Raw genomic sequence first — 72,089 nt, 5'->3', positions numbered from 1 at the left:
TCTTTTATATATGAAATATACTCCTTCTTCTGGAGAAATAAATAAATTAAACACAAATGTGGTTAATATAACGAGCTTTGCTTTGGCTAGTTTATAGAAGCTCATAGAGTTTATAAAAATGTAATTTAAAGAAATAAAAAAATCAGAGAAAATAAACTTCCTTCCCAATGTCTTAAATATGGCACCCTTAAAAATAATTTTCGTGGAAAAATGCCAGTTTAAAAGAAGTTACACACACACACACACACACACACTTGCATAAGAATCTCAGTTTCCATAATTAAAGTGAATCCTTAATAATTTTGACTGATTAGACAATTTTCATTTAAAAACATTTGTCTTTTCTCTGATTTTGTAACCGTTAATTTCATTCAAAGTCATTTTTCTAGTGTATTGATCAGATAAACAACATTATTCCCACATGCTTAATATTTTTTTTTAAAAAATGTGTTCTCAATCACAAAAATAATTCTTAGGATTTTTATATCATTGGTAATGATATGAATATGAAAACTGAAATATGACTCTTCAGGATCTTTATTTAGTTAATTTGAAGATCTTGGACTTATATTAATTCTTACTATTAAAGTAAAAATCTTTGAATACTTGCATAATATTTAGATAAGATAAAATATACATTGGTTATATTTTCTATATATACATATATGTGATATAAATATCATATGTTTATGTTATAGAGCTGCTTTACCTTTGTCTGTTACTTGGTTTCTAGTCACTTTGACAAATAACCTGAAGAAACCAATTTAAGCTGGGTGTGGTGATACATGCCTATAATCCTGACAATTTGAGAGGCTGAAGCAGGAAAATCATCATGGGCTAATCCACTGATAGTATCAAAACCCTTAATATCCAGTCAATTTTTCAGTCCCACCTCTAAACATTGATGCACCAGAGAAAGCCTTCAACACATGCGACTTTAGAGACTTTTCAAATCCAAATTTGATACTCTATAAAAACTGTGATATACCACCAAAATCTTCATTTAGAAATAAATTCAATATTCATTCAAGAGCTGAGGGTACTATAATAAAAAGCCCTTAGCCTGTTTGAATGAGCACCATCCTGAAGAAAACTCACCCATAATCATTACTCCTTCCAGATGATGCCTGTAATCAATGATATGGGCATATGAAGGGCTTTTAAAAGCTCTGAATGGCCATCCCAGTGTGGTTACCTGGTGCATCATGGAAGTGGCATTCAGTTATGCTTGCCGACCCCAACTTTGGTCAGTTTTGCTTTGTTTTTTCTTCCTTCCAAAGATTATCTGAAAAGCACTTTTAGATCTCTCTAGATATGTTCCTCTCCAAATGAAAATCTGTTCCCTGGAATATCTGACCTAGGGCACTTTTGGTTATGTATGCACATTTGTGTATTTGTTATGTATGTATGTGTGTGTTTTAGTTGGACATTTTGCCACTGTGACCAAAAGACCTGACAGGAATAATTTTAATTATGAAAAGTTATTTAGGGCTCAGAATTTCATAGGTTTCAGTTGATAGATGGCTGGCTTCATTCCTTAGGGCTGGAGGTGAGGTATAATTTGTGGCAGAGGAAAACAGGTGGGAACATGGCACCCAGGAAGGAGACAGAGAGTTCCACTCCCCTTGGACAGATGACTTATATATAACCTAAAGAAAAAAATATATGAAGGCCCTTCTCCAGCAATATCCTACCTGCCAATAGTTATCACCCAGTTAATATCTATCACAGGACTAATGCAATGATTAGGTTAAGACTCTCGTAACCTAATTATTTCTCGTCCAAACTCTCTTTCACTGTTGCACACATGAACTTTTGGGGAAACTATGTATCTAAACCATAACAGTGTATGTAAGCATGTGTGTGTGTATGTGTGTGTGTGTGTGTGTAAGTATCTGTCCACTTGAAGAAAGTATACAAAATATTTGCATCACATACATTTATGAAATTTCTGATATGCTAAATGCTTGTATATGAGAGTGGTCTCTCATATACTTCCTCTCTAGTTCTTTGAAATCAAGATTACTTTCCAGGTTAAAAGTTTAAAAGTTCATTGGTGATTATGGCTTAGTAGGATCAGGATCAGTAGTGATAAATAAACTTAACTGACCGGCAAGGTAGAGGGAACTGCTGAGGGAACTGCTGAGGGGCAGAGCCGCCCCACACACCCCGCGCCTGCCAGGTAGGTGGAACTGGGACCACGGACAGAAAAGGCCCAGTGGCCCGCGGCGGGATAGAGCTTCCAATCACTCCTCCAAGGTAGGTGGGCCTGCGACCCACCGGCAGAAGAGGAGCAGCGACCTGCTGAGAGGCAGAGCCGCCCCCTCCCCCTGCACCGGCAAAGTAGAGGGAACTGTGACCACGCACAGAGTAGGCCCAGCGGCCTGCTGAGGGGCAGAGACGCCCCCCACCCCCCGCACCTGCCAGGTAGGGGAACTGTGACCACGGACAGAAAAGGCCCAGTGGCTCGCGGCGGGACAGGGCTTCCAATCACTCCTGCAAGGTAGACAGAACTGTGACCACCATCAGAACAGGCCAGCACTGCAACCGAGAGACAGAACAGGCCCAGTGGCCTGAGGAAGGGTAGAGCCGCCCTCCCCGCGCCTGCAAGGTAGGCGGACCTGCGACCCACTGGTAGTACAGCCCCAGAGGCCTGCAGAGGGGCAGTGCCGCTGCCTGCGCCTGCAAAGTAGACAGAACTGTGACCACCGACAGAACAAGCCTAGCGGCCCGCAGAGGGACAGAGCCGCCGCCCGCGCCTGCGAGGGCGACTTTGCAACTATACAAGACCAATATAAATATATAGGGGGAAAATTCAATAGCACAACAGTTTCACCAAGTAGAAAGGAACGCGAACAGTATGAAGAGACAAGGAAAGAAAGGACCACAAGCATTGCAGGTCAACTCAACGTTAGAAGAGGTAATAGCTGCAGCAGATGGAATGTCAGATAAAGAATTCAGGATATACATGCTTCAGATGATCTGGAGTCTCAAGGAAGACATCAGACAGCAAAATCAGACAATGAAAGATCACTTCAACAATGAATTACATAAACAAATCCAAGAAGCAAAAGATCAACTATACAGGGAAATAGAGGTTATAAAAAACAAACAAACAGAAATCCTAGAAATGCAGGAAGCAATAAGCCAACTTAAAAACTCAATTGAGAATACTACCAGCAGAGTAGAAAACTTAGAAGACAGAACATCAGACAATGAAGATAAAGTATTTCAACTTGAAAAGAACATAGACAGCTCAGCAAGACTGTTAAGAAACCATGAGCAGAACATCCAAGAAATATGGGATAACATCAAGAGACCAAATTTAAGAGTCATTGGGATACAGGAAGGGACAGAGTTTCAAACCAAAGGAATGAGCAATCTATTCAATGAAATAATATGAGAAAACTTCCCAGACTTGAAGAATGAGACAGATCCCCAAATCCTAGAAGCCTACAGGACGCCGAAAGTGCAAAATCATAAGAGACCCACACCTAGACACATTATAATGAAGATGCCCAACATACAGAATAAGGAGAGAATTTTAAAAGCTACAAGAGAAAGGAAGCAGATCACATTTAGGGGTAAGCCAATCAGGATAACAGCTGATCTTTCAACACAGACTCTGAAAGCTAGAAGATCCTGGAATAACATATTTCAAACACTGAAAGAAAATGGGTTCCAACCAAGAATTGTGTTTCCAGCGAAATTAAGCTTCAGGATGGAAGATGAAATTAAAACCTTCCACGATAAACAAACGTTAAAAGAATTTGCAGCTAGAAAACCATCTCTTCAAAACATCCTTGGCAAAACATTGCAGGAAGAGGAAATGGAAAATAACAATGAAAACCAACAGTGGGAGGTAGGACACTAAAGGGGGGAAAATAATCAAAGAGGAAAACAAACCATGTTTAGTAACATAAATAAACAAATATGGCTGGAAGAACAACCCATATCTCAATAATAACCCTAAATGTTAATGGCTTAAACTCACCAATTAAGAGACACAGGCTAGTAGAATGGATCACAAAACAAGACCCAACAATATGCTGCCTACAGGAGACGTATTTGATAGGAAAAGACATACATAGGCTGAAGGTGAAAGGTTGGGAAAAATCATATCACTCATATGGACTTCGGAAACAAGCAGGAGTATCCATACTCATATCAAATAAAATAGATTTCAAGCCAAAGTTAATCAAAAGGGATAAAGAGGGACACTACATACTGCTCAAGGGAACCATACACCAACAAGACATAACAATCATAAGTATATATGCCCCAAAAAATGGTGCAGCTATGTTCATCAAACAAACTCTTCTCAAGTTCAAGAGTCTAATAGACCACCATACCATAATCATGGGAGACTTCAACACACCTCTATCACCACTGGACAGATCTTCCAAACAAAAGTTGAATAAGGAAACTATAGAACTCAATAACACAATTAATAACCTAGACTTAATTGACATATATAGAATATACCACCCAACATCAAGCAGTTACACTTTTTTTCTCAGCAGCACATGGATCCTTCTCAAAAATAGATCATATATTATGTCACAGGGAAACTCTTAGACAATATAAAGGAGTAGAGATAATACCATGCATCCTATCTGATCATAATGGAATGGAACTGAAAATCAATGATAAAAGAAGGAAGGGAAAAGAATACATCACTTGGAGAATGAACAATAGGTTACTGAATGATCAATGAGTTATAGAAGACATCAAGGAAGAAATTAAAAAATTCTTAGAGATTCATGAAAACACAGACACAACATATCGGAATCTATGGGACACATTGAAAGCAGTTCTAAGAGGAAAATTCATTGCTTGGAGTTCATTCCTTAAAAAAAGAAAAAACCAACAAATAAATGATCTCATACTTCATCTCAAAATCCTAGAAAAAGAAGAGCAAAACAACAGCAAAAGAAGTAGAAGGCAAGAAATAATTAAAATCAGAGCTGAAATTAATGAAATCGAAACAAAAGAAACAATTGAAAAAATTGACAAAACTAAAAGTTGGTTCTTTGAAAAAATAAACAAAATCGACAGGCCCTTAGCCATGCTAGCGAAGAGAAGAAGAGAGAGAACTCAAATTACTAACATACGTGATGAAAGAGGCAATATCACAACAGACACTTCAGAAATACAGAAGATAATCAAAAATTATTTTGAATCCTTATACTCCAATAAATTAGAAGATAGTGAAGGCATAGATAAATTTCTTAAGTCATATGATCTGCCCAGATTGAGTCAGGAGGATATAGACAACCTAAACAGACCAATATCAATTGAGGAAATAGAAGAAACCATCAAAAGACTACCAACTAAGAAAAGCCCAGGACCGGATGGGTATACAGCAGAGTTTTACAAAACCTTTAAAGAGGAACTAATACCAATACTTTTCAAGCTACTTCAGGAAATAGAAAAAGAGGGAGAACTTCCAAATTCATTCTATGAGGCCAACATCACCCTGATACCTAAACCAGACAAAGACACTTCAAAGAAAGAAAACTACAGACCAATATCTCTAATGAACCTAGATGCAAAAATCCTCAATAAAATTCTGGCCACTCGGATACAAAAACTTATCAAAAAAATTGTGCACCATGATCAAGTAGGATTCATCCCTGGGATGCAAGGCTGGTTCAATATACGGAAATCAATAAATGCTATTCACCACATCAATAGACTTAAAAATAAGAATCATATGATCATCTCGATAGATGCGGAAAAAGCATTCGACAAAGTACAGCATCCCTTTATGTTCAAAACTCTAGAAAAACTAGGGATAACAGGAACATACCTCAATATTGTAAAAGCAATCTATGCTAAGCCTCAGGCTAGCATCATTCTGAATGGAGAAAAATTGAAGGCATTCCCTCTAAAATCTGGAACAAGACAGGGATGCCCTCTCTCACCACTTCTGTTCAACATAGTTCTCGAAACACTGGCCAGAGCAATTAGACAGACGAAAGAAATTAAAGGCATCAAAATAGGAAAAGAAGAACTTAAATTATCACTATTTGCAGATGACATGATTCTATACCTAGCAGACCCAAAAGGGTCTACAAAGAAACTATTAGAGCTAATAAATGAATTCAGCAAAGTGGCAGGATATAAAATCAACACGCATAAATCAAAGGCATTCCTGTATATCAGCGACAAATCCTCTGAAATGGAAATGAGGACAACCATTCCATTCACAATATCTTCAAAAAAAATAAAATACTTGGGAATCAACCTAACAAAAGAGGTGAAAGACTTATACAATGAAAACTACAGAACCCTAAAGAGAGAAATAGAAGAAGATCTTAGAAGATGGAAAAATATACCCTGTTCATGGATAGGCAGAACTAACATCATCAAAATGGCGATATTACCAAAAGTTCTCTATAGGTTTAATGCAATGCCAATCAAAATCCCAACGGCATTTCTTGTAGAAATAGAGAAAGCAATCATGAAATTCATATGGAAAAACAAAAGACCCAGAATAGCAAAAACAATGCTAAGCAGGAAGTGTGAATCAGGCGGTATAGCGATACCAGACTTCAAACTATACTACAGAGCAATAGTAACAAAAACAGCATGGTACTGGTACCAAAACAGGCGGGAGGACCAATGGTACAGAATAGAGGACACAGAAACCAATCCACAAAACTACAACTACCTTATATTTGATAAAGTGGCTAAAAGCATGCAATGGAGGAAGGATAGCATCTTCAACAAATGGTGCTGGGAAAACTGGAAATCCATATGCAACAAAATGAAACTGAATCCCTTTCTCTCGCCATGCACAAAAGTTAATTCAAAATGGATCAAGGAGCTTGATATCAAATCAGAGACACGCCGTCTGATAGAAGAAAAAGTTGGCTACGATCTACATACTGTGGGGTCGGGCTCCAAATTCCTCAATAGGACACCCATAGCACAAAAGTTAATAACTAGAATCAACAAATGGGACTTACTCAAACTAAAAAGTTTTTTCTCAGCAAAAGATACAATAAGAGAGGTAAATAGAAAGCCTACATGCTGGGAACAAATCTTTACTCCTCACACTTCAGATAGAGCCCTAATATCCAGAGTATACAAAGAACTCAAAAAATTAGACAATAAGAGAACAAACAACCCAATCAACAAATGGGCCAAGGACCTGAACAGACACTTCTCAGAGGAGGACATACAATCAATCAACAAGTACATGAAAAAATGCTCACCATCTCTAGCAGTCAGAGAAATGCAAATCAAAACCACCCTAAGATACCATCTCACTCCAGTTAGATTGGCAGCCATTATGAAGTCAAACAACAACAAGTGCTGGCGAGGATGTGGGGAAAAGGGTACACTTGTACATTGCTGGTGGGACTGCAAATTGGTGCAGCCAATTTGGAAAGCAGTATGGAGATTTCTTGGAAAGCTGGGAATGGAGCCACCATTTGACCCAGCTATTCCCCTTCTCAGTCTATTCCCTATAGACCTAAAAAGAGCATGCTACAGGGACACTGCTACATCGATGTTCATAGCAGCACAATTCACAATAGCTAGACTGTGGAACCAACCCAGATGCCCTTCAATGGATGAATGGATTAAAAAAATGTGGCATTTATACACAATGGAGTATTACTCTGCATTAAAAAATGACAAAATCATAGAATTTACAGGGAAATGGATGGCATTAGAGCAGATTATGCTAAGTGAAGCTAGCCAATCCCTAAAAAACAAATGCCAAATGTCTTCTTTGATATAAGGAGAGTAACTAAGAACAGAGTAGGGTCGAAGAGCATGAGAAGAAGATTAACATTAAACAGGGATGAGAGGTGGGAGGGAAAGGGAGAGAGAAGGGAAAATGCATGGAAATGGAAGGAGACCCTCAGAGTTATACAAAAGTACATACAAGAGGAAGTGAGGGGAAGGGGAAAAATAATATAAGTGGGACAAACGAATGTCAGTAGAGGGAGCAGAGAGAGAAGAGGGGAGGGGAGGGGAGGGGAGGGGAGGGGGGATAGTAGAGGATAGGAAAGGCAGCAGAATACAACAGACACTAGTATGGCAATATGTAAATCAATGGATGTGTAACTGATGTGATTCTGCAATCTGTATATGGGGTAAAAATGGGAGCTCATAACCCACTTGAATCAAATTGTGAAATATGATATATCAAGAACTATGTAATGTTTTGAACAGTCAACAATAAAAAATTAAAAAAAAAAAAAATAAAAATAAATAAATAAACTTAACTACCAAGATTATGAGAAGTGTTTTTTTTTTCCAAGAGAAAATATGAAATAATAGGTCTAATGGAAACATGTGCTGATGTAGTGTAGTCTCCAGAATGTCAAAGACAATTTCACTGAGGAAAGTAGAATTATTAAAGTCAGAGAGATCTCTGGCAGCAACTTCTGAAAACAAGTGGTAGATAGAAATCTTGGCACCTTAGCAACAATTCAAGAAAGATAACCCAAGTTAATTACAAGTAAACAAATGTTTCCTATTTCCTAGTCTCTACCAAAGGAGGGCTACTTGAGCAGCATTTATTTTTCCAAAGATAAGAATTAAATGCAAGTTGCAAAAGCTTCACCTCTAATTAATCCATTACTTTTTTGAATGTTTCAGAAAAATGCAGAATCTAAGGCCTATCACACTCTTTATTGGAATCATTAGCAATAGTTTTAAAATTCCCATTAATCTAAGTTTCTTGATGCCCTGACCCCTCCTTGTTACTTCTGACCCATTGTTCCAGCTCTTCTTCCTTGTATGCTGTTATAATGTGGATATTAGTTGGCTCCCAAAAGCTTATGCATGAGACAATGCAAGAAAGTTTAGAGGAGAAATTATTGGGTTATGAGAGTCCTTTAGTCAGTGGATTAACACCATGATGTTATTAACTGGGGTAGGGTGTGGCTGGAAGAGGTGGGTCATTGGAGGCATACACTTGGGATATGTATTTTGTATCTGGCAGAGAATCTCTCTCTCTCTCTCTCTCTCTCTCTCTCTCTCTCTCTCTCTCTCTCTCTCCATTCTGATCATCATGTGATGTGAGCCACTTTCCTTGACCACACTCTTCCACCATGATGTTCATCCTCACCTTGAGCCCCAAGAAATGGAGCTGGCTGTCAATGGACTGAGACCTCTGAGACCATGAGTCCTTACTGTTGAGAGCCACAGCCGAAGGGGCCCCAGCAAACTTCCAGCTGCCAGCTGATGATTGGCTCACAGCGGCCCCAGCAAACTTCTAGCTGCCAACTGGCTCCTCTGTGGTGATGCTCATTGGGCTATTTCCCTGTCCTTTCAGACCACAGAGCAGCTCATTGGGGGACTTTTTTTTTGGCTCTGCCTCAAGAGCAGGCGGAGTGGGGGAGGTTGAGAGGCTTTTGGGAAGCCGGTGGTGGTAGTTAGGCTCTGAGTGTTTTCCTGAGGAGCTGAGTGGTGCAGTGTGTGTTCTAAAAATAAAGTTAATTTCTTTTGACAAGTGGCTCCTGAATTGTGCCCAGCCAGATTGCGGCATTTGGTGGCTTGCACGGGGAATGACTGAGGGTAAGTGATAAGGTAAACTGCTCACCCCTGAGGGCAGGGTGAGAGGATGGGTAGACATTTTAAGATTCTTCTTTTGTTTTGCTTCACTTTTGTTTTAAGTTGCCTGTCCCTGTTGATGTGTAAGATGGAAGAAAAACCACTCACATCTGAGGAACAGATAGGGAGAAAAGGGTTGATGGACATTTAAGGAGGATAGAAAGGCTATAATGATTTTCTGTTGTTCCAATTTTGTTTTATTCTGTTTCAGTTTTGTTTGGCATTATCTTGTTGGGTTGTATTATAGTTATAGTAGAAATATTCAAGTAAAATAGAAGGTCTCTCAAGCTAGTCAGACAGAGAAAAAAATTCAAGTAAAAAAGAAGGCCTCTTGAGCTACTCAGACAGAGAAAGAAAGTGTAGAGCAGAAAAAGCCATCAGGGGAAAAGTTACAACAGGAGACTGCTACTAACACCTTTCTGTCACCAGAGGGTGTAAGTGTCCAACCAACAACACCACCTCCATATGCTGGGAGGCCCCCAACCCCCGCAGTTGATAGTTGGGATCCTGAGACAGGATCTCAAATATTAACATGCCCTGTATTTAAAGCAGGAGGGCAGCGAATTCACCTTACATGCATCCAAGATACATACTGTAAGCTAGTTGCCACAGTCAAAATGAATTTATTTATTTAAGAATTTTATTTACATCCAAATATTTGGCAGTTGTGATAAAAAACAACAAAACAATCACAGGGAAATGTCTGGGATGCAATTTTTTCTCTTTTGACACTTAATGTGTTTTCACAGATTGATTTTGAAACTCTCAGTGTGATAAGCAGCATCCCCAAACCTTTCCTTTGCTTGGCTTCCCTGATTCCTAGTTACTTCCCCACACTGTGCTTTCTGCATTCTCCTTATATGCAAATCTTTCTTTATTATTTTAATACCTTTGAGGAAAAGTTAACAAACCAGAAAAAACATGCATTAGTTAACTAAAAGACTGCCCCAATTTAAACATGTACTTATATCTAAATATATAAATATGTTTAAAATAAAACTCAGGAGACTTACTTATTTCTTTTCTGCTCATTCAATAAATTACTCAAAATATATGCATACTCTTCTTTTTTTGTCATTCTTTTTTTACCATCTTAGTCTGGGCCTTTTAATTCTTTGCTCATATAACTGCAATATCTCCTTTTTTAAATATATTTTTTTTAATTTGTAGATGGGCACAATACCTTTATTCTATTTTAAATGTGGTGTCAGGAATCGAACCCAGTGCCTCATACATGATAGGCAAGCGCTGTACCACTGAGTCACAACTTCGGCCCACAACTTTCTGTCTCTTGGTACTTCTAATCATCATAGCCAATGTGATTCTCCATTCTCATCATAGTAATTTTTCTGCTTAAAAACTGACAATGCCTTTTATTTGTTTATCAAAATGAAATTCTTTATCTAACATGAACATCCAAGACTGAATTCTGGCTAGTAGAATGTGGGCAGAAGTGACATGCTCATTTTCATGGCTAGTGGAATGTGGTTGGAAATCACATGCTCATTTCCATTTCTAAACCAAAAAACCTCCCATACTATTTGCCACATACTGTCTCTTTGCTTTCATCAGCTGGTTAAATGTAGGGGATCCATTGGAGAACTTTGGGGTGACTTCAGACATAAGAACCAGTGAAGTAAAAAGACTAGAGTCCCTGAATAACTTCATGCTGCAAAGTTTCTTGCTCTCACATCCTGCTCCTGCCATAGGACTCAGACATAAGCAAAAAGGAGAATTCTATTGTGTGAAGATGATGGGACTTTAGGGGTTATTTGTTGAAGTGGTTACCAACATTGTAACCAACATCAAAATCACAGAGTCAGTGTGACTCAAGATTAGTAAACTTGCTGGGAGTTTACTTTGTGGGTTTTGGACTTTGGGAATATCATTTTCAGTATTTTCCTAGTTATGGTTTTTGAACAAAATAGTCTTTTTATTTTTATAATACTTGAATCTGGTTTCATAGCATTTGAAAATAATGACTTGTTACAGTTTATTCAATCATGCATACAACAAACATTTATTTAGATCTGTTTTGTCCTAGATATTGGGTATTGTGGAGAGCCACTCTGAGTGACCATGCCTTCCAGTCCTGAAGCAGGAGGCTCTATCCAACCATTATATTCATGATGGCTTGGGCATTGACCCAGATTGGATAGCAAAGACCATCTCCTGAGTAGGCATATCCCTGGGGTTGAGATACATTCACCTGCTCCCCTGTAATCCTACCCCTTCAGCCCTATTATGGATAAAACTTTCTAAGAACAGTGTCCCCCAAATAAAAGCTGACTTCTGAATGAGCGCTCTCTCTCTCTCTCTCTCTCTCTCTCTCTCTCTCTCTCTCTCTCTCTCTCTCTCATCAACCTCTTGTGACTTTATCTTGCTCTCCCTTTTGGGAAGCCTGAGGCCAAGAGCCAGGGGAAGTCATCCTGAAGCTTGTGTAAAGGTAAATTGTGTCTGTGTTTTATTTTGCATTACCACAAATTCATCTTAGTTCAGCTGCCTATGCTGGTTTGGGGCGGCAGTGTATTAACAAAAAGGAAAAGAAAAAAAAATTATATTTTCAGTAAAGAAAATAACTTAGTGGTTTATATTACAATGTTACCTTGAGAACATTTGCTACTTAAATTTTAAACTAAGCATAAAACTTCAACAATACCATAACCATTTTCTAGATCCTAAATGATCAGTGTCAGCTTCAAGCCTTCACTGAGACACATAGAATTGTTGTTGCTCAATCTGTGTCTGATGCTGAAAGAATAATTTTCACCTTCCATTTTTGATTCAGAAGAAAGAATCCTCACTTAGTGAATTCCTTCCTTTGCACAAAATCCATATATATTTTCTTTTGCAAGCACCCATTTCTTTTGGCATTCCTTTTCTTAGCTTGAGCACTTTGATGGTGATACCATTAAGAAAGTGCCTCCTATCCTTCTGCCAGTTAAGCTTTGTGAAGATGGATAACTAGGTCCAGGGGCAGAGGCAGGAATTCATACCTTTTTACATGGCTCCAGCCCTGGATTGGTTGTAACTCATGATCATTTCTCTTTCCAACTATCCTTCTGTCATTTAATAAAGTCTATTCCTTACAAAAAGGGTTAAAACTGGCCTTGATTGTTTCATGACCTTTGACTTTACATTTTGGACAAAATACAGCAATTTCAAGCAAATCTTCTCTTCATAATCCTGTTTAGCTTCCTAATAATACCAGTAGTTCATCCTTCACATTTACTGAAATTGGAAAATAAACATATGCCAAGAGCTTTAGATTTGACACTCAGTTAAAACAAAATGCTCACTCCTGAGGTAAACCTGTGAGCTGAATCAACGCTATCATCATATGTGCATGAGATTGTGAAGCAGCTCTTCATTATCTCCTCTCACCACCTCTGTGATGTGGGTTGAAGCATGTCCAGAAAAGTCAAGAGAGGGGAGAGGGAGGTGTAGATGGCTACCAATGGCTTCTGAGCCTGGCTCTAAAATCAGGCCTGACCAGCCATAGAGGCAGGAGTGTGCTAAACTTCTTTGTTTTTCCTGTGCTTTAATGGGCTCAGTAAGACAATCTAGTTACCATATTGTATTGTCATTAGTTGTTTGTCTTCTATGCTTGAAGGAAAGGACTATTTGTGATGCAACTAACCTTTGAGAATTTAAACAAATGCATTTAATGATGTTTAAACGAGTAAGAAAATGAATAAGTGAAGTAATGTCTACAGGTGGTTATCGTTTTTGAAAATAGGATAATAATAATTAAGGTACAGACTTGATTGCTGTATAAACTGACTTTACACATTTTTTTAAAATTAAATAGAGTTACAATATGAACAAAGTTAGTAACAAAGAGAAGTGAAGGATAGGGAGGAATGAGTGAAAATTAATCACTGATTGAAAACTGAGAGGAAGTAGGATTTATAAGTGGGGCTAGTGAAAGAGTTAAGACATTAAAAATCTTAGTGGAATCAGCCAGTATACATCAAGATTATACCCAAGTAGTTACCTGACCCACCTAACAGGGTGTTGTAAAGATGTAGTACAGTAACTCACAGAGTTTCTCAGGGAAGCTGCTCTCCAGATAAGAAAGTCCCATTATTCCATATAATTATTTCCCTTTCATGTTGGGCAGATGTACCAGTGACAGTTGGAGTCTCCTTTCAGCCAAACATCTCCCACATGCTACCTAATGTTGCTGCTGATTAAAATTCTATGGAAGATTCACATTGTATCTGGAACAATTGCAGGCTGAATTCAATTTATCAGTCTTCTGGAGAAGCAGAGATTATCAAATTTCCACCTCAGCAACTTTGGGATCAAGCCATTTGCTGAGATGACAGTGGATGTGAGTAGCACATGTTCTGTTTGTACACCTGCTTTCTGTTAATCACAAGTTTTTTGATATTTTTTTAGATATTTTTTGTTTTCTTCCTATTCATTTCATATGGTCTCTATCATCTAAAGTCATGTCTGTGAAAACTGGATATAGGCCCATGCATGAAAAATTCAGGAAATCTATAGAGTGATAAAGTTATGGGTAAAGTGAAAAAAATGTTTAATCAGGAATCTGGGTGCCAATATCCTTTTTAATTTATTAGTATGTGACCTGGACAAGTAGTTTAAGCCCTTTGAGCTTTGATCCTGTCATCTCTAATGGTATTTACATCAGCGAGTTGCCTTGTGAATTATATTACAAAATTTGTTTGGCTATGCTTTGTAGAAAAATCTAGTTAGTAAGAACTGCAAAGAAGTCTTGGCACAAACATCCCATTCAAAGCCCTGCACAGACTTGATTAAACTTTAACATGTCTTCTAGCAGCCTGAGGCTGTGTCCCTGGGACAACCCAACTCTCTTTTGAGTTTCTGTTTGGAAAGCTCTCAACAGAATATGCGGTTTATTGTAACCAGCAAATGATGACAGACCTCTCCTTCTTAGTGCATTTACTCAAAATGCATATAATTGTGAGTCTTTATTCTGTCCCTTTGAGATGTATGTGTATCTCCTACAACTCAGGAGTGCCTTTTTCAAGAACCTGAAGGCCATTTCTTTGAAGTCTACACATTAGGAAGGATAAAACCTCTGCCTCCCAGTCTCTGAGAGATCAGGCACAGCTGACCTGATCATATTTACATTGACAAACACTGCAGGCTATCATTTGAGTCCCTGCTTTAAAATGCCCAATTTTCTCTGTGCAAATCAGAATGGAGTTCAGCTCTTTTTCCTAGTGTTAGTAGTTACTGTGTAAAAAAATATCAATGTTTTCAATGCTTTGAGATAATGTCTTAACTTTGGTTATCTTTGACAGTAGAAACTGGCCTTGTGGTGACACCCATCAAAACCTGGTCCCCAGATCTCTTGATGGTACGTGTGTGTGTGTGTGTGTGTGTGTGTTTTCTTAAATAGAGGATGAGGTTGAGTCCTGTCAGGAAAGGTCATTGGAAAAAAATGGGAAAAGGTGAAAAAATTGTTTGTTTTCTGACTTTGGTTCAGGGGAAAGGCCAAGGACTGGTTTATGTTCCTAAGTATTAAAGGTTAAAAATATAATTTAAAAATTTAAACAAGCTTTTTGTCTTTGCTTTTTTTCTAGCTTAAACTGAAATGGAATGGAAGGCACACCCAGTTTTAGGCAAAGCTAGTTCCAGACAACTAAAGGATAAAATTAAGATCCTATTCTTTCCCTATATCATGTTGTCCAATAAAATATTCCTTGATGACAGAAATGTTCTATGTCAGAACTTCCCAGTACACTAGTCACATGCATGTGAATATTAAGCACTTGAAGTGTAGCTAATAGCAACCAAGCAAATGGACATTTTAATTTAATTTGAAGTCATTCAAATGTAAAACACCACTCAGTGACTACTCTCATAGAGACCACAACTCCATTCATGCTGCCTGGCTGCATCTTGGCTTTATTTTCAGGCAGACTGCCTCCATGTGGTATTAATGGGAGGCTGAAAGCTCCAGATGTGTCAGGTCCTTAAAAATTATGATCTCACAGAGGGAGAGAACCATCTCCTCTTCAGCAGGGAAGGAGTCTGACTGGCTTTGCTTAGGTAAATCACTGGAACTGATAGACCCAACCTGATCTTTTCTTAAAATTGGCCATCTCGCCACAAAACCATGAAAAGATAATTTCGACTTTACTATAAATTACTGCAAATTCTGAACCTGCTTGGAATGCCTTCCCTTGCCTTGAACTCACCCATGCCTGGCTCTCTGACCAGATAGCAGCCCTCTCTGAAACTTAGTGACACCTCATAAATATTGGCCTTCCCTGGCCAGACAACAACCCTCTCTGAGTCTCTAATGGTCCTCATAAATTCTGATGTTGGGGCCAGCAAAAAAAAAAATGTAAACTACCATTAGTGTGATGCTTGTCAGAGTTCTGTTATCTGTAACCCCCCTTTTGTGTAACTTTCTGGGCTATAAAGCTGGGCTGTAGGAAAGGTGGGGTGCTGTCTTGTTCCCACCATTTTGGGAGGGAGAAGCAGCCCGGCAGGTCGAAATAATAAGCTTGCTTTAATTTGATTTTAATTGGAGTCAGTGGTCTTTTCTTGCGTCCTGGTCTAACAGAACAAGGTGGATGTTTTTATGGTCCAGTCAGAGTCATGTCCTATTGTGAACTGTGAAATTCACTGCCCTCCTAGAATGGTTTTGACCTGAGGAGAAACAGTTCTCAGATGGTGATTAAAACAGAAGCTGAAGGACTTTGTGATAAATGGAGGTTAAATAAAAAGTAAAGGATACCATTGTTTTGGACTAAGCTCCTACTCTTAGCCCCAACAGACCAGGCTAAAAATCAATGGAGTCACTCAAGTTCCATATCACCAAAAAGAAACTAAGTTGTTTTCTGACCTTCTGGGAAATCAGGAGACAGAGACAGCAACAAAATTTCCCAAGGAGTTTGGTTTTCATCACCATTAAATCACTCCTGCACACACAGAGGGGGTTGTCTATTTTGCTAATGAGATTCTTAGCAGTTAGTCTGGTTCCAGGACCTGCTGAGAGGGAAGCAATGGCCCACAGAACATCTGGTCCATTCTCCATGGTCTCAGGGTTGCTGGGCTCTTGAGTCCTCAAGTTCTAGTTGCTCAGTCAGTCTCTAATGCCTTGTCAGAAGTGCTTTATTTTCCTTCTGTTTTATCTGGCTTTTTACTTTTTCTTGAGGGAAGGTTTCTGACAGTAACTCAATTTTAGCTACATGCAAGAAGCTTCAACACACCCACATGTGGAATTATATTACCTATTTGTTATTTGTTTATTTTCTATCCCCTTCTTGAGGAATGTTAGCTCTACAAAATCAGATTACCTTGACTTATTCTTTAATATATCCCATTGCCTTGAAAAGCACATGGCAACTGGTAGAGATTCAATAAAATTAAATAAATGGATGAAATCAGATAGTCAAAAATAATAGCAAAATACTTTAAAAAAATTCGTTTTCCATCTAGATACCTGTAGAATCTAGTAATTTCCATGCCTACTCATATTTCTGCTACATATTTTCTCAGTATTTTTTACTTTTCATAAATGAGTTTATTAATGCACTGGTATGTTTTTAGCTTTATCAGAAGGACATGCAGAATATATTTTTGTGTTTGGAAATTGTAACTTTTTCTAGGACCAAATGAAGATGTAAATAAACAGATTATTTTATCCACAGTGTGTTTCTTACCCTCCTCTCAGTGTCCTTTCAATTCTTTACAGTGTTGCTGCCTTCTTCATTGATCAAAAATTGTACTTATCTGGGATCTAGTAAAATAGTCACCTCTTATAGGAATTCTCCCTCATAGGTTTTCCTGGTTACTCAGTTTTAGTCTCATCTCAGTTTTCACAGCTCTGTGCAGGTTCTTATGACCTTGCCTTTTAGTTGTCTGCTTACATGTCTAGGTTCCAATCTGATTACTGACCCCTTTCCACATATGTCTTCATATCCTTTGTACTTACCACATGGTCAGACACATAGATGTATCTTTGAAAACATTGACTGGATACTTAATTAATCTTAGAATGTTATATGGTCTAGGACTGTGTAAATTTTTAAAAGACACCAACAAAATGAAACTGTCTAATTTTGGAATTTTAGTGAACAAGTGAACAGTAGAATGCATATAGAAGCTATTGGCACACAGGAAGACCTCCTCCTGAACCACTGGAATCTATACTGTTTATACCTGAGCTTACTTACTTAAAAGCTTTTTCCATCACTGATGTCCTTGGAATCAGCCTTAACTTCCAGAGGTGTATAATTTCCAGATGGTGTAACATTAAAATAACCAGCAAGTCCTTCTTCCCCTAAATCTCCTGTATTTGTGTTTGAAGTTCCACAGATCTATTGTTTTTGTTTGTTTGTTTGTTTGTTTTTAGCTCTGTTCATGCTGTAAACTAATCTTTAAACAAATACTTTTATGTAGGGGTATATATCAATTCATTAACCAGATCATTTCTTTTCATGGTAGAAGGAATATTGTTAGGTGAGAGTTGCATACCTGGGAAGGATTAATAACAGCAGGAAAGGCAGAACAGAGTCACCAGGATGGTAACTGTGAACACGAAAGAAAAAAGGAGGTCACTGACCACTTTGTTAAAGATTTGATCTTCCCTTGAGATGCTATTTTTTATTTTATTGTTCTAACCTGCCTCCGCCTCAAGGTAGTGCAAGTGGAATATTTGTGTGCATGTGTGTATGTGTTCTATTATCTTTATGTATATTCTATTGTGGTTAGAGTGGGGGAAAGTTGGGGCTTCCAAAAAGCATATGAAGGCTATGTAGTATAAAACCATATGTATGAAGATGCAAATATCACAACATTTTGTTTCTGACTTCACTATTTAGATCACATATGAACATGTATTTTATCCTTTTCTTGCTCTAATACCACAAAATAGTAAGAATTATAACAGCTTTAATGCAAATCATCTACTTATTTTTATACAGGTTGTCTCTTTTTTATCTGAAATGCTTATGACTATAAATGTTTCTGATTTTTTTCTTCTGATTTTGTGGTATTTGCATATACTTATTGAGATATTTGGGGGATGGAACCCAAGTCTAAATACAAAATTTATTTATGTTTCATATTTGCCTTATAGGTAATTCTATTTATTTTTGGTGTATTTTGACCCAGACCTATTATATGGGGCCAGGTGGGAATTTTCAACTAGAGGCATCATATTGTTACAAAAATGTTTCAGATTTTGGAACATTTAGGATTTTTATTTACAAATTTAGGAGTGCTCAACCTGTTTCAGTTTTCTTTGCATAGGTTAATGGCAATTTAAGTGTCTTGCATCACAAGTATTTTAATTTGGCATGATTTAGCTCTCCACTTGCAAAATAATCCGTTTTTGTAAACAGATTGCTGTCTTTTACAACAGTATATAATGGATGTAGCTAGAGGTAAAAGAGTGGTGATTGTAGATCTAGTTAAGAGGGCCACAACCAAAGTTAATGTCTACAATCATTTTCTCTGTATGTGCTTGGAATATGGAACTATTGTGCAAATATCTATAGATTTGCATTGAAGAGTGTGTCTAAAAGTGGAACTAACCACCTGTAGGAAGTAAGTTGTAACTAAACCAAGGGCGTTTTGTCAGTTCCCTCTCTCTACCCCAAATACTGGGTGGAACTTGAAATTACTTTTATTCTTACCCAGTCTCTTTGCTTTTCTGGTGCAGCACCAGGTAATTCACAGTCTTCACCTGTAGGAAGCAGAAAAGTAGATTTAAAGCACAGATTCCAGACTTTGACTCCTCTTAATGGTGTAATCTGGATTAAAATACCTGATCCTCAGATTCTGTATACTGGTCTACAAAGTGTAGAATTTTAAAATGATACCTACCTACAAGGTTGTAGTGAGTGTTAAATTAGGTAATACACACAAGGCACGATGCTAGCAGACACCAAAAGTTTAATAAATTGTAGTTGCTATTATTGTATGGTTAATAGAGTAGTGTCCCCTGCTCCTCATTTTTTCTGCAAAGGGAAGAGAATTGCTACTCTACTCTCCTAGAGAAAAACTGGTTGATTAGGGAGGGAGCTTCTCTTTCTTCTCACTCCTATTCATAGGTAGATGAGTGCATAATTTTATTAGGAACTGTCAATTCTTAAAGTGTGCAGCTCAGCTCCTTCTCACTTCTCAGATCAGGTTTGCCCCCAGGATACTCAATCTGGTGTTCTTTCTTCCAAGCCTACATCTGTGGATGAGACTTGTTCTTGTCTAGCTATCCCAACATCTAATTTAGGGTAAAGTTGTAAATAAGCCTATTTTAACAATAAATTTCTATATTTTGCAATAGGCTTCATTGGTATCATGATGATTTTATCTCCATATTTTTTTTATTCTCCTTTTGTTTTGAAGTTAAATGATGATGTTCAAAAGAGCTATGTATTTGCCTTCTGACTCTCCCAAGTTTTTATTTTCTAAAAGCACAGCTATGATCTTTGATGCTATTAACTGCAGTTATCACTTCAGAATTTATTTACATTTTGAGCCTTTCGTCTTTTCCTCCATCTGCTGCCTGACCTTTGCCAGGAAATGGCCATTGCCTCTGTTGGAGAACTTCCATGAATGCCTTTGGCCCTGATTCTATCATAGTTGCCAGGCTGATGTGAAAGATGCTGCTGTCTTAGACAATTTTCTACTACCCCCTCCACTGGACCAAGTCATGGGCATCTCCAGGAACCAGCTCCAGGAGCAGACCCCTTAGGTAGTACTTGCCTTTGAGATATTCTGCCTCCTTTCCTGGCTGACCCCTAATGTGGTCTGTGTATATTTTATTCCCTGGGGCAATAAGCCTCACAATTGTCCATGTACTAGCCTGAAGGCTCAACTGTCATCTATCCCACAAGACTTGAGTGTGTGGGCTAAAGCCTGGTACCCATGAAGTTTTCTGGTCTCTTTTCTCCATGGCTGATATACTATCTACTGTCTCTCTCTCCATTTCAAGTAAATCACTTTAGTTTACTGTCATAACCACCCTTTGCATTATATTCTGTGTAGTGCCTTTCTACTTAAGAAATAGAATCCTACAGTCCAAGACTCCTGGGTGGGCCTTGGGAACATTTCTCTGCAACATAAAGGGGATTCTTTTCCCTCTCAGGATACATGCTGTCTACTTTACCCACACTGTGAGAATGGTTACTTTCCCATTCCTGTATACATTTCTTCTGATTGGACACACACATTTTATTTTAGTCAGCTTTTTTACTGCTGTCACTAAAAGGATTGACAAGCACAATTATAGATGAGGAAAAGTTTATCTCAGGGCACACAGTTTGAGAGATCTTAGTCCATAGAAGGATGGCTTCATTCCTTGGGGCTCAAGGTGAGGTAGAACATCATGGTGAAAAAGTGTGGGGGAGGAAACCAGATCACATGGTGATCAGAAGCAGAGAGAGATGTTCCATTCTTGAGATAAAAAATATTTCCCCTATAGCTTTGCCCTGAATTACCACTTCCTCCAGGCACACTCCAGTTACTACCTAGTTAATCCCATCAGGGACCAATTCACTGATAAGGTTAAGAATATAACCCAATCATTTCTCCTCCAAACCTTCTTGCATTGTCTCTCACATGACCTTCTGCAGGACACCACATCTACACCATAACAGATTTCTTTCTTTATTGAGTATGCCCATTTAATCCTTCCCTTTTTAGGGATCCTCTCCCATATGGTGGAAACACCCCACCTTCTATCTTTTTTTTTTAATTTAAGCTGTAGCTGTTGAGAGGAATATCTGTTGAGATGATTGTAGGTCCAAAGCAGAAGCATATTGCCAGTCAGGGAGGGATTTTTGGCACGGAATCTTGGTAGACTTTATCTTAGATGTGCTTTGCCAAAAATTATGGCTGATTTGCCTTATTTTTCTCTACGCTTAATTAGAAAACAAGAAAGGGTCAAATTGAGACCTACAGTGGGATTAATATGGAGTTGAACCTCTCACAAATGAGACTATATACCTTTGAACATCCAAAATTTGGGGGTTATTTGTGTATCAAGTTCCACTTCATTCCACATGTATGTGTGCATGTATATAAGTAGTAAATGAGTCATTTAAAAATATATCAGATAAACAAAAACTTGATAGTCTATGATGGTTTGCAGAAGTGTGGAGATATTTTTGGTCAAGTGAAATATGTGCTCTTCTGAGATCCTATGTTGATTTCTTTTCAAAAATTTCTTATATCAAATGATTTTTAAAAAAGTCTTTCCATTCCAGTTGATATAAAAATAAGGAGATGGGGCTGGGTTTGAGGCTCAGTGGTAGAGCACTTGAATAGCAAATGTGAGGTACTGGGTTTGATCCTCAGCACCACATAAACAAACAAATAAATAATTAAAATAAAGATATTGTGTCCACCTACAACTAAAAAATATTTTTAAAAATAAGGAGAATTGATGATGTCTGGGACTAGAAGTTCCTATTTCTTTTTGTTGCCATTCATTTATTTTTACACTCCAACTTCTGTGGACATCATTCCAGTGGTCTATTTCCCTGAACTTCCTTGCACACCAGGCTCTCTCCTCTCATGCAGTTCTCTCATTACTACTGGGGAAATAAAGATCAAGATATGATTCTGAACATGTCACATTTTTCTGGTTTCAAACTCCTGCTGATTCATAATTTCCTCCAGAATAAATTTCCTCCTCTTTATGTTCATATAAAACAGGGCCTTTCAGTTACTTAATGAGGCAGAACATCATGGTGAAAGAGTGTGGCAGAGGAAACCAGGATGAGGTAGAATGATCAACCCAAGTTAAAATCCTAGGCTGCAGCTTGTTTTTCTGTTTCTTTTTGACTGCCTGACTGGAAGGCCCACTCATGTTTTCTTCCTCATACATTCTGTGTTGCCTCAAGCTTTGACTACTCTAACATTAGTCAACACCAATGAGTTTTTCTGAACCAAAGCAATTCTTTTGTTTAAAGGAACAAGGTTAATAAACACATTAAACCATCCCATTAAGGAAATAAGAAAATAAAATTGAGTTAGAGAAAGAGAGCAATTAAGGGGGACTCTCCAATGAAAGTTTAGTTTTTCAGCAAAACAGTATAAACACACACACACACACACACACACACACACAGAGAGAGAGAGAGAGAGAGAGAGAGAGAGAGAGAGAGAGAGAGAGACTTTCAGGCTGAGGGAGTTTTTCTTGTTTGCTCCTATTAAACCTGTTGCTGAATTCTCACCCTCCTTAGTCTGCCAACTTCATTCTTGCAGTGTGTGAAACAAGAGCCCTCCAGCTCTCACAGTCCTCTCTGTTACACTAGTAGGAAGCTCTGGCCTTCCATCCTGCAGTACCACTTTCTCATCTCCTCCCCACCTCTTCCTGATCCTTTTTTCCCTGGGGGCCCAGAATTCTAATTCTAATTAATTTTGGAACACATAGTACACTTTTATGCTTCTGAGAAGTTCCTTGTGATACTGGCATTAGATATTACCTTTAAATTCCCTTCTCTCCCTTACCTGCTTGGAGAATTCATACTCATCCTTCAGGGATTCAACTCAAAGCATTTCTCATTATGAGACGCTTGAGTTAACTGAATGTTTATCTTGCTAGCTAGTTGGGAACTCTTCAAGGATAAGATAGTGCATCATTAATGATTTCTGTTGTGTTGTTGTAAGACCATGAAGAGGAGCAGGAGGCTCTCTTATGTGACTGCCTTTGCAACCCTGATTTTCCTTTCTAACTGTCATCACCCCAGCTTGACATTGTTGCTTCTGGACCCAGCAAATGTGGGTGGTGGTCTTCAAAGCCCCAGCATGGATACATTCAGACCCAAGCTGCCCACTCAGGTAGCACTTGCCCTTGAGAGATTCTGCCTGATCCCCTGACTAACCCATACTGGTAATCTATATGCATGGTCATTTCCTCTGGGAGTAAGCTTTGCCCTGCCTCACATTGGCCCATAACTGACCAGGACGCTCTACTGACATGTCCATTGCATTTCTCAAGTGTGTGTACTGAAGGAAGTTGCTCTGTGCAGATTCCTGGCCTCTTTACTCATCGGTTGATCTCCCTGCCCCTCTTTCAAATTAAATAATTCATCTTACCCTCATAATAACCCTAAGCCCTACATGCAATTATTATACCAATTTTATACATGAGGAAACTGAGGCACAGAGAGGTATGAATTCAAAAGTGCTAAGATACCTGAAAAGTAAATGTTCTTAACCTACTGTACTGTACTGGATTGAGAACATTATTACTCTGTGTACTACAGTCCTTTTATTGTAAACATCATGCTGAAGTTAGAAAATGAATTAATATTTTTATTGCCTACAGGACAGCTTACAATATAAATGTAGATATGTAGATAGATCTGAGTATATTAATTGAATCACTGAGAAAATGATGCACCACAGTTGAAATCATTACTTGACAACTCTAAAGTAAATGATGTTTTAACTAAATACAACTGCTTTTTTAGTTTAGATTCCAAAAGTAATTTCTAAAGATTTATTTTTACAGAAAATGTAACCTTCCCCAGTTTACAAAACTATCCATAACAGGCGGCTGAAGAACAGGTGAGTAATTTTAGGCTTTAAAAGTTTCCACTTTGCAATGGCATTTTGTTTTCTTTTTTCAACCCACATTAACAATTCCTGACTTAAAAAAAAAGCCAAAATGAGATGGAAAATTCAAAGTTTTATTCCAGTGAATCAGTCCAATTGTGCTAAGTAGACCAGAGTGAATAAATTGAACCTTGCGTATTCAGTGCCTCAATTATTAAACATATCCACAGAAAGCTATTCTGTCACTTTATCTGTGGGGTTTGTTGCTGTATTGCAGATATGAGCCATTATCCATTCGTGCTCTGTCATCATAACTGGATTTTGCCATTTAAACTGAACACCAAATTAACCCATTAAATAGACATCACTGATTCCCATAGAACATTTGAATAATGTACAGCAGTTCGTGTTTTAATCATTTATTTTAATCATGTTGCTCATTCAACAAAGTTAAACAAAAGTTAATCAAAAGTGTTAAGTCATTAAACTTGCTTCAGATAGACTACAGCTGTTAGGACCTAAATGGAGAGGGAAGTATATGTGTTTCTTGCTTTTCTCTTATTTTATATCATTCCCCTACATTTTTTTTCTTATTTTCAAAATATTGGTAGACTCTAGATTATTTCTTGTTTTATCCCTGGTTACTGTTTTTTCAGACTCACTTGCTTTGCTAGGAATCTGACACCAATCACAGCTTGAAGACTGACAATTCTCCTTTTCTCTTTCCAGGAGAGACTTCCCTGCACTCATGCAGAGAGCAGCAAAGGACTTGACTTTTGGCATGAATGGTTTGGCCTTGTGAATGAACCTTCTCCTAGCACCTGAAGCTGCTGGCAAAATGTCAGAATCCCAAATGGGCTGTGAAGAAATGTAGTCAATGATGGAAACAAAATCCCTGGCAAGATCCAACACATGACAGAGTCATCTTAGCATCTACTGTGACTTGTAAAAACCAAATAAAGCATTTATTTGGTTCTCTGGCACATTTACAACCAGTGGCTTTCTGTGAGCGAATACTGTGGTAACCAGATTCACTGGCTGTACTAAAGCGAACTGCTCATTTCTATCTCCACCTTGGAAGGTTATCTGGGTGGTCTATAAGCTGTGACCTCAGAGTATCAGCCAATTGTCCTGTGTGGATTTAGTTGAGTCACTGTGCCCCATCAGTGAGGCAATTGTATAGTTCTATCTGGACAGAGGTAGAACAGATTATTTTCACTTGACTTTTGTATTTTTTTTAAACTTCCAAAGGTAGTGGCTTTTAATAGACACATCTGGTGTGCTTTGGGCTGTAAGCCAGATATTTCTATTGTTGAATTTTTGTATCATTTTGCAGGCTTCAGTAGTTTCCATTTATTATACATTTAGTAAAAATAACAGTAAAAGTTTTAGGGACAATGCTTCTCTTAGGTGCAACTGAGTATTTTCAGTCTGGTACTACAAAAGAAGGAATGAATATTTTCAGTCTGGTACTACAAAAGAAGGAATGAATATTCATGACTAGTTGAAGGTTGTACAGCTAGTCATGGTTGGTCTAGAATGGAATTACCATCCCTTGGTGCTTGGTCAGCTACTGCTATTCTATCCTTCCTGTCACACTGTTTTTAAAGATTTTGAGTACATTTGAAAGTAAAATTATCATTTGAATATACTTAAAGCAGAGAACACTAATTGTTCTCAAATATTCATTATCCATTTCTTCCCTAGTAACAAAACTCCTCATTTTAAGTTGGCAGGTGACCACCCAGAATAAAGAGTATATATCCCAGCCTCCCATTCAGTTACATTTAACTGAAATAAACTCCATTGGGACCAGGAGAAGAAACAATGTGCACAGCTATTTGGTTGCATCCTTATGGGAAAGACATTCCCTTTACCCTTTCTCACTCACTAGAATAGTTATTCATTTTGGACCATCCTGAAGAGGGCAAAATGCTTGAGATGGTAAAGAAAATAGAAGGAACTGTTTTGCCAGATCTAATTTGCTTGTCTAGACTTTTATACAAGATAGAAATAAATCTTTATCTTATTTTAACTACTGGCTTTTAGATCTCAGTTATACCAACTAAACACACAGCGCTATTTAATAGTTAGCAAGTTAATATTTTACAACTACCAAATTTAAATGCAATAGGTGGATATTATGCTTGTGTAAATGTCTGGCAGCCTTGGAATTGAACTTTTACCACCATACATTTCATGTGAGGGCTTTCCATTTCTTCAGAGTCCTTACAAAATGTGACCCCTGATGTTGCCTCTCTAACATTATCCCCTATGTCTGTCCTGTCAGTGGGTTCTAGCCATACTGACTTACTTGCTGCTTCTAACCATCCTTCATGTGTCCAGAGATCCTTCTTCAGAGTAAATATAACTTTGTTGTTGTTTTTGTCTTTATATCCCTGTGCAGAAAATGTCTGCCTAGTAATTTGCATATGGTGCTTTCTTCCTACAATTTTAGGTTTATGTTCAAATGTTATCTTTTCATTAAGACTTCCTGTGACTACTTCATTTAATTTTTTTTCACAAAATATATTTTATTTTTATTTAATTTTTTTCACATAATATATTTTATTTTCCTTCTTGCAGTTATTTCACATGTTCAGTTTATTGCTGTGAAGAGTAGGAGTAGGGTTGATTCCTAGTGCATGGAAGTTGGAATTCATACTGCTAGTTCATTTTATTTCAGAATTCTTATTTATCTATATAGTATGTAAGAGCACTTTAAAATTATTTTGAGGGAGTTGTAGTATCTCACTAGTTCCTTCACTCATGATCTTAATATGATCTTTGACATGTGTTGATTTTAGTTTTGTACAAAAATCATGATTTGTTATCTTTTTAACATTGCCTTTTACATTGGAGTTGTCATGAAAAGCTCTCCCTTTTATGAAGGGCCTAAGAAAGCATATATTTAAATTCTTGAATTGTGCATGCATTTTATGCTTTGTGCACTCAGAGTAGGCTAAAACAAAACAGAAAATAAACATTAATAACAAAGAAAGATCAGTTGATCATATTTTTCCTTTTAACTGATCATTATTCAGTCTTTTAAAAATGTTTTTGTAATTATAGATGGACAGCATACCTTTATTTTATTTTATTTTTTATGTAATGCTAAGGATTGAACCTAGTGCTTCACATGTGCCAGGCAAGTGCTCTACCACTGGGCTTCAGCCCTAGCCCCTTTATCCAATCTTAAAGTAAGAATTTTTAACTTTAGTGATGTTTATAAAAATGTTAGAACTAATGTACCTCTGAATGGGTAATATTCCTAAGAAAAGAAGGAAGGTTTTGTCTGGCTGATTTTTTGTTACAGGCAAAATTGAGAATTGATCAATATGTTAGTGGAAAAAAATAGACCAGAAAAGTTGAAATAAACCATAAAAACTCTGCAATTAATTTGGATTATATTAAAGTGGAATGCAAGGAATTCTGTTAAGGTCTAGGCTAAATTTTATTATTGTAAATAAAAGCTAATATATTTAAAATATTTTTTAAAAAATATTCTTTTGTTATTAGTGTAAAAACAACCTTAAGATATATACACATTATTAGGAATAGAATAGTAATTGGTATTCCAAGAAGATCTTGTTTATTGACATGTTTGTATTTAATACCCATATTAGTTATATTTTTTATTATCATTAACTGTACATGTATTAAAAAGGTTTCCAAAGTCAGGACTGCGATATGGTTTAAGTTAAATGGAAATTGGCATTGAGAAGATACATCTAGCTTTTAAAACACTGAAGACTTTGTCAAATAGTTATACTAATTAGAAGACCTTAATATAATTTGATAAATTCAGAAATTTCCTTCTTAATAATGTTATTTATTGCAAAAATTATTTTGAGTGGCTAGCATCCAAAGTCTATTCTCCAATATCCTTCCTCAGATTACGCCATGGTAGAGAAGGTTTCTCAGTCTTATTTTCTTTTCCATTGCTAGTGTTTAAGAGGCTATGGATGAATAGTAAAACTGATAACTGATTTATAATATTTTACCTTCACTTGTTTCTTCCCTGATGCTGTTTGGAAAGGCTTTGTTGATGATTAAAATAGGATAAAAAAAAACTTGCTGAAGAAGTTGTAGAAAGAAATTCAAAAACACTAATAAATAAGGATACTATATATCATGTATTGAATTTATTTTATGATAAAAATAAATTTCATGAATTGACCAAAGATACAGGAAAAAATATATTTAATCATTTTGTTGAAGGGATGAAAAAGAATTATGTTGAAATTTCCTCACTCAAAATAATTCTTGCAATAAGCAGCATTAATAAGAGGTTGATTTCCAAATTGATAGAATTATAATTATATTATGGGCTTTAGTATCTATTTAGTATAACTATTTGAAAAAGTTTTAGTGTTTCCATATTCACAAACAAATTAAAACTGAGACCTCCACTCTGCCATGTGCCTTTGGAACTAGATAAAGTAAGGATAATATATTGGAAGAGCAATAGGAATGATTAGCATACTTGAGAGTTTGACAGGGTAGGAAATTAAAATGGAACAAATAGGACTAAGTAAATATTAAATAAAAACATCTTCTACTGAGATATATGGATTTGTATACTTGGGTAAAATTTTTAATGTTTCCACACAAGAAAAATTTTAACCTGCAAAAAACGTATCCCATGAAAAATGAGTAACAGCTAAATGAATACCATAAAAAAGAGTGAACTATTATAAGGGGGTTGCCTATTGAGTGCATTTTCTGAAATAAAAAAAATGTTTTTAGAAAGCTTTTTTATGTTTATTAGTATTTATGCTTTGGAAAAATTTGGATGTGAATATGATTAAACTAATTTTAACTGCTTGCTGAGGGTTTCCTGAATATGAAACACCAGGTCAAGCAATTTTTCATGTTGCACTTCATTTAATCCTCACAATATCCTATAGATACAACCCTGCATTCCTCAGTCTCCTTCAATTATGTTAATGTGAGCATTCTGTCTTGAGTGCTGCGGTTAATCTGATCTGATATTCTTTTATCCTTCCTCCATCTCTGTGTCTCTCTGGGTCTCTGCACAGAGAGATATCATGCATTGTATTACATTGCTAAGAAGACAGCTCAGTCTAAGCATGAAACCACTGTGTTCTTTAGAAAAAACTATTATTGCTTAACTATAACTATGTTTACTACTTTTTGAACACACTCTTTGTTCTAGTCACTGTTTTAAGGCTTTTGCACATATTATCCTACAAGACTCATGACAACTCTGTGTGGTTGATATTGTCACCTTTGTTCTTCTGCTGGAAAATATAGGCACAGGCATGTCACATGAGTCATCCAAGGCCACATGGCCAGTAAGTGGAAGAGCTGGATTACGGTTCTCTTTGGATTTAAAGCTTGTTCTCAAATTTTTGTAGTGTATCATCTTCCTGGAAATTGGTATTAATATGTTATCCAATTTTATAGACCCATTTGAATTAAAATTTACAAGCAGTGAATGCAGAGATCTTAAGTCTACAATGCTATAAATTTTATAAATATATTTTTTAATCATCACACTGGAAAGATATAGAATATATAAATTACTGCAGAATACTCCCTCACCTTCCTTCCAATCACTAGCAAATAGGAAAATACTCTTCTGATTTTTATTACTATGATGTTTTCCTGTTATTGAACAGGAATAATCTGTGAACTGAAATTCTGTGAAAAAGCCACATCTACATATGATTCTGCAAAATGTTTGACCTTAGTTTACTAGAATATTGTAGTTGTGGAAAGATGGATAGTTGTACATCAAAATGGGTAGAACTGGAAAGTGTGATGCTAAGTGAAATAACTCAGGTACCAAAAGACAAGGGCTGCATTATCTCACTCATATAGAATCTAAAACCATTGATTTCATAGAAGTTGACAGCAGAATGGTGGTTACCAGAGGCCAGGGGGAGCAAAGGGGGCAGATGGGAAACTTTTGATCAATGGATACTAAGTCATAGTTACATAGAAGCAAAAATTTGTGGTGGCTCTTGCATAGCAGAATGACTATATATAATAATAATGTGATATATGTTTCAAAAAGCTAGAACAAAGAATTATGAAAGGTTTCACCAAACAAATGATAAATGTCCCAGAGATAAATAGATTTTGCTTGATTTAAACACTACACAATATATACATATATAAAAACATTCACACTATTCCACAAATATGCCCAACATTTGTTTTCATGTAGCTGTTAATTGTTTTTTTGTTTTTTAAGAAAAATGTTCTGGAGATGTAATTCTGTGATAAAGAACCTGCCTACTATAAAGAAGACCTTGGGTTTGATCCCCAGGACTACATTAAAAAAAAGTAAAAAAGATAATGCATTTGTGTTGAATTTTGTCAACTCTTTTATCTAAACTGAAATGATTGTGACTCTCTACTTTGTATTTTGTTAATGCAATGAATTACAGTGATTTTCAAATATTAAATAGCTTTTGTATTCCTAGGATAAATTTAAATATTATTTAATAGGTTGCTAAATTGTATTTTCCACTCCCTCCCTCTCTCCATCCCCCCTTTCTTCCTTCCTTTCTTTCCTTCCCTCCCTCCCTCCCTCCCTCCCTTTCCCCTCCCCCTTCTTTCTTTTTAATGTGGCACTAAGTATTGAACCCAGGGCCTGCTTGTCAAGTGCTGTATTGAACCCAGAGTATGGTAGTCAAGGGCTGTATCACTGAGCTACACCCAGCCTCTCTGTTGCTATATTTTAACAAAGTATTTTGTTTCTATATTTATATTTCAATATATTTAAAGTATATTTATTTTAGTTTGTAATTGTCTTTGAAGGCAATATTTTTGCCAGCCTTTGGCATGAAGATTATGTTTGTCTCAGGAAATAAGCTGAGAAACTGTTTTCTGAAGGATGTTCTATAAGTTTGACCTATTTTCTATATGAAATACTGACAGAATTGATCATTGAAATCATATTGAGGTTTTTATAAAAATGTATTTTCTTTGGTGGAAATAGGATTATTCACATTCTTAATTTTTGTTGTGTCATTATTTCTGTCAGGTCAAGTATCATTTTTTGATTCTTTAAATTTTAAGCTTTATTATGGTATATGTCTACATTTAAGAGTATGTATGTGATGAATATTCTCTTTTAGTATAATAAAATTTTCCTCTTAACTTGCAGCAATATCTCTTGTCCTGCCTCTTCCTTTGTCTTAACAGTATAAACACTTTAATTTTCTTATAGTAAGTATTTGTATGGCATATTTTTGCTTTTTCCTTCAACCTGCCTTTCATATTTAAAGTGACTGCCTTGAACAGCTTATAGTTCAGTTTTCCTTTCCTAATCAAGTTTAACAATCTCTTCCTTCTTTCAATTCTGAATAATAAGTGATAAGGGCTTGAAAGATTACTATGCAGTGTAATAAAGTTGTCTTGTATAGGACCTTACAAAACCTTAACACACACCTGAAGTCACTTATAAAAGAGATCATTTATCAATTTTCCCAAATTTTGAGACAATGATTTAGTCAAGACCTTAATGCAAAATGATTCTGGGAACTAATTTCACTTCTTCAATTTAATTTTATCTCAGTGGCCTTCATAAATTACCATTTTCCCTTTCATGAATGCATACAACATCCATGCTTTTAGAAGCTATAAAAGCAATATATTTAAAGAAAAATATTTACTGTAACTCTTGATTTTTGTTCTAAAGTACATTCTTAGTACAAAAGTACACATACACCTTTATATTATTTTAAAGGTCATTCTTGGGATTGTTTCCTAAACTTATTATTAATGACTTACTTACAGTTAATACTGTAACACATTATTCTCTTTTCTTCTATTGTTTTCAAATATTTCATACTTAAATATCTCATAAATTAAACAGTATGGTACAGTTTTTGCTTTAAATATTCATGTGTTTTAAACAAATTAAGACAGAATTTGGTTTCTACATTTACCTATATACTCATCATTTTCAGTGCTGTTTCTTTCTGTAGATTCTGCTCTCATTTTGTATATTTATCCTTAGCTTTATGTTTTCTTTTCAATTTTTTATATAATAGGTCTGATTAGGATGAATTCTCTCAACTTTCACTTATTTAAAAGTAACTTATTCCTCCTTATGTTTTGAATTATGTTTTTGATGATGAAAGAATTCTTGGTTGACTTATACTTTATGAGACTTAGAAAACATACTCTGGTCTTCTGGCATTCATTGTTTTTGGTGAGAAACCTTGTTTGTAATTTCTTGCTTTTTATTTGTTTGTTCATTTTTTCAAAATACATGGAATTGAACCCAGAGCTGCTATACCACCAAAGTATACCCCAGGCCTTTTTATTTTTTCATTTTGAGATAGGGTCTTGCTAAAGTTAGTTGCCTAGGCCCAACATGATTTTGTGATCCTCCTGCCTAAGTCTCCTGAGTTGCTGGGATTATATGCCCCCCCAACAGTGTTCCTAGCTACAGTTTGTCTTTTTAGGATTATTTTTAAGATTTTATCTTTTTTCTTTAGATTAAAAGAGGGTGACAACAATGTGCCTCGATATCATTCAATTTGGGGTTAATTTAAGTTTGTGAATTTGCCCATTGGCATTAGCACAAAAATTGGAAAATTTGGACCAATATTTTTGAAAAAATTATATACATATGTATATATTTTGAGATGGAATTTTGCTGAATTGCTTAGGACCTCACTAAGTTGTTGAAGCTGGCCTTGAACTTGTGATCTTCCTGCCTCAGTCTCCTGAGTCACTGGATTACAGGCATGTGCCACTATACCCAGGTTGAATATATTTTCAACCCCCTTTTTTCTTTCCTTTCTTTCAAAAACTCTACTTCCTATATAGTAGATTGCTGCAAATAATCCAACAGGCTTCTGACAACTTTATATTTATTATTCAATTGTTTACTCTTATTTCTCCAGGTGAAATTATTTATATCTATTTTCTTTCATTTTACTACCAGTCCTTTCTTCTTCAATCTGCATTTAGTCCCATCAAGGAAAATTTTTCTATGATCTAGAGTAGTTTTTCCATTTCAGAATTTTCATTTTTTCATAGTTTCCATCATAATGCTAAGATTTTCTATTTTTTGTTTAATTCTTATAATCATATTTTTTGTTTACTACACCAAGCCTAGTTTTAAAAATTAAATTCCTTGTCTGTCAATTCCAACTTTTAGTCATATCATGGCCTGTTTTTATTGACTACTTTCTCCATATTTGACAATTGGTCATATTTTTCTTATTTGATTTTATACCAATAATTTTCCTAGAAATTTGATTTATTGTAGAGACTGTTTGTCTAAAAGCTTCCTCTCATGAGTGCTATTTTTTGTTCAATAAGACACATTATTTTTTGTTCACACTCAACTTAATAGACTTTTCTTCCTGTGTTTGGTTATGAAGGCCATGTGGGAAACCTCAAGTGTTTACTGAAGTTATTTTTTTTTAACATGAAAGAACTCAGGCTCCAAATTCTCATACAGTGGCAAACTCTGGGATATCTGCTCTGTTTTCCCTTAGAATTCTTCAAGTCTTGCTTAGGTGTTTGCAATTTAGGAATGAGGCAAGAATAAGATTAATGATAATTTTGTGTCTTCTTCCATGGGGATCCCTCATATGGGATCCCTTCTTAACATGCACTTACTTTGAGAGCCCAGATTACTTAGTTTGACACCTCATTTATTAAAATATAATAAAATGCTATTTTTTAACTTAAGTAATACTATATAGACTTGGGAGTATTCTCAGGGGAAAGCCGTATGTATTTTACCCCGTGTACTTCATTTTCTTCAAGGACAAAATTCCTTTCCAGCTTTGCTTTTGTTTTTGTTGTCACTCTCCTGTGTGTTCATTTGTTTTTAATTTTTTTCAGATATTATAATCATCTGCAGGACAGTCAGTCACCTTCATGTGCATTAAACCTCATGAGTACATTTAGAATAACTGCTTTAACATTTGTACTTGGGAAAGGATTTGATGATACAGAGAGAGTGAATGCTGTGTTTGAAGAGAAATGCCCATAAAGAGTTGCAGTGTAGAACAAATAACTAGTGTGCAACCCAGTTGGCATTCTTGAGCCTATGTCCCTGCCCAGGGCTTCAGGCTTGACTGAAAAAGCACTAAAACCACCAGACGTCTGTTGGAAATAGTCCTTCAGGGAGCATAGCCTTTAAAGATTTACCAAAAATCAACTTAATGTCATTATAATAGAAAGACACACCTCCCTGATTGGAGATTTAAGACTCCATTGAGGCATGAGATACAGAGAAGTAGCCTGGTTGGAACATGCAATGGTGATATGCAAGCACAAGGAAAACAGGCCCAGAATTGTGCAACCCTGCTCTGACTGCACCTCTTCTTCAGCCCCCTTTCTAGTGTCCCTCAACAAGTGATAAAACTTCAGACCAAGGCAGGTGACACTCAGATTGCTGTCACTCCCAATCTCAAGCGGGTATTTTTCCGCATTATAGAAAGTCTAAGACTCTCTTCCTTGTACCTGTTGCAACTCACATTCTCTTCTGTGACTTGATAAAGTAGCTGGGAGGTCCTAGGAGGGGCCTTCTCTACTTCTGGAGTCCTGCTCAGACCCTCATGTAGCAATAATATGCTATTAAATAATATGCTATTATCCCATCATTTTGTTGTTCTTCTTCTTGATTTGCTTTACTGTTTTCAATCTCTTTTATATCACAATGATAAAACACAAAATTTAGGGCTATTTTCTTATTTTAAGAAGGTATCCTCTTTTTAAATAGCTGAACACAGGGTCCATAAAGTCACCTCTCATATCATTGCTTTGTAAGTCCTGTTCTCACAATGTATACAGAACTAGAGGAAAGATCTGACAATTATGCATGATCCTGGCTTTACTTTTCTTTCCAGATTTTTTCATTGGTACATTATGGTTGTACATAACAATAGAATTTGTTGTTACATATTCACGCATACACACAATATAACAATAAAATTTGAAAATATCATTCCCCAGTACTTTTCCCAATCCCATAATTCACCTGATTCCCATCCTATTCTGATCTCCCTTTGATTTTCATTGGATCCCTGCCCCCCCTCACCCCATCTTTCTTTCCCTTTTTCCTCTTTCGCTTTCACTTGTGACAGAAAACATAACATCCTTGACTGTCTGCATTTGAATTATTTCACTTAGCATATTATTCTCAAGTGCCATTCATTTTCCTGAAAATGCAATCATTTCATTTTCCTTTTAATTTGTTTGTTAAAATTAGTTATATATGAAAGCAGATGCATTTTTACAAAATAGAGCACAACTCTTCATTTTTCTGGTTATACATGATGCAAAGACACATGATATACACAGGGTAATAATGTCTATTGCTGCAGTCTGGCTGGGCACAATTCAGGAGCCACTTGTCAAAAGAAACGAACTTTAATTTTACAACACACATGCCAAACCACACAGCTCCTCTGGAAAAACCTTCAGAGCCCAACTGCCACCACAGGTTTCCCACAAGCCTCTCAACCTCCCCCACTCCTCCTGCTCTTGAGGCTGATTGGCTGGGTTGCATGGGCATAGCCAAAAAAATCCCCCAATGAGCAGCTCCATGGTCTGAAAGGGTGGGGAAACAGCCCATGAGCATCACCGCAGAGGAGCCAATCAGTTGGCAGCTAGAAGTTTGCTGGGGCCGCTGTGAGCCAATCATCAGCTGGCAGCTGGAAGTTTGCTGGCAGGAAGTTTGCTGGTAGCTGGAAGTTTGCTGGGGCCCCTTCAGCTGTGGCTCTCAACAGTCTATCTCATTCCACCATCTTTCCCATCCCCATACCCACTGTCCTTCCCTCACTCCCAGCTGGCCAATCTAAAATTTCTCCATTCTTCCCTTGCACCTCCCCTCCCTAGCCATTATGGATCAATATCCACATATCAGAGAAAACATTTGGCCTTTGGCTTTTGGGTATTGACTTATTTCACTTAGCATGATATTCTCCAACTCTATTTACCAGCAAATGCCATAATTTCATTCTCCTTTAAGGTGGAGTAATATTTCATTGTGTATATATAAACCAGAGTTTCTTTATCCATTCATCTATTGAAGGGCATTGAGGTTGATTCCACAGTTTAGCTATTGTGAATTGACCTGCTATAAACATTGATGTGGCAACATCAATGTAGTATGCTGATTTTAAGTCTTTTAGAAATAAACCAAGGGTGGGATAACTGGGTCAAATGATCCTTCTATTCAAGTTTTTTTATGAGGAATCTCCATACTGATTTCCGGATTCCATGCATCAATGTGCAGTCCCACCAGCAATGTGAAAGTGTCTGTTTACCCCCACATCCTCACCAACACCTTTATTGCTGCTATTATTCTTGATAATTGCCATTCTGACTGGACAGAGATGAAATCTTAGGATAGTTTCGATTTCTAGACCTCTAATTGCTATAAATACTCAACATTTTCCCATGTATTTATTGGTTGATTACATTTCTTCTTCTGCAAAGTGTCTATTCAGTTCCTTAGCCCACTTATTTATTGGGTTATTTGGAGTTTATTTTGTTAAGTTTTTTGAGATCTTTATATATGCTAACATTTGTGCTCTGATGTGCATGTGATAAAAATTTTCTCTCATTCTGTAGGCTCTCTCTTCACATTACTGATTGTTTCCTTTGCTCTGAAGAAGACACTTAGATTGTAGAATCACATCGGTTACACATCCACATTTTTACATAATGCCATATTAGTAACTGTTGTATTCTGCTGTGATTCTGCCATCTGTATTTGGGGTAAAAATGGGAGTTCATAACCCACTTGAATCTAATGTATGAAATATGATATGTCAAGAGCTTTGTAATGTTTTGGACAACCAATAAAAAAAATAGACACTTAGTTTGAATCCATCCTATTTATTGATTCTTGATTTTATTTCTTGTGCTTTAGAAATTTTGCTAAGGAAGTCAGGTTCTAAGCCAACACGATGAAGATTTGGCCTACATTTTCTTCTGTTAGGTGCAGAGTTTCTGGTCTAATTCCTAAGTCCTTGATCCACTTTGAGTTGAGTTTTGTCCAGGGATTTAATTTCATTTTGCTGTGTATGAATTTACAGTTTTCCTAGCACCATTGTTAGAGAGACTATCTTTCCTCTAATGTAAATTTTTGGTGTTTTTGTCTAGTATGTGTTAACTGTATTTATATGGGATTGTCTCTGTGTCTTCTATTCTGTATCATTGGCCTATGTGTCTATTTTGGTGTTAATAATATGCCATTTTTGTTACTATAGCTTTGTAGTATATTTTATGAACTGGTATTGTGGTATTTCCTCCTTCACTTTTCTTACAAATATTTGATTTGGCTACTCTGGGCCTCTTATTTATCCAAATAAATTTATTTTAAATTTTTTTTATTTATTTGTTCTAACCAGTTGTACATGACAGCAGAATGCTCTTCAATTCATTGTACAAAATAGAGCACAATTTTTTAATTCTATGATTGTACATGAAGTAGGATCACTACATTTGTGCAATTATACATGTACCTAGGGTAATGATGTCCATTTCTTTCCACCATCTTTCCTACCCCCATACCCACTCTCCTCTCCTCCCTCCCCTTTAACCAATCCAAAATTCCTCCATTCATCCCATGTCCCTTCTCATTATGGATTAGCATCCACTTATCAGAGAAAACATTTGTTTTTGTTTTGGGGGATTGACTTTTCTAATCATGATATTCTCCAGCTCCATTCATTTACAAATGCCATAATTTTATTCTCTCTTATTGCTGAGTAATATTTCATTGTGTATATATACCACAGTTTCTTTAACCATTCATCTATTGAAGGGCATCAAGGTTGAGTCCACAACTTAGCTATTGTGAATTATGCTGCTATAAACATTGATGTGGCTGCATCATTGTAGTATGCTGATATTAATTCTTTTGAGAATAGACCAAAAAGTGGGATAGCTCGGTCAAATGGTGGTTCTATCTTACCTTTTGTTCTTAATAAGAAATCTCTATACTGCTTTCCAGATTGGTTGCACCAATTTTGAGTCTCACCAGCAATGCATGAGTGTGCCTTCCCCCACCCTCGATTTTTGTCAACACTCATTGTTGCATATATTCTTGATAATTGCCATTCTGATGGGTGTGAGATGAAATCTTAGAGTAGTTTTGATATATGCTTTTAGCAGTGAATCTTGCTGCTATTTTCCTAGATACTAACATTCATTTTTATAAGTTGCACATAAATTTTACCCACCGAAACATGGGTATAGGGAGGTGGCAGAGGATAAGAAAAATAGGAAAAAATTAAGACTATTAAGAGAAGATCAGCATGTCTATGTCCCTGGAAAATTAACTCAGCAATTTAAATTTGTAATTTGATAATCAGAAAATTTATCATTATCTTGATCAGCACATAAAACAGTCCCCTTTGATATCATTTCTTGTCCAAGATAGACTGCTGAGGAGCCATACAAGTGAGATATTGAATGGAGACTTAGTGCACCCAGGTTATGATACATAAGTTAAATTGATGATTAGGCACATTTCAAGTTTTCAAGGTTTTATTCTTCATTTGAACAACATACATTGAATAACCTGTGCACTACATAATTTCCTAAGTAGTTGACCTCAACAAATAAAGGAGTGACTTTGAAGACTCCAAAATTCTTTCTTCCTTTCTCGCTTGAAAAGAGCATGTTTTTTGGCCTTACTGATATTCAAGGCTAATGGAGTTGCTTGGTATACTTATTTATTTTCTGGATTTTTGTTTGTTTGTTTGTTTACTCCTATTCTGATATGCTTCATTCTGCAATAATCAGAGATACTAACTGAACATGAACTTTTAAGTGCTTAGTTAATTTACAAAGGTTTTCTTTAACTAAAAACAGATATGTCTTTTACCATATCCCAATAGATCTTGCACATACAATGCTCTGAAAAGAGTAGAAAAGTTTGCACTTTTATTATACTTAATATTTAAAGATCCCAGATATTATGGTTTGGATGTGAGATGTCCCCCCAAAAGTTCATGAATGAGAAAATGAAAGAAGGTTCATAGAAGAAATGATTGGGTTAGGAGGGCCTTAAACCAATCACTGATTTAATCCCCTGATAGGGATTAACTGAGTGGAAGATGAAGTGGTAGGATGTGACTGGAGGAGGTGGAAATTGAGGCATGACTTTGAGGTATATATTTGTATCTGGCAGGTGGACTCTTTCTCTGCTTCCTAATCATGTAAGGCCTGTGCCTCTGCCACACTCTCCTACATTATGTTCTGCCTCACTTTGAGCCCAGAGAAATGAAGGCAGCCTTCTATGGACTAAGACCCATGAAACCATGAGCCCCCAAATAAACTTTTCCTCTTATATAGTTGCTCTTGTTGGATCTTTAAATCAAAGTAGCAAAAAGTCTGACTAAAATAGCAAGTATACCTCAAAATTTCATGAGGAAAAATACTATGTATTAGGCTTCTTGACAGCCCTGTCTATATACAGTTTATTTTATATTGATATTATTCAGTAATCTAAGGGTACAGCAGGATTTTAACCAAGACTGCTAGGACTAGAGTTCACATCCTCTAAGGAAAAAGAGGATTACCCTAGGTTTTCACAGGCCACAATGAGCAATGAATATTCCCATCTATAAACAAAAGAAAAACTGTTTGCCCTTTTAAGAGCTGATGAATGAATTGAAACTTTTTCAAAGATAGTATAGCTTCTTTTTTTAATGTTATTTCTTTTTTTTTTTTGAGAGAGAGAGAGAGAAGAGAAGAGAGAGAGAATTTTTTAATATTTATTTTTCAGTTTTCTCTGGACACATCTTTATTTTATTTTTATGTGGTGCTGAGGATCAAACCCAGTACCGTGTGCATGCCATGTGAGCAGGTTACTGCGTGAGCCACCTCCCCAGTCCAGTATAGCTTCTTTGTACAACTTATAGTATGAATAATTATCAATAAAAAAAGAACTTTTGAACTCACAATAGTACAAATGTGATGGAAAAGGCTGTTTGGCAAGTTTAGATTAGAAGCTTTTTGCTATTCTACTTATCTTTTTTCCTAAACATGAACTTAGTATCATGCAAAAAAAAATGCACATTACAGACTTTTGATGCAACAATACTTCACAAAAATTTGATTTGCATTAAGTCAATACTGTAAATAAAGAATATATATTTGGATTCATTTTTTTAAAAGAGTGATGAATAGCACTTCTTGAGCTTATTATATTTCTTGAAAATAAAACTTATATAGCAGGATAAACTAGCATGATTTGGTGAAACATGATGGCATATGCCTGAGAAAATTAAGATTGTATGAGCATAGAAGAGAACTCCACATATAACATGGAAATAAGACAAACCGCAGATTTTCAAATAACTTGCTATTCTTATTCTCTGTTCATAACCACTCTCTCTGTTATTCTGATCTGAAATTTTCATAAAGTTCCAGTTTTACGCTTCACTAAAACAAAGACTGGCAATAATGCTGAGTCCTATCATATTGTATTATAGTTCAGTTAGGCAGAAAATGGTCATAAAGGACTAAATAAGAAGAACTCATATCTGAGAAAGCTACTCTGAAGACGACTTCTAACCTGAAGGCCTAGAATAAAAAAGACAAAAAACCTAAATAAGTGTGTGTAGTGTGTGTATGTATGTGGGAGTGAGAGAGAGAAGAAGAAGACAGGATGGGGAAGATTGAGAGACAAAATTGGGGGGGGGCAGTGAATATAGAGAAGTATGCTTCAAATAGATTTGACCTAGAGGCTAATACTGAGAGCACAATAAGATATAGACAATGACTACAGTCATGAACATCATTTCCTTACTAATTAAGCAAACTGTGAAAAACCACAGAAAATACTTTATGGGCTACAAAAACATTCCAAAATTATTAAATTCAGAATTTGTGCCTATTAAGAAATATAGACATATACTAACACTTTATGTTTACAAAAAGTTACAGAAAATCTAGGTTGTGAAGTAAATAAAAATAATTAAAAATATGTAGAAGCCAATGATTAAATATGATGATTTTGTGAACTGAACAAAAAGAGCCTTATGTCTCCCTCTTTGTCTCTCTCATATATTCTTTTTTTATTTTTTTTGAAGTTTTCCTAAATTTCATTGACACTGAAATAGAACATGGGGTGAGCATAAACCCTGCCAAAAACAATTTTTAAAAAAACCAAAAATACACACAAAAAACCCTGAATACAAAATCTAACTTTCTCCCCAGCATCCCTGGGGTAGGTTACTGCCCTTCAGGCAGCTAGATTGCCCCACAATTCCAGATTTGAATTTAGCCAAAACAGGGCATATCACCAAGTGAGTATTAATATAATTCACAGCAATGCACACAAGACTCCCCAGGGTCAGGTGGGGGGGCGGAGATTGAGGAAGGCTCTCAGTTAGGGGCACTGCATGGAGGGAAAGGATAGGCCCATGGGGGACTAAACCCTGGGGAGAAGGCTAACAGGAACAATAAAACCAAATACCAAATGATTTAAAAATGGATTGTATGACCTATAGTGACAGGTAATATCACTAATACTGAAAGTTTCTTACATAACTGTTTCTGGCAAAATATCATTTTATAATTTAGTATATGCTGCCCAGGTAAAGGAATGAGGCCAAAATGATCCTGCCCCAAGACTAATATTTTCTAATGGCGCATTAGCAATAAAGGCAGAAATCAATATTGAGTTAGATATCACTAGAATATATAATACTGGTAGAAAGAAAAAGAGCACACAAGACAGAGAGGAGGAGGCCACTTCTGGGTTGAGAGCAAGGGGTCAGGGGTGTTGAAAGGACCAGGTTAGAATCCCCAGCAGCTCTCTGATACGTAGCTCCAAGGGACACCACAGCTGGTGACAAGACCTGGTTAAAGGTTTGTCAGAGGTAGGGCCCAGTCACCACCTTGGATGGGGATGATGGGAAGGGGCTACTGGGCACCTGAGAGGGTTGAGTAAACTGAAGGACCAGAGGCATGGGCTTCTCTCACCACATGCTGCTTCTGCTATCCACTTCCCAATTGAGCCTACTGGTGTCAAGATCTAGGGCTCACCATACCAAGACCCACACATCTGTGAGGCAAGAGCTGTGTCCCATGATAGGGGAAGTGGCCTAGAGCTCCTGGCTGGGAAAATCCTGAAGGCAGGTGTGAACATTCCTCCCTTTTGGCAAGAGCAGTGGTTGGGGGTGGCTGAGCTTTTGGGTACTTATCCCTATTATTCTAACTGTAGGGGATTTGTGGATTGGAGGGGCATGGGTAGATACAGAGAAGGAACCAGGAATGTGGAACTACAAGGGGTACTTCTGCCCATAGAGCTCAATTGAGACAAGCCTAGGCTCATATAAGGCATCGGGGCAGGATCTTTTACCCAGCATTAGCTGACAAAAAGTGCCAATGGCCTTCCAGAATGATAGTGAAGCCTTTTGAAGGCACAATCTCCCTCATCCCACCCTGGGGAGAAACTGAGTCCCTGAACTCAGGGACAAGGCTTATTGGGACTGAGTTTGTAACAGGCCCAATCTGGGAGGTAGAAACAAAAATGACTGAACATCTCTTTATCCTCCAATCATTACCAAGCCTAAATTACTCTAAAAAGGATGGGCATTGGGAGGCCAAATCCTATATAAGTTGACACACTAGAGCAGATAACCAGGGACCTGTCTGCTTCCCTATACCCTGTGATACCCTAACCCTGTAAATCATAGGCCCTGGAAGAGGAAGTCAGTGGTGGGGTAGGGGAGAGGAGCTAGTTTTCACCACACTCCACATTTGACTTCCAAAGGACAATAGTAAGTAGGGGGTGGTCAGTTGCCAACTGAAGTGAAAGTGCCTCTGAGCTGGGGAAATGGTTGGTTCTAGCAAGCTAGATTAAATGGAACAGAGAGGGGAAACAGGGTCCCATTGGCACCACATTGGGCTATTTGTCCGCCCAGGGAAATGAGTGGGGACTGAGGTACTAGGTTTGGTCCCATGGCTACACTGTATGCTTGGCATGACTTCAGGGCTGCTCTAGTTAGTGGCCCCAGCACAGTGTGAGTTAGGCAAAAGTATAAGGAGTGTCAGGGAAAGGAAGAAGGGAGGAGGGGTCCCTAGAGGCTGGGTGCCCTTTACACGGACTCAAACTCATCCATGGGCTGCTTGATGTTGCCCTGCCAGATCTGGCACAGGGTTTTGTATTTGTCTCGGCCCAGTCGCATGTTCTCAGCATGGATCATGTCATTGGCAGTCTTCTTGGATTCATCACGGGCATTGGCCAGCTCTGAAGTAAGAGCCTTCAGGTGTTTCTGCACATGCTCGTTCTTCTCTGCCTCAGTGGTACATTCCTCTTCATTGCGGTCCTTGGCCATAGCATCCGCCCTCAGATCAGCACTGGCCTCTGCCCCATTCTCATCCTGTTCATCTTGCTCATTCTCCGCAGGCTCTGCCACATGAGGTGTACTCATGGCAGTCTTCAGTTCAGCACGGGTCTTCTCCAAGTCTTCCTGTACCATCTGAGCCTTTTGCTGCCACTCCACAGCCTCACTCTCCTTCTGTCAGGCCATCTCCAGCTGAGAGATCCGAGCTGTCCGCTCTGCCCTTTCTGAAGTCAGTTGTTCCTGGATCTTCTTCTGGTCCCAGGAAGCCTGCAGCAGGGCCTCCTTGGCCTCTTCAGCTTCTTGACGTTCTTGGCCAGCTTTTCAGCCTCGCTCTGAGCACGCTTCTGTTCTTGCTCAAGTTCCAGAGCCCTGTGGGTTTGTTCTTCCAGTTCTTGCTGAGCCTTCTTAGTCTGTTCCTCGATCTGCTTCAGCTTCTCCCTTTGTTCTTCCTTCTCCTGCTCAATCTTCTCCTTCTCCTTTTCTGCCATTTCCTGTTTCTTCTTCTCATTTTCCAGCAAAGCATACTCCATCTCCTTCTGGTGCTTCTCCTCCCGGGCCTGTGCCTTCATCTGCTGCACTTCAATGGTGTCAGGCTTACTGCGGCGCATGTATAACTCATGGTTCCCAGGCCCAGGGCCAAGATTCGCTTGTTAATCCGCAGCCGGGGAGCATAGAAGACAAACTCTGGGCTTTTTTGTCAATAGGCTTGATGACAAATTTCTTATTATTGAAAGAGATGTTCCTGATTTCACTCCAGGGGAAGCCAATCTTAGGAGTCAGTCTGTCATTCTGCTCATAGATGTTGAGACCCAGGGCATCTACCCCCAGCCACAGCTCTGATCCTTTTTTGTTCTTGATGCTGAAATAGTTCACACCATACATCTCCAGATCTTGGGCAATCTTCAGATATTCCAGGACAGCATCTTCTCTAAGCATGCCTCGGTGTTCCTCATGCCACACCTGGATCCACTCCTCCCACTGGTCCTTGTTGAGTTTGTGCTGCTCCAGGACTCTCTGGGGCAGCAACTTGTCTCCAGCCAGGTAGCCAGATTTGTGAACCTCCTTATTGAAGTCACCATACTTGGACTGGACAGCATAGGAGGCCAGTAACACTGCAGTTTCAGGTGGGAAGTAAATGTCATCATTGAGAATGCCCTCCTTCACTTGCAGGAAGAACAGGCGCTGGGTGATGTCCTGGATCAATTCCTCAGGGTAGAACTTGGCACAGAACTTGAAGAGCAGGGGGCTTTCCTTCCAGACATCCTGTGCTGTCACCTTCTTATTGAGTTTCAGCCAAGTGGAGAAACCCTTAGTGTCTTGGTACTGCAGACCAAAGAACCAAACTTCCCTCAGACCAATAGTTTTCACCACCTGGTCAAACAGCTGCTTGCCAGTGGTGTTGGGCTGGATGGCAAACTCCAGCTCTGCATCCATGGTGGTCACACGCACACTGATCATCTTGGGCATGGTGGAGGCAAAGGCGGCGGAGTTGAGGAAGTTTGGCTAGAAACTGTTGGGCAGCGCTGAGCACGTAGTACCCATGGCTCAGACTCCAGGGGCGGGGGGCTCAGATTGGGCCCCTCTCTAGCATCAGGGAGACTGCGTGGCTTCCTGCTAACAGGCCACGACTTCATAAACCCCACCCAGGAAAGAGCACTCTCTCATATATTCTTAATGAATATACTCTGATACAGACACATGCTAGTATAAATGATAAAATGTCAACAAGTACTTTAAACCAAGAAACAATATATTTCATTCATTCTGAACAAGAAAATTAATTATTATATTTAAAAATATAGTAAAGCCAGGTGCAGTGGTGCACATCTCTAATCCCAGCAACTTGGGAGGTTGAGTCAGGAGCATTACAGACACAGGCCAGCCTCAGCAACATAGTGAGACCCTACCTCAATATAGAACATAAAAAGAACAAATAAAAAAGTAACCAACAAAAAATAGGGGGATATAGCTCAGTGGTAAAGAGCTCCTGGGTTCAATACCAGAAAGCCACTCCTCCCAAATGTATAAGTATAATTAAAGAATGAATTAAGTCCTCTTCATTACCCCTTTTGATTGCTTAGGTAATTAAAGCTGGTATTATGAGAACTCACATAGTTAATAAGTGACTGGTGTCAGATATGAAGTAATCTCTAGTAATTCCAGAATTAGAAGAGCAAAATGGTCAATCTGATCAATTCAGTGAGAACATAAGCTCTAGCTGCCATTCAAATGTATTTAAAAAATGAAGGCATGTCAGTAAACACACTTTGCTGAATCCCTTCCAATTATTAATAACTGTTTAAAATGACTTTAAAATGTCTTGAAATAATTGAACATATTCTTTTGCTCTTTTTTTTAAAGGTCAGAAGATCAGGAAGTGTTGATGTGGGTGGTCACCTCTGTTCCATTTGGCATCACCTGGGGTCAGCTGATGATGGGAGACCAACTTCTGAGAAGGCATTTTCACTCTAGCACCTTACTTTTCCTGGCTTTTATATCCCTAATGTGGCCTCCCATCCTCTAGATCCCTCCATGTAAGCTTGGGTGTGGGTAGCTGCACTTAATATATGGTGACTACTTTACAACAGCCAGGAAATGGACACATCCAGGCCAGTTAAGGGTTATGACCACCACTGCCACAGTGTCCGTTCTGCATATTCTACACGTCTAGTAATCACTGGGCCATCAGATACAAGTAAGTACATAAACATCTTCTACCTATTGATGGGAGAATAGTAAGGACTGATTTGCAGATGGAGATATTGTTGTGGCCAACATTGAAAGAAGTTGTCACAGACTTCAAAACCTAAAATTTCAAGTTGATTTAATTCTAGGTTCTTCAGACCTTTAATATATTTACTATCCTCAAAGGGACTTCAGCTTCTGATTCTCCACAAAAGCTTATTTGAACATCTACTATTAGTGCCGCAGTATGGCTGGGCACAAAATAACCGAGCCACCACAAAGCCTTGTAGATTCAAACAGCAACTCTTTATTCCCTAACTCTCACTGACACTCTCCCCACACTTTCAGTGAACACCCCGCCTCCACTCGGCTCCGCGCACCAATTCTCTCAGAACCCCGCAAGAACTCCACGGGAACTCCAAAGGAGTGGGCGCCTGAGGCAGCAGGATATGCCCTAATCCCAGAAGGATCCCCCCTAATCCTGGAGCCACCCTATTCCCAGCAGGATCCACCCTAAACCTGGAGCCACCCTAATCCCTGAGCAGGGTCACCTTTCAACCCAAAATGCCATGCGTCATTCCTACTTGGCTATGGCTCTCAGCATCTCCCCCCTTCTGTTTAGTTAAACAACAAGCAATGTGGCTTAGGGACCGTGCCTGTTAGGTTGTCCAATTCAACATATGGTCCTTACCCATCATCAGATGAGCTGACCTCTAGGCGTCAGCCTCCTGTCTTAGGTTGGTACCACTGCAATTGGATCATACCCGTCACTGACTACAGGTCCAGCATACAGCCATACTTGTGGATAGGCCTATGCACCAGTGGGGGGGTGAGGTTCTTTGCCTCACCTCTGTTGGCCCCCAAATTTGGCCATGGTGCCAGTGGGGGGGTGAGGTTCTTTGCCTCACCTCTGTTGGCCCCCAAATTTTAGACCATCACTAGCAGAAGGGAGGAGGATACAGAAATGCCACGACACCAAGCCAATTGACGGCTCCTTTGGAAAAATTGTATCACCAGTGACACCATCAGCAAAGATACGCCAGCCCTACCACAATTTGCTGTACCAACAGATAGTTCACAATGTATACAAGTGATACATAGTCCAGGCAAGTTCTGCAAGCAGTTCAAAGCAGAGGATTCTATCAATATGTCCATTTCCTCCCAAAGTAAATCAACTCCTTGATTGAGCATTACTTGTTGAGTTATTATTCATTGATGCATCAGTTTATACAGTTTACTGTGATAGCTATCGAAGAAGCTGTAGTTTGGATTTATCTTTGTCTTCACCGGCACTGGCATGAAGATAAGAATTCTGGCAGTGATGCTAAAAAAATATGTAACATTCCAACAGGTACTAAGAAAACAATTTTCTGAACAATTTACATTATCCTGAATAGAATTATTAAATATAATGAAAAGGAAAGGTGAAAGTAAACAAACAGATCTGTTAACCTCCTTATTTGTACACATATTAAAACAATCCTCAACAGCTGTTTACCCAATTTAAATTAAACCATTAAAATCACATGAATAAAAAAAAATTCGGATCCATTTTTTCATGAACGCTCCTCATATATGATATATGGACATATGCACACAGAGACATACAACACAAAACACAAGTGTGTACACAAACGTACAACACATAAGACAATAGTAAAGGCTTTGTAGCTTTACACAGGTGAAATCTCCTTTGCAATGTTTAAAAACTCCACAGTCAAAAAATAAAACTGATCAGAAAAACATTAACATATGTCTGTATGAGCTCAAAAAATAAAATAGAACTTTATGATGTGGGAAAAGGCAATAATAAAACAGATATTGAAAAAAGCATCCTGGTTAATCACTGTCGCAGATGTAAGAATGGCCAGCTGGAGCTCTGGATATCAGCTGTTATGGATTTGAGTCAAATCATCTTCTTCTTGGTCTGTAGAAATCGCTTTGGTTAGTCTCTCTGGAATCCAAATTGGCTGCTGTTCTCCCTGTGGAAACACACAAACAGAACCCCGACTCCAGACAATCATTGGGTCAGGACCTTTCCATTGTCCTGTTAGAATATCTTTCCAAAGTACCTTGGGCTTATGTACATTTTTTGGACACATATGCCTTTCTGAAGCACTAAGTCCTGATGAATCAAAATTTAAAAAGTTTAGAATAAAAGGGTTAATTTAAGTTTATCTTTGGGGGATATATACCCCTTTCCAATTCCCTCTTTTTGTTTTAATAAGTACATTTTAATAGTTTGATGAGCTCTTTCAACTATGCCTTATCCCTGTGGATTGTATGGGATTCCTGTTAAGTAAAACATTAACTGATTTTTCTTCAGGGATGATGTTCCAAAATATCCTATATGCATCCTTTGGAGATTTAAAGATCCTTTTCAATTTAAGTCTTCCAAAAGCATTTTGCCTTATTTTTTTTTTTAGAATTACTTTAGTCCTTTTAATTTTTTGATGTGGTTTTAAACCAATTTCCTTCTAGTTTAATGTTTTCTAAATTGGCTCTTGTCTATAAATTTTAACACCCTCATCTGAGACTTCTAATTTCTGCACCACCAGAAATTAAAGTTAATGGGCTTTTTGAATAAAATTGCTAATAATCTCTTATTCTTCTATTTTATCCAATATTTGACTTTAAACTTCTCTCTTCTACCTTTTTCTATCTTGAATGTCTGTATCTAATAGTTGTCTTAGCTTTTTGTATTTTTTATCTAAAATACCTTTATTTGACATTTTTAACCATTTTTTATCTTGTTTCTATCTTCTAGTTTTCTTCTAAGGTTTGTATATTCACCCTTAGTTGCTTTTTTTTCCTCCTAGTTTTTTTTTCTTAATTTTAAATACTAAGTATGTTTGGATAAATTGACTTTGAAAATATAAATGATAAAATATGTACAATATTACAAAAAAATCAAAACATATGAAAAACACATTAAGAGATTATAACATGAAAAATTATGAAATTATGAGAAGTAAAAACCATCAACACACATCAACATAAATGGAATTTCTCTTTCTTCTGGTTGTACATGATGTAAAATCACATTTGTTGTATAATTATACATGGATGTTAGATTCATTCTACTATTTTTTCTACCCTTTTACCCATCCTTCCATTCTCTTCTCTCTACCTAAACCAGAGCGACGCTTTTCTTACCCCCAGTTGTAATTAGCATCTTCATATCAGGGAAAGCATACAGCCTTTGGTTTTTAGGTAATCAACAACCAGCAAGCCAGGTCTACAATTCTTTAAGAAGTACTCGTTTTTAACTTTAATCTCTACTTTTGTACTCAACTTTCCTCTTATATTTAATTGGGTTCAATCTTAGTACTGAGAGTAAGACTTACATCTTGTCTGTCTTATCAATGAAGGCCTAGCATCTCTAATGAACTCTGGTTGTTTTAGTGAAAGTTGTACTTCTGTAAGACATTAACAGAAAATATTATGAAGTTTACAAGAAAAACATAAAATGATATTATGAAGAGTAAAGCCATATTGAGTTTGTATAATAGCTATGATGCAAGAAACATAACTTTTATAATCTGAAATCTTTACTTCAAACTTCAATTTGAAATTGCTCTTGTAAATCTAATAAAATTTAAAAGGTTTGTGTATGTAAAATATATGTATACAACTAGTCTAAAAGAAGCAAGTAACAACACCATAATTACACTGTTGTTCTTATTTGAACCAAGTTTAGTTTTAAAGAAAAAATAAGAATCTGTAGTGTAATGCTCTAAACTTACAGTGATTTTTAAACAGAGTTCTACATAATAAAAATCCTTAAGACTAGTTTCTCTCAATAAAAAAACAATAATCCAAAATTTAACTAGATAGATAAGAGCCGATTTACTCCCAACATCACCATGTGTATGTAGGGGCAAGAGGATCTTTACTCACAGAAGTCACTGGAAGCAGCCAGAGCCCCCATTCCAGAACCTCTCTGATGTCACACTTGTCGTCATGGCACTCTGGGTGCACACCCAGAAGAACCATCTGGTGGCTCTCATTTGTTTGAGAGCAGGCGATGAGCCAAGATGGTCTCAAAGGTTTTCTCACCTTAACCCCAAACTCCAGCCACATATGTCTGGCTATTGCCAAGCTTTTGGGCATGTCTTAAGGTGGCAGCACTGACCACTTTGAGTGGCCTTTTTTTCTCCATCCCGTGAGTATCCATTGAAGCTGCTAGATTTCTTACAAAGAGCTAGAAGGGAAAATAGTGATAGTGAAGAGGCAGGGATGTGGAGAGAGAGGATCAGGAAGGGGAAGAAGGTTATAAAGTCAGAAGCTTAGAGATCTAGAGTGCTTGATGCATTAAGGAAACTGTGGGTAATGCTAGTGACATTCGATGGTGTCTTTGGTGTGTTTCTAGCCTAGATATTTAAAACTGTCCTTAAGGAGTGTGAGTCCTATATCAGGTAGGCCAGGCCTCATGGGGGCACTCTGAGTTGCCCCAAAATAGAATTTAGTCTGCTTTGTTTTCAGCTACCAAGCCCTGGCCCAGAGTCAGAATGGGCCTTTCCAGTGGCCACTGGGCTCCTCTGTCTCCTCAGTTTCTACAGCCTCATTTGCATGAACATATGGGACCCAGGCACCTGCACAATGGTAAGGCCTCAGAACCTGGAGAAGGAGGGAGCAGCCCAAGGGCTGAGGGCTATAGGGTGATTTCTAAAGTGCTCACCCCACCTAGGGCCTCAGAATCCCTTCTCTCAATGTCATCCTTAATTAGGTGCTGGCAATTTATTTCCCAATCAACTGAGGTGTGATAAAACAGAATCCTGGAGGTTTTCCAATTGCTTTATAAGACCTAGCAGGCTGGCAAGAGAGGCCAGCAGGCTCTTCTAAACCATGCAAAATTGATCCTTCCTCCTTCCCATTTCACACATGTCTCCAAGCACAAATCACTATTCCAAAGGGTAGAGCTCCATAGAGAGCTCTTTTCGCTGGAAACCCCCATCTCTCTGAATGCCAGCTCATGTGAGTGGTCATCTTGCTCAACAGGGACTGGGATTTCCTTGCCCTCCTGCTCCACACCCTCTTGCTGTCTAGTGAAGCTATGGGGATGTCCCAAGCAGCACAGTGCTCGAAGGGCCGCCTGCCACTACCCAAACTTCTTCCCATGCCAGGCTCTGTGGAGCAGAACTCAGAGGCATCCTATGAGGCACAGGTGAACAACAAATGTTTCCCAATGCCATGGTGTGCCAAATGTCATCTCCACCGGCTGCCCCAAACCTACCACTGTGAAACCTACAACATCTGTGTGGAGGTGAGTACTCCTTCTCCCTGTCCACTCACCAACCCATCCCCAGGCACCTGGCCAGGATAAGGAACCACCCATCATAAGGGGGCTGGGAGGTGGGTCAGTATGAGACCATCTTTCCACACTGCTAAAAGTAGGTCTGACACACTGTTGGTCACTTACATATGTCATCGTCTCTGTGTCTGCACCTGTCCTGAGAGGCTGGCCTTGCTTGCACAGGTGCTAACATGCAAAGGGCATTCCATCCATGCTGACCAGGTGGAGTCAGGGGGAGGAAAGGCAGTGACTGTCTCATACCCTGCTTTGCTGATACTATATACCCAGACTTTTAGGCTGGCTGCTTCCCTGTTCTGGGGATCTTTGCCTGTCTACCTCTGGGTGTCCCAGTTGGAGTGTTTCCTGTGTTCTCAGTGCTTTTCTCTCATGTGCACACCCTGCACGGTTTTATATGTGCATAAGGCTGGATGGGTAAGGCTGTTTTTTTCATCCTTATCCAGTATCTGAGAAAACAGAGGCCAGATTTTTTCTACATCCTGTTCCAAGTGACACTGGGAAGGTCTTGTCCTCAGTCGTGACAGGTGACCTGATGAGCCATGGAGTCCTTACTGTTCTCTAGCAATGGAAATGCCGCTTTCTCCATGGAGATTGGAGCTCAAGTGTAGGCCCACAAGCAAGTGGCCTAGAGGACTGGGTTTTGGGAGCCCTCAGGATTTGGGAGTTCTGGAGGCCAGGCCAGACAGACCCTCAGTGCTGCCTCCTCTCCCCTAGGAATTCGACCACCACTGCAGGTAGATAAACAAATGTATGGGACACCGCAACATCAGGCTCTACATGCTGTTCCTCCTGTCATTGTGCCTCTACCTGGGTGCCATGCTGGCTAGCTGTGTGGTATTCCTGTACACAGGAGGAACATGCCCTTCATGGGCAGCCATGATGTATCCACGCAGTCCCAAGGGCCCACACTGAGACCAACTCTGGTGGAGGGGAGGGAGGGGTGGTCAGCCAAACGGCTGGGTAACTGAAGGCAGGGATGACTGGGTGGGGCTATAGGGTGAAGTCAGTTGGGAGGACCCTTGGTGGAAACCCTTGAAGGCCAGTGGGGGCGGGGCAGGACATGGCCTGTGGAATTGAGAATCAAGGGGGGAGGGCATGGAGTAGGGAAATGAAGGTTGAACAGGGACAGGAGGCACCACAGTGAAGTGGGTGAGGTTGGGCTTGGGTGTAATGGACTGATGGTCCAGTCCAGGGAGGAAGAGTGAGTGGGTGGGGGTAGGTGGGGCATAAACAGGAAGGAGATGAGTCCATGGAAAGGCAGGCCAGGGAGGAACTGTCCCCTGGCTTGGCTTCTTAGCCTGTGCACAGCTTCATCATGGCTGTACCTGCTGCGTGCCTTCTGCTGCCACTCATCCTGCAGCTGCTCATCAAGGCCAGGGCAGTGAGCACTGCAAGGTGCCCCTATGAGACCCAGGTTGGGGGAACCAATTGTGTGTGCCCTGATACCCAGCTGGGAGGCAACACCTTCCACCTCTGCCACTAGGCACTATGTGTGCTTTCTCCACTGCCCTTGATCCTCATGGTGCCCCTGATTCCTTCCCGACCCACCTCTTAAGATGAAGCTCAGATCTCCCCTCCCCATGGAGCTGGGTGGGCATCCTCCCTCTTAGGAGCATTGCATGAAAGCCTACTGTGAGCTAGGATGTGTGTTATTTGAGGGATGCATACAGAGGTGAGTAAGTACTTCATGCCCTCTCGCTGATAAGCAGCTTGCAATCAGAGTAACACAAGCAGACCCCCAGGAACACTCAAAGAGATGGGGTTGGTCCTGAGTGGCAAGGCATGGGCTGTAGAATAGGACATGCCACTCTGTGTGACGTAGGTGTGATTTTGGGTTGGCAGAAGGCTGGAAGGCATTGCCTGTGAGAGGCAAATCTGTGCACAAAGGCATGGAAACAAAGAAGTAGGGTGTGAAAACAACAATGGAGAAAGGGATCTAATTCAAGCACAAGGTGGCATGAGCAATGAGGTTAACCCCTTGGGATCAAGATTAAAAAGGCCCAGAAACTCAACCCTGAAATATAGTTTTCATGAAGTGCAAACCTGGGAGCCATGGTAAAATTTTCTAAAAATGTCATTAATGAGGAATACTTTACAAATCATAAAATTTATCCTTTAAAGTCTATAGTTAGGGATTTTGACAAATGCATACCATTGAGTACTCTCCATGATGATCAAGGTTAGACCAGTTTCATTACTCCAGAAAATCCTTTCTTCTCTTGTCAATTTCTATCCCTACATCCTTGTGGGATTTTCTTTCCCAGAATCATGTATCGGTGCAGTTGTATGCTATTTAGTCTGGATTCATTCTTCTAGCACAACACATTTGAGAGTCATTTATGTTATTGCTCATATTAGTAGTCTGTTTCCTTTTATTTCTGTGTAGTACTGTATGGATGCCCTGCGTAGTGTTATACATTCACCATTTGAAGAATTTTTTACATTGTTATCTAGTTTGGGGCAGTAGTTTTTTTTCTTTTGTTTTTCTACCAGGAAATGAACCCAAGGATGCTTAATTGCCAAGCAGCATTCCCAGCCCCCTGTATTTTTTTCTTTTTGAGTTTTTAAAATAATTTTGAGGCAGGATCCCTAAGTTGCTTAGGGCCTCATTAAGTTGCAGATGCTAGCTTTAGTCCTCCTGTCTCAACCTCCCAAGACCCTGGGTGTTCAGTTTTGGACAACTGTGCTCAGCTAGTTTGGAGCAGTTATAAAAAAAGCTGCTACAAACTTTGGTGTACAGGCATGTGAACACAAGTTTCCATTTCTGTTAGGTAAAGTTTTAGGAGATAAAAATTAAACATAAGTGGAACTTTATAGGAAACAATCTTCCTCCTCTGCTCTGTCAGAATGGGGCCCTCCATGTCCAGACTTTCCAGTCTCAAGGGAACTAAATGTGGCCTGCATTCTGGGATTCACCATATAGGACTCCTTTCCATTAACTGCAGCACCTGAAATAGGCACTAATTCTATGCTCCAACTTCCAGTTTCTCCCTACACCATTCCCTGACCATAGCTCTTCCTAGAGACACTTGCTTGGTGCTTGGTGGCAAGGACTCTAGGGGAAGATCACATCTGTCCAAATCACAGCTCTATAATGACCAGCAGGGAGCACTTGGCTGTGCTACTTACCCCCATGTCACTCAGTTTTCCTATCTCAAAAACAGGGAAATATGGGTTAATTCACACAAGACACATAGAACTGTGCCTGGTACCAGAAAGTGTCCTACCTGCTGCTGTTAGTATTACTATCATTCCTCCTTGTGGTCAGCTACACATTTGTGTCTCATCTTAAAACCCAAGTAACTCCCACCTTTAACATCCTAGGACTCCACTCTACTTGTTGTACCCTCTGTGCCTTATTCCCTGAAAGAGTTGACAGTGATCACTAGCTCCACCCTTCACTTCCTGGCCCACCTCAGTCCAGACCCTGCCCTTGCTGTCATGATGATGCTCTCAACTAGGGCAGAGCCAGCAGATATCCTTGAGATTACATAGCGTCTGAAACCAGAAGGAGCAGAAATAGCCTTCTTGCATGTCTTAATGCTTAATGCTCTGGGCTTCTCCTCTGCATGTACCTGGGTGCTGTGAGCTAGGTTGCCTTTATGGGTCCCTTGATAACCCTCTCCCTGCACTACCCTGGCCACTCCCCACAGTGCCCAGGGCCTCATGTTGCAGCTGCCCTCACAACCCTGAGCGTAGGCTGGACATGCTATTTGTAGTGTGTTTTCAAAACCCAGTGCAGTGACTAGAGTTTATTTTTTCTACTGAGTATTGCACCCAGGGACACTTTACCACTAAGCTACATCCTTAGTCCCTTCAATTTTTTATTTTGAAACAGTCTCACTAAGTTGCTGAGGCTCCTTTTGATCCTCCTGCTTCAGTGTCCTGAGTCACTGGGATTACAGGCATATACCACCATGCCTGCTTTGACTGAGGTATTTTTGATGCCCTGAAATATTTATGGCTGGTGAGTGGTATAGCATGTGCTTAGCATGTGCAAGGCCCTGGGTTCTTCAGTACCCAGTATACAAAGAAAAATTTGAATAAGTGAACCAACAAACAAAAGAATCAACATTTCAGATAGAAGAGATAAAGGGACAGAGAATTCTGATGCCTTGAAGTCCCCATGTTCAGGGGGAAAAAAAGAGGCAGCAAGAAGTTGGGCAAAAAAATGGACAAGATACCATTTGATGTTTGTCCCTTGAGACACAAAATGTGAGCACCAGCCACAAGAGTGGAGCCAGTGTGAGACACTGCTCTGGGTGCTTCAGAGTTATTGGATTCAATTCATGTCTGATTATATTCCATGTGTTTGGGGGGGGGGCGGTATTCAAACTTAGTGCTCAGTTCTTAAAAGTTTATTATCATTCCTCTGAGCATTTTTCTATATCATATGTACCCCAATCCTTGATATATTTTGAGATAGGGTCTCAATAATTTTCTGTGGGCCTTGCCAAGTTGTTGAGGCTGGCCTTGAACTTGTTATCTTCCAGACTCAGCCTCCCAGGTCACTGTGATTTCAGGCATGCAACATTGCACCTGGAAGGAAACTAATTTCTTTATTGCTGTGAACACCTTAAAGGAGGCAGAACCTCATATAGCACAGTGGTTCCTGTTGCTTTTTGGACGTATTCCAGAGCTGTACTGATGTGAAATCCGATTTCCTTCTTGTGCACAATAGTGTTGAAGATTAAAGTCTTCATGTGTGGCCAATGGAGAGTTGGGGGTGGACACAGGGGCTGCTGGGTCACTTGCCATTGTTCCAGGACATTTGCTAGCTAAAGCTCTTGATGTTGGGATGAGACTTATCCTAGTCTGGGAGCAGGAAGGGGAGAGGCTGATGGATGAAGACAAAGAGAAAATAGAATAAGAAAGAGTACAAGCTAGTCAGCATCCATGGGAGGACTTGACATTTGAGTGTGACCTTTAGTGCTCTGAGTACTAGAGGCCTCAGCCCAGATTTTCCTGGTCCATCTGATTTGTGACTATGAAAATATGATTGGGCATTTCTGCTTCCATTGCCCTCCCAGATAGTGAAAGTCAATGAAGGTACATTTTTAGAAAGAAATCAAAAGGTAAGAAAGTAAAGTGGGAGTGGGATGGAAACATCATCTTGCAGCAGTTGAGCAGAGCAGCACTAGAAATGTCTTAAAAGGTATCTCGGAGGACATGTGTGGCCAATGGACACAGAGCCAGGATGTGACAAAGAGAGTTAAAAGGTGATGAGGGAGCCCTGAAAAGGCACGAGATTTGGGTGCAATGTCAGCACTTGTCTGAAGAGAGCTGCTCACAAGTGGGTCGAGGGAGATCATTCTTTCTAGAAGCCTGGGAAGACAGGAGGCTCTGGGTCACTCTTGGGCTGTCCTGCCCTTGGAATCTTACCACATGCCTGGGTTTAGCCCTGCATTAACTGACCACCCTGGGAATGTCACTAGGAGATGATCTTGGCCACTCCTGCTGATTCTGAGCTCCTCTTTCCATCCCCATCTCCCTCCAGTGTGACAATCCCTTTGACCAAGGCTGCTTCACAAATTGTTACATCCAGATGTGTATGCCACTGGGACCCAAGTAAGTTTGTAAACCAGGGGCTTAAGTGGTGAACCCTGGGGCTGGTGGGTTGGGGTGAAGCTGGATCCCTTTCTCTGGTCACTTACTCCAGCTCCAAGAACCTGATCCTCACTGCTTTTGTTCTTTGGGGTTTTTTCTATGGCACTCTGGGAGCCTCTGGGAATTTCATTCTTTCTTGCCTTCGTAGGTTCTTGCTACAAGAAATGGGGTAGCAGGGTACAGCAGCCTGGTTGATGCTCCTGGATGAGAGCCCTGAGCTTTGTGCTTTCCAAGCTGAGGTGTGAGGGTGGTCAGGGAGAACTGGCCAATGTGGGTAGTGACCCCTGGCCCTTGACCTTTTGTTCTGCAGGTACATGACACAAGCTGTCAGTCTGCAAATAGAGCTGGGGACTGAATGGGAGCCAACAGAGGTATACTTTCCAGAACAACATCCTACACAGCTCCCTGCATCTAAGTTTCCAACTATAGTCTCCCCAAGTAGTGGCCAGTCTGCACCTTTACAGGAGGTGTGAGAAGGAGTGGGGTTGCATTGATACAGGGGTTGTCTGTGGTCTGCACATGTATTGGGAGAAACCCTTCAGGTTGGGCTGGCTAGGAAGCTGAAGCAATTGGAGTATAAGGATGGGGATTATGGAACTGGATGGTGCAGTGTTCAGGTTGCAGGGCTTCAGAGCACGCTGAGGTGTCCCTGGATAGAGAAAGAAATAAGAAGAGTAAACCACACACTTTCTGGTTACTGCTTTTTTGAAAAATAAAAACCTTATAGTTTCTTTAAAAGTCATAACTCTTAACTCACTGATTTTTTGCTTTCTATATTTTGCCTACTTTTCCAGGGAAGTCATCTATTTCTCTGGGTTTTCTGTTTCATAATGTGGATAACTATTATATCTAAAACTTGGATATTTTCTCTTCCCCAGATTATGTATTTTATGTTTTTGTATTTACATCTCTCTCAAATACTCAATGTCATTCAAAGCACAGTTGAGCATGAAATTCCTCACCAGATAATGGAGATTTTCCATAGTAATCACCTTACATGGAGCCAGGAAGAGAGAACTACTAATGGGACTTGCAGGGGACTATGATGTGGTGACATATAATGCAGTTCCCAGGCAGAGCTCTGAGGACTGCCATTGGATCCTGATCTTATGATAGATGGATTTGTTTTCTTCATTCATTTCAATTGGCTCATTGAAGTGAAAGGAAAGCTAGACATTACATCTGTGTAAAATGTTTTGTGAAAATTAGTATTAGTCATCTCAACATCAAGGTTTCAATTCTTCTGCACTTTTCTTTTTTATTAAAAACCTTGTTTTTAAAGTGTGCTACTTTTTTACTATTTTTTCATTTTTTTACCTTTAAAAACTATTTTTAGCTGTAGATGGACACAATGCCTTTATTTTATTTATATTTTTCAGTGGTGCTGAGGATGAAACCCAGTACCTCACACATGCTAGGCAAGCACTCTACCAGTGAGCTACACCCCAGACCCTGATATGCTATTTTGCTAGTTATAGTTTTTTTGTAGGAGTGTTTTTTTTTCATTGTGGATTTAACCAGCACCTTGTGTTATTTTTTATTTTGAGACAGGTTCTCACTAATTTGCTTGGGGTCTCACTAAGTTGCTGAGTGTGGCTTTGAACTTGGAATCCTTCTGTATTACCCTCTTCAAGCCACTGGGAATATAGGCATGAACCATTGCACCTTGCTGCTAGTTACATTTTTAAATATATTCATGAAATGGCAAAGAAAAATATTTCACATTTTTTTCAACATGTTTGTATATGTGTGTGTGTTTGTGTGTGTATGTGTGTGTGTATGTGTGTGTCTTTAGTCTGAAAGTTGTGGGTTCTTTAAAACAATGAGAGATAACTTAGTTTGAGTTAAAAATTAAGAAACTGAATAGTGTGCCAGTAAGAATATCTGAAAATATTTTTTCTCAAAACATCAGTAATGAAGTATATCTCTGCAGATTTTCACACAGGGTGTAACTGATGCTACTCCTATGCCTCTTGGTATCAAAGTTTGACAATGGTTCCAAGTCTTCAGAAAAACAGAAAAATGAAGGAAAATTTGACTGATGAAGAGACTATGGAGAAATTAAGTATGTTACCTACATTTCAGATTACTCATGAATCTGCAGATTTTCACACAGAGTGTAATTGATGCTACTCCTGTGCCTCTTGGTGTCAAAGGTTGACAGTGATTCCAAGTCTTCAGAAAAACAGCAAAAGAAGGCAAATTTGACTGAAGAAGAGACTATGGAGAAGTTAATTATGTTACATACATTTCAGATTACTCATGAATTAATATTTCTTAAATCATTTGACCCAAGTCTGAGGTTATAGCTCAGTAGTGTACAGCACTTACCTGGTTTGTACAAGGCTCTTGGTTCTATCTTTAGCATGCAAAAAAAAAAAAAAGATACAGTTAGATTATAATATATGCCTTTTATTTTACCTTAAAGTAGAAATAAAAATTGTTTTCTTATAGGAGTAATTGCTTTCATTAAAAATGTAGTGAGCAGGGCATGGTGGCACATGACTATAATCCCAGTAATTTAGGAAATTAAGGCAGATGATTTCAAGTTCAAGGTCAGCCTGGGTAACTTAGTGAGAACCTTTCACAATATAAACTATGAAAAGTGCAAGGGATATAGCGCAGAGGTAAAATGCCCCTGAATTCAACCCCCAGTACCACCCAAAAACAGTGAAAGCAAAGTAATATTCGTTTTGTTTGTCATGGCATTTGAAACATATTATGTATTGATAGTGAAATCAATCCCTTTGGGAGCAATACTTCTTTCCTGTGAACCAAATCTAAAGGATATGAGCATGAGTGTAGTTGGAAACCTTATCAAAAAGGTTTGTCCTAACCTATAGCTTTTCAAAATAGATATGTGTAGTCATAAGATATATTCCAAGGGAAAACACATTTTCCTGTCTCTTTTAATAAAATTACTATCAGTGGCCTGAATCCTGCATTATAAATAATGTAAACAGTTCCAGGAAGGGAGTAACAATAACATCTGCTTACAAGGCTCCAGTAACTATAGTAATAAAAAACAATGTGATCTAGAAGGCTCAAGGAAAAGCACTTTATACATGGTTTGTTATAAGCACTGACATGTTCAACATTTATTTGTTCTTGATTTCTCAGTGCTTTCCAATATGAAACTGCCTTGACTGTGGTGTCCATTATTAGATAGTCCTTCTCTAGGAGAGCTGCTGCTTTAAAATAATAAACCAGAATAGTAGTTGTGACTATTCATTTGTGATTTTTAGTTATCACATCCCGTGTCTTTATGCCCTTAACTTCTTGGCTTGAAGCTTAGTAGCTAACTTGAGATTGAGTACCTACATACAATTATCAATGGGAGTTTCCTTGATATATGTGCATCTATTTTGGTCTAGATTAAGTGAAAATTTAATGTGATTTTCTTATGTTTTGACTTACTATTTATAAGAATTTAGATTGTGATTTTATATCCAACCTCCTCATTTTACCATTTCTTGGACATGATGTTGAACATTCCTAAAATAGATACATGAATAGTTTGTATTAGAGTGATCTGTACAGTAGGATGTGGTTTCCTAAGTATGTTGAAAGGAGATATACTGGACTAGTCAGAAAAGCAAGTTAGGGTTATTCATTTGGCTATCATTTATTTATCATTACTAAGAGTAGTTTCATAACTTATCACTAATATGTAATGCAGGCACTGGAGAAGAAAAATAGAGTGATGAATTTCCTATGAATTGCCAAGTTTTTGTGTATTTTGTTCCTGGGAATGAACCCAGGGGTGATTTACCACTGAGCTACACCCCAGCACCGCCCCCTTTTTTTTTTTTTTTTTTTGTTTTGAGACAGGGTCTCACTGAAATTCTAAGATTGGTCTTGAGCTTGTGATTCTTTTGCCTCAGCTCCAGAATGACTGGGATTACAGGCATGTGCCACCACACTCTACTGGAATTGCCATTTCTTCAGTGTTTTGTTTCAAACCAATTATTGTTGAAACTTGATGTGTTTGAAGATCACTGTTTTAAAATCAATAGAGTATTAAAAAGGTTAATGATTCCAAAATTAATTTGTATTTTAAATGTTTGACTAAGCTTTGAATGTGTTTTTTCTTTAAAATAGGAACTATTTGTGAGCATCAATGACACTAATACAAAATATACAAGACATTAAAACATTGGACAAGGGTAAGTGTTTATGATTGTATTGTAATAATGTTCACTACTTACTGGGTATTCAGAGTGATCTCCATTTTTCCACCTGAAATTGAGTACTCCCAGTATTCTAGGAGTGGTACCCTAGGGGATTTGTGTAAACACAAAATAAAATTGTTAAAAACCCTCCTTGTAAGCAATGACTTTACATCTTCTTTCTTCTTGACTGTTATTTCTCATAGATGGCCAGGGATTATTAGATGGAAAAATTACCCATGACATAATTAAGAGACAATTTTACTGCAGGATGATAGGCCATAAAAGCATTGATTTGGGGCTGGGTATGTTGTTAAGTGTAGAGAGCTTACCTAGGATACATGAGGTCCAGGGTTCCATCCCTGGCATTGCAAAAACAATAGCAAAGCAAAGGAAAACCCATACATTTAGTTTCTAAGGGGTGGTACACACCTATACTCCCAGCAACTCAGGAGGCTGAGTTAGCCTCATTGCAAGTTTTCAGCCAGCCTCAGCAATTTAGTTAAATCCTAACATTAAAAAGGACTGGGGAGTAAGCTTAAGGGTGAGGAGCACCTGGTTTCAATCCCCAATCCTAAAAAAGTAAATAAATACATAAATGGTTTTGAATCCTATCAATGAGTATTGATCTTTGAGACTGCCACTCTGATTTTGTTCAGTAATTTGTTTTTAAAGTATACTAAGCTCTTTCCTCTAATGCCTGAGAGCAATGTTATTAATCTGTAGAAAGTGTTCTGTGAATTTAGATTGAATTAGTAGAATATAGAATGAGAATTTTGGGAAACTTTCATATGAATTTCTTTTTAATAACTAAACTTAGTTTAACACTAATTTTAATAATAATAAAAATATTGAAAATCATCTATTTTGAACATGATAATAATAGATGTTATATATTGAATAATTAATAATGAATGAAATAATACCTATGTATAAGGATAGATATCAGAAATTCAGGTGAATATATTTATTTATTTGTTTGTTTATTTATTTACTTTAGGTACTGAGCTGCCTTCCAAGCCCTTGTATGGGCATGTGCCACCATGCATGTTCCAGCCAGATAAATTTTGTAAGGAAACTGCAGACAAATACATAAACATAAACTTCATGGTTATAAGTACAGAAAAGTGAATGGAAATGATGCACCTCAAGTGCAGGATAAACACCAAATGAATAAGCAAATACTTCAAAAAATATTTTCCCAGGTAGGAGTGAAAAGAGGATTAACTCCTGGCACTGGGCTGAGCTTAGGTTGGCTAATCAACTTCAAGAAAAATTAGGAAAATATTTAGGGTCCAGGTAGTGGAAAATACTGTGCATAGTCAGTGTGCAAGTAAAAATACTAATCATTTGTCAGTTATAATCTCACTATGTAATACTATCTTGTGTTACTACAAATTATTAGCTGGTTGGTGTTTGTTACTTTCTAAGAGAACTAGGAAAACCACTGATTTGTTTTTCAACTCCATTACCATTAAGCGTGCTATTAAACAAATTTACGGAAACACCCACAAAAGGAACTGATCCTTAATGAGCTCTTGGTGATGAAAGAATTAAGGAATCCTGACATAATTCACTTCTTAGATAAATATGCTTTTGGTTCTTTTAATCATTGGGATAAAAAACATGGAAATTTGTAGTTTGATGGAGGTTAGCCACTTTAAAGTATCAATACTTAGAAGGTCCTTCTGCTACAAGGATATTACTTGGCTAGTGAGAGAAGGCAGCAAAATGAAGGACATTGCTGGATCTTGTGTCTATTCATGCAAATGATCATATGCAGAAACAATAAGGAATGATCAGCTGAGATTCATGTCTTTACCCACAGAGATGACTACACACATTTTGAAATGTTTACATCAGTTTTGATTTTAAATGCTATTCTTTGTAAGTAAATTGTACATGTTCATCAAAAGCTCCTGTAGACCACATGTGGTAGTGTAAGCTTATAATCCCAGCAGCTAGAGAGGCTGAGGCAAGGAGGATCACGAGTTCAAAGTCAGCCTCCACAATTTAGCAAGGGCCTAAGCCACTCAGTGAGACTTTGTCTTAAATAAAATACAAAATAGGGCTGGGGATATGGCTCAGTGGTTGAGTGCCCCTGAGTTCAATCCCTGGCTCCACGCGGCAGCTTTGCATTGGGGCTTGGGATGCTTTATTAAGGCTGGGAGGGGCATCCAAGAGAGAGAAGAAGAAATATCAAGGGCCTGAATAAACTGCTGAAAGAAGATTCCTGAGTTGCGTCTTCCTTGCGGGCAAGGGGTCGCGACAAGTGGTGCCGAGACCCGGGAACCAGAACTTTCAGCAGTCAGGGGTGGTGCACCGGTTAGTCCCAGGTAAGTGGGATCCGCGATCAAAGCGGGGTTAGTCCCAGGTAAGTGGGATCCGCGATCAAAGCGGGGTTAGTCCCTAGTAAGTGGGATCCGCGACCAAAGCGGGACAGCTCCTCTGTAATGAAAGAGAGAGCCTTACATTTTATTGCAGCTGCACTGTGTACTTTCGCTCCTACTTTCGCTTTCTTTTTTTTGTGCTTCCTTTGTTGTTGTGTCATGGGTGCCGCATCTTCAAGTCCGCTTCTCCTGGCCCTAGATGGCCTGTTACGTTCCAAGGGACTGGAAGTGAAACATAGTACTTTACAGAGATTTTTACAGAAGATAGATATCGCTGCACCGTGGTTTGCATTTTCGGGCAGCCTTACTGTGCCTAGTTGGGATAAATTAGGCAAAGATCTTGACTTTGCTTCTGAGCAGGGCATATTAGAGGGTGGGGTGATACCCCTTTGGAAAATGGTCCGTGGTTGCCTTACAGATGGTACATGCCAGGAAGCTGTAAGTGAGGGTCAAGCTATTCTTGAGCAGCTGCATGAGGAAAAATCTGAAGGATCATGTAGTGAAGTGGCAGAGAGTATTAAAAGTAACAGTAGTGAGAAGGCAAAAGAGCCTGAAGATAAAAATAGGAGAAGGCTCTACCCAGACTTGACTGAATTAAAAATGCCTGAGAACACAAGCGACTCAGAGAGTTCTGAGGACCTTGATATATTGTTACAACAACTACATAAGATAAAAATGAAAAAGAAGAAAAAGGAGACACAGGGCACGCAGGCCTACTGTAAGAAGGGGAAGGGAGTTAACATCAGTCAACAAAACTCTGAGGAGGAGGAGGTAGAATATCTAGAAGAAGATATGGTGCCAATTGCCCCACCTCCGTATGTGGGGGGAGCCAAGGTTCCGGGAGATCTTTTCATGCACAAGTTTGGAGGACAGTTAATACAGATATGGGACTTGCATACCCTGTATTCCAGGACAATAACAGGGGAAGATATCATGAGCCTTTAGACTTTAAGCTAATTAAAACCTTGGCAGAATCTGTCCGCACTTATGGCATAGATGCCGCTTTCACTCTCACTCAGGTGGAGGGACTTACTAGATTTTGCATGACTCCCTCAGATTGGGCTAGTCTAGTCCGCGCTTGTGTTTCCCCAGGGAAATATTAGGAGTCCAAAGTTGGCTGTTTAATGTTTCTGGCCGTACCCAAGACTCGGAGCGAGGTAGGAGGCTTAAAATTTCTGCAAATAATTCACAATTATCTAATGCTACATTACCCTCCGCAGCAGTCCGTCTCCAATCTCCGTTCCTGTTTCTTTTGGCTAATGTTACATTACAGGGGATGCTTAATTGTTCTAATACTACCTGTTACTTGTCTGAGTGTTGGAATGGATCCTGGCCTACGGCAGTGGTTATGAAATTTCCAACCTTTGTCCCGATCCCGGTTACTGCAGATCCAGAGTCATTTCCTATTGTTGAACTGATTAGAGCCCGTAGAGATTTTGGAATTACGGCAGCCATAGTGACAGTTGTGGCGGTATCTGCTGCTGCAGCAGTTATAGCTGGAGTAGCCATAGCCAGCCAGGTACAAACTGCTGCCACTATTAATCAGGTTATTCAACAAACATCCACCATACTTGAATCTCAAAGTAGAATTAATCAACACATTTTTTCTGGGATTCTGGCTGCTAATCAAAGGATAGATCTGCTTCAAGCTCAAGTTGAGGAATTGTCTGACCTAGTACATTTGGGTTGTATTGATCAACGTGCACATTTATGTATAACCTCTGTCAGATTTTATGATTCCAGAAATGCCTCCCACATCATCGGGGAGTATCCATCCGGAACCTGGTCCATGGAAGCAGAAAACATGATCCAGTCTCAACTAACCCAGATAGCTGTCTTGAACAGTACCCGTGTCGATCCCGTGACTTTGGGTCAATTCACCGATTGGATATCTTCTGCTTTTTCCTTCTTCAAAGAGTGGGTGGGAGTAGGCATTTTTGGTGCAATGTGTTGCTTCAGTGTTGTACTCTGTTTGTGGCTTCTCTGTCGCCTTAAAACTCGCCATGCACAAGAAAAGGCTATGATCATACAAGCTCTTGCAGCTTTAGAAAATGGCAACTCGCCTCAAGTCTGGCTTGCGCATCTTAAGCAGTAAACCTTTGTCATGGTCGTTACACCCCAAGTTATTATAACATTGCACTGGGATCGACATGACTTTCCTTGTTATTCTCTTAGTGTTGGAAAGCCCTTGCACTCTGCCGGTCTTACTGCCATTGCACGCAGATGGGTTTCCACACTAGTGCTTTTCTATCGCCTTGAAGTTCGTGCCTTTCTTTCAGGGTGCTGTCAACTTGTTTGTCATTATAAACAGTCGCAGTTCAGCCTCAGCTACCCCCCTTCGTCCACCATCGTCACGATACAGGATGCGAGGCAAGGCACTGCACTTGAGTGATCCTTGATGTGGACCTCAAGGAGAGCATGTCCTATTGCATGCGGGTTCGACGCGTCCACGCCCCGCCCCATGAAAAAAGGCGTCGGCTGATATGGCCTCAGATCTGGGGAAGGGCCCTCCTTAGGACTGAGCCATACTATGCAGCCACTTCTGCACAGTGGGATAGGACCTCTACTCTTGCCTGTATTGTTTTAAGAAAACAGAAAGGGGGAACTGTGGTGAGCCGCTTCTGCCGTTTCTGCAGATTATGGTCGCCATTACAAGATGACGCTGGCTCCGCTGTGGTCTGTGACAAACAACTCCTTATCTGGGAAAGTTGGCACATGATTTTTCACCACCCTGTGAGAAAGCTCCACGCGGCAGCTTTGCATTGGGGCTTGGGATGCTTTATTAAGGCTGGGAGGGGCATCCGAGGGAAGAAGAAGAAATATCAAGGGCCTGAATAAACTGCTGAAAGAAGATTCCTGAGTTGCGTCTTCCTTGCGGGCAAGGGGTCGCGACACTATTCACTCGTTAATTTTTCTATTTCTAAAGCATATTTTAACACCTCCTTTCCAATTAAATCATCTGTCAACCCAACCATCTATTTGAACTACTGATATCTCCATTGGTGAGGCTTCTATCTGTAAGGATGACCTTTCTTTGGTCTCTCTCCTATTTACCCCTATAACAGGACCACTGATGTCAAAGTTGTAAAACTCAACTTTTCAGATTTCTATACATATATCATTAATCTTTTCTATTTGAAGTTGTTGATGGATGGAAGAGTTAAGCTACCTAAATCATAGCAACAGAGGGCAGAGAGATTATTAGATTTCCTTCCCTCCTGCTGTCTGATAACCTCCAGACTTACACAAGTACCCAATTCCAGACGAATACCCATTGTGAATAAACACAGCTAGACTGCCCTTATTAATTTCTGCATTTGCCCAATTGGACATTATGCTTAGATACAGGAGAGTACACCTAAATAAAGATGGACATGGGGAAGAGATCCATGTAGACACTGGATAGGAGCTCAAGAACTCAGGGATCAGTGGAGCACAGCTTAGAAAGAAAGGCCACAGGCTCTGGGTAGAAACATCCTTTTAGATCCAAAATATACTTACACTTAGAAGATGAGCACAATAAGAGGAGAGTACAAACAGGTCCTTTCAAAACATGGAGACTTACCCCAGGAAACTTCATTGCCAAGATTAGTGGGGGCACTGGCTATGACTGACTCTTATTTACTCTACCATTTCTACCTAGTGCATTAAATGTATGAGTACACAATCTCAACTCTATCACCATCCTTTCTGTAATTTATTATTATATTATTGTATCTTTCATCTCTTTTTAGCAACCATAGCATCTTTCCCTGGTTAAAGCAGTTAACAGCTTTGTCATAAAAATTAAATTGCCTTATATGATGCTGCACAGCAAGTTGCATAATAAGACCTGTGATACCCAATAATGTGAAGATATTAAGCAACAATGAAGATTATACTTTTTCACCTGTTTGAGAGAGTAATGCCCCCCATTTACTCTCAAAGAAATTAATCACTACAGACAGAATTTCAGAAGTTTTCTGAAATTCGGATGGAATGAGAAGCTGTTCTTGGGAAGAGGAGCTTGGTGTCAAATCACAGACCACAAATAACCTTCTATTTTTATCTGTGAAAACATCTTTGATCACAGCAGAAAATTGTCAAAAATCAAAATTTCTCAAAAGTCAAAAAAAGTAATCAAAATTGTTACTGCCATTTTGTTTTATTAAAGAAATATTATAGGTTAATTCAACAATCTTTTTAAAAAATGCTGAATCAGTATTAAAATAAATATGTTTTAGAAGATCTAAAATTTGTAACTTGCATCCAGAAAAACAAGTGTTTTAACTTTATATCTCAGGTAACTCAAGAAAGAGAAAGGCAGGTTGAATTCTGAACATTGCTATTCTTCATTTGGAGTGAAATAATCCTCATCACTGGTTTGATAGGAGCAAACAGTAACAAAATTTGATTTATAAATCATCAGTTAACTTGGAAATCTGTCAGTTTTCAATGCTGTCAGTTACTATGTCAATTATCAATGATACTCTAATTTATAAATGGAACATTTCTTTATCCATCAGGTGGAGAAACAGAATTTTCACATGGGACCCAAATTTGGCATGATACTGTTTATATACTGTTTATAGGAGCACATTTCACAATAGCTAAATTATGGAATAAACCCAGATGTGAGTTTTTCTCAGCCATATAAAAAATGAAATTCTGGCATTTGTCTTGGAATCAATGGAAATGGATAATATCGAGGTAAGTAAAATTAGCCAAAATCAGTAACATAAAGGCCTAATGTGTTCTCTCAGATGTGGAAGCTAGAGTAAAATAAAGGAAAAGGGAGGGAAGCATAAGACTACATAAATAACAAATCATATACAAATTAACAAATGAGTCAAAGGAAGTCCAATAAAGTAGAAGGAAAAGAGGGAGCATAGGAGGGAAAAAGGGGGTCAGGAACTCAAATTGATTTTCATGCATGTATGAGTTTATCAGGATGAACCAAATTATTATGCATAACTATAAAGGTCTAATAACAATTATTAAAATAAATAATTAAATAAAAATAGTTTAATCAGTGTAATTCATCATACTAAGAAACTGGATGATACAAAAATTATGTTTGAAGTTATAAGAATGAGATCTTTCAAATTGTAGGAAAGAAGAGGAAACTCTAAACTGCATATCATAGGAAGCGAAACATAAACTAAAGCATGACAACATTTGGTGGAGTATTAAAAGGAGATCTGGGAGTGTCTCTGGCATCCAAGGGTCTACACACTTCCATATCCAGTGGCAGCAACTCCCATGGCATATGGGAACTCTTGATTTTCTCATCACAAAATAAACTCATTTGTATCTCTGTGCCTTTGTCAAAATTATTTCATCTTTTGTTCCCACTGCCTTCCCTTCTAAATACTATTCTACAATGGAAAAATACAGACTTTATGACATGGACTGATAAGGAGATTGCATGGAGACTCTCATGCTGAACAAAATAAGTCAATAAATGATTGATTTTTTTTTTCCTTTTTGTGGTGCTGGGATTGAACACAGGCCTTGTGCAGGCAAGGCAAGCACTCTACCAATGGAGCTATAACCCCAGCCCTGACTTAATTTTTTAATTAAACATATTTACTTTTGGAATTCAATAAGTTTTACTTTTGAACCCACCCTTTATTTACAGGTTTCACTGTTCTTACCAACCTTAGTACTCAAATAAATAAATAAATAAATAAAGCCTGTTTGACCAACTGATGGGGTGAGCCTACCAGGTAACTGTTTGCAAAAAGGGACTGAAGAAAATATCCCTAGTGAAAGCAAGTTTAGTGGGATTTTATGATAGCACAGTCTCAATGGACAGAATAAAGGAGGAAAAATTAAGTACTAGCTGTGATCAGACTTTGGATCTTGGTATCAGGCTATGACTAAAATCTGACTCATAAAAAATTGTGAGACATGTTTAGAACTCTTAAAAAACATAATTCAGAGAGGTAGAAAAGAGCACTCTCCCAGATGTTCCAGAAATGTCTGCTTTCATCAGGCTTCCTGATGCACAGTTCTCTAGAGGCACAGTTCTCCAGTGAACTTGAAATAGCAGGTGAAGTGTTATCCAGGAGACACCAGACAGGAGCCTGGAAAACCAGCTAGCTGCAGGCTGGTTGATCAACACATGTAGCATTTTTTTTTGGTTCTCTAGCATCCTGTGATGAGACGTACATGGGGATGGGGTCCTCTATTATTATTACATAAGTCAAGAACTAGGGAAATGAGGTTTACAGTTTTTTTTTCCCTAGTTCTTGACTTATATGAGAGATCATATGTTTTACACTTGAAAATTCTATGAATGTAAACTCCTCTATGACAAATAGTAGCTATGCAGCCAATTGAAGGAATAAAAGGAAGGAAAAGGGGGAAGAAAGAAAGGAGTAAAAATGAAGATTATTTTTCTGTATAGTTATTGTTACTAAACTTTTAAAAATTAGACATTATTAGACCTGAAGTCTTCCTTCTGCTGCTAGTCTACATTGACTCTAGTTTAATCTTTTCCTTATGTGATATGGCATCCCTCAATTAGCATCTTAAATTTAAAAGTCCTCAACTCTGTTCATCTGAGCAAGTGGTTTCCATTTCTTCCTGTCCTGCATGTCAACATTCTAAGCAATGACAATGCTTAGCAAAGATCGATAATTAATTATCAATCACCTGGAAGGAAGACTAATGGATAATGTCTGAGTCCATTTAGGCTGCTTAACAAAATGCCTTATCACTGGGTGATGCATAAGCAACAGGTATTTATTTGGTGACATGTCCTAAATTCTTCTAATTTCTAGAAGCTAGAAAGTCCGAGATCAAAGTGCTACATAATTTAGCATTTTTGGATGTAAGTCTGCCACTTCCATTAACAAATCAATTCATACTGTTGAAAATCTTCTCTTCCAGCAGATGTTATTTATCAGATGATATGTGAAAGCATTAGATATGAGTCTTGCACACAATAAGTTCATCCTTTATTTTATTTTATGTCACAAAATTCATATATATCAGATAATTTATAATGAGACATGGTTGTATATCAACATATATAAAATGTGCAGGCAGGCCCTCTTTTTTTTCAGAGAAAAGATCTAATAATCTGGGAAAGCCTACACCGCTTAATATCATTGCATCAGGGCTTATTTTTTAAATTTTTCTGTTTTTTTTTTTAGTTATACATGACAGTAGAATCATTTTGCTATAATTATACAAGCATGGAATATATCTTATTCTAATTAGGACCCCATTCTTATGGATGTACCCCATGGTGGATCACTATGGTTTATTCATATTTTGTACATAGTACATAGTAGATTCATTCTACTGTCTTTCCTTTTCCTGTGTTCCTTCCCTGCCCTCCATTCCCCCTTGTTTAGTCTACTGAATGTCTATTCTTCCCCTCTACCCCTCATTTTGGAATACCTTCCCCATATCATTGAAAACATTCAACCTTTGGCTTTTGGGGACTGTTTTGTTTCACTTATTATGATAGTCTCCTGATCCATCTATTTACTTGCAAATGTCAAAGTCATTCTACATTATGGCTGAGTAATACTCTTTTAATGTATGAATTTTGAGGGAATACAAACATTGAGAGCAAGTAGATTTTTAAATCTCAGCATGACACTTAATAGCTGTCATCTTTGGTGACATTATCTAAATTCTCTGTGTAAACTCTTATCTGAAAATAATGAACATGCTGAAATTGTGTGGAGATTCAATGAGATAACATATAACATATAACAGATTACATATGCTAGGTTAGTTTGAATTTAAATGTTTTCTTTAACACATATCTTTGACTAGTATATAACATACACATGTCTCAAAAGGCAGAATAGTGTGAGAATGGAATGATTTGCTCTTGAGAATTTACCTAAAACTAATATATTTTAAAATGGGATCTCTGTAAACACAGTTAAAGGCCCTGCTTACACATGGTACACACATGTGTCTTATTTGTGAATTGTTTAAAGCAAGAATTTTTTGTTATCAAATAAATGATGAGCTTATTGTGGGCCAGATTCATATATCTAGTACTTTCAAATATCATCCAATAAATGATATCATGCTGGGAAGAGAAGATTTTCAATAGTAGGAACTGATTTGTTGATGTTACAAAACAAATGTCTAGGAAGTGACAAATTAGCTTCCAAATATGCTAAATTCAATAATTGGAAGAATCATCAAGTTTATAATAAATTTTCTTGATTATGTTGTCATTTTTCTTTTTTCCCTCCTTTTAACATGGATATAATCCAAAATTGCAAACCAGGGTCACCATGTAATAAAATAATTATCAATGACCTACGTCTTTTTAATAGAGGGGAAATATAAGCTCACAATCATCTCAAAGAAACAGTGCAAGACAGTCACAGTGTGTGTGTGTGTGTGTGTGTGGGTGGGTGGGTGTAACTTTTTACTTAATTTTAAATGACATTGTCTCCCTAAAAGCCAAGACTTTAGACAAGTTCATTTTTTCATATCCTTCAGCAAAAAACACTTTTCAAATGTGATTTTTCTTAGGATTACTATTGGAGTT

General features: G+C 38.4%; 1 pseudogene; it reads right to left on the bottom strand.

Moving 5' to 3' along the window:
- Positions 1-42,773: 42,773 nt before the first annotated feature.
- LOC124100042 (moesin-like) lies at positions 42,774-44,947 on the bottom strand (annotated as a pseudogene).
- Between the last annotated feature and the right edge of the window lie 27,142 nt (positions 44,948-72,089).

Source organism: Marmota monax, unplaced genomic scaffold, assembly GCF_021218885.2.
Source record: "Marmota monax isolate L192 unplaced genomic scaffold, Marmota_monax_Labrador192_F-V1.1 WCK01_AAM20220418_F8-fsc00053, whole genome shotgun sequence".
In the NCBI taxonomy this organism is placed as follows: domain Eukaryota; kingdom Metazoa; phylum Chordata; class Mammalia; order Rodentia; family Sciuridae; genus Marmota; species Marmota monax.
This window is presented reverse-complemented; position numbering and strand designations above follow the sequence as displayed.